The following is a 72,089-nucleotide window of genomic DNA, read 5'->3' on the forward strand; positions in this document are numbered from 1 at the left end:
TTCCACGTAATCACTGAACGACTCTGCTCTAAGGCTCATTTGGTGAGTAACCACCATCTTCTAGCAGTCTCTTGCAACTGGTTCTCAATAAGCCTAATTCTACAATCATCCGTGAAATTCAGGAATTCAAATAACATTTCTGTCTCCTCTAGCCATTTCTCACAATCTACTGACGTCTCAGTTCCTTTCAGAATTGGCGGTTGAAACGACTGAAACCTCTGTAACTGTGTTTCCATCTGAATTTCCGCCACATCTATCTGAGATTCTGTTCTATCTGTCTGATCATATGACGTACTGCCTTTTTCTGGAATTCTGCGGGGAGCTATATTTGATTACCAAAAACATCAGTAATCCCATACCACAAACCTGTTTCAAATCTTTTCCTGACCATCTTACTGCTGGTCATGAATCCGATCTGATTCGTATTCAGTGATACATAATACCAATCTAATTCACATAATCAGGTAAACATGTATCTTTAAGCAGTAACACATAGTCTCATGCTAGCACACAATGCCAGTCAACATTAAAATCAATCTCATGCTAGCACACACATGCAAGGAAAGAAAATTCATCTACCCCGCTCATTCTCTTCTATCTCAATCTAAGTCAGTCTAACAGATCTATCAGTTCTGACTATCTCAATCTAAAGATCTATCTCTAAAGGATCTTCGCTCTGATACCACATGTTGTGGGGACCCGGACGCTAATCATTTTCTTAATCATCGTTGGGATTTAATTATCAATTAAGATAAAACAGGGTCTAAAAATTTTTCTTTTTAATATACAATAGCGGAAGGTAATGGAATCTAAATACTACACATATCTGTATAAAATACATTTCAGTATTAAAAGTACAATAATCTAATCTAAAGTTCCACTACTAACGTCAAGTAATAAAACCAAGTCTATTGTAAGTCCGGAATCACCACGCTAACTCGTCTTCTCTCATCGTCATCTCGACCCTGATCCTGCCCACCTGTTGTCATGCACACATACAAAACAAGACAACAGCCGGATAACTACGGTGAGAATAAATCCCAGTATAAAACATGGTAAACATGTATATACATAAAATAATTCATGAAACATGCTGTTACGAATAAAATCGAAACATTAGATTTCATAAGCTATGAAATCTAATCACACAACAAGCATGCACTTCAAATCAACCAACCATGCATATAACCAATCTAAATCATAAAAACATGCTAGCACAATTGGAAGCAATAATGATGGGTCCTATGATCTAGGAACCACATCCATATAAGCATGCAGTCCTAATCAAATCACGTCTAGACTTGACTCGACTAGAACTCTAGGGATCCCGGTGTGAATAAGACGTCACTACCTACCCTCCAATCGGGGTAATGAACGTCTCATTCCTAGACTTCGGTCTGAGCTGTATCAACGGCGGCAATAAGAGTAATACCTACTCCTATGCTGAGATACACCGAAACGTCTAGATATTTGACAATGCCTGTCAAAGACTTTCCTATCTTAACTGCAATGAATAACAATCTGTAAACAAAGCATAATCATATTCATAACTGAATATCACAATTATCTTACCTGCTTGAATACAGATTCTATAATCAAAGCATAATCAGATAACAATATAAACAATAATCTAGTATGTGATTTTATTGGGAAACTCAAATTAATCTAATTTGAGTTATGCGTCCCGAATATCACATGAATTATACCTTTGTCGTCCCCGTCTGATGAAGACGAAGTCTCGAAGTCGAATTTGTTCATCCCTGATCTGAAACGACAATAACAAATACACTGTATCAATGTGTAGCTCAAAACACAATCTGTTCTGATCAATACCCAATTCAGTACAAAATCTGATCACATCAACAATATCACGAGATAACAGAAACCAATACTGAATCTGATCAATCTGTACCAACTGATGTTTAGACGGCATAACACTACAGTCTTGTAACCCTGTCAGTCTTAACATCACAATTACACTACCAGAATTCCTAATAAATCTCAGTACAATCTATAACTTCAGTATCTGTACACTTGAAAATGAATAACAGCATAATTCTGATAGCAATCTCAATCAAATCAACTCTAAAATTCATAACAATTCTCTAAACAATCTGTTTCTAAATCTGACTTCGATTCTACAATATCTACGGTAGTAAAAACACCATATCTGAATCATATTCAATTCTGACAATATCATAAATTCAAATCTTGTCTAAACGTAACAAAACTTACGTCCAGATGAAGCCTGCTTTGATAGGAACACAGTACTGTAGGCGGATTTCAATTTGGATAGACGGTTCACTCGCAAATCAATTTAAGAAAATAAGAACGAAGCTTTCCCTTCAATCTCGATTTCTTCTCCCCATTTCTGAAGAATTGCATACCAATATATATATATATATACATCCATTCCGTGCATGCAAAGCAAATGGCACAATCTTTGTGCAACACGTCTCTCGCTCGGGCGGACCAACTTTCTCGCTAGGGCGAAGCACTCTCGGCCCTCAAAATTCTACATGCGCGCTCGGGCGGACAAAAAGTGCCGCCCGGGCGAAGGACTCTCGGCTTTCTACCATTAAACCCTCTCGCTCGGGCGGTCATAAACTCCCGCCCAGGCGAATGACATTCGGCCCAAATCTTGTGTCCCTCATAATTTTTTCCAATTTGATCTCGAACAGGCCCGGCTATAATTACATCAAGTCATAATCAACAAATCATCTCAGATTACGTTAATTAAATTCTCGGGCATTATGGAAACAATGTTTTTACAAAATTAGGTACAAACAAAACATCTCATAAAATTAACTTAAACTATTGTTCAATAATAATAAACATCTTCAATAGCCTTGGCAGCAACTCTTGCTTCATTGCCCATCTTCTAGAAGGTCACACCTTCCTTAAGCATTCTACTTCTTCCCATCACCTATAACTCATTATAGAGATGTGAGTCACATCCGGTATCTAATACCCAAGAAGTAGAGTTAATTGAAACGTTTACTTAAATTTAGAACATACTGTTTCCAGAACACTTCTGGGCCAGATATTCCTTGCAATTTTGCCTCCAATGTCCAGGCTTCTTGCAGTGATGACATTCATCAGCAGTCTTGTCAGCCTTAACTGGTGTGGCTGCCACAACGGGATTCGGAGATTGCCTCAACAAGGGCACGTTCTTCTTGGGACGTTGGAAAGAACGTTTCTTTCCATTCCCATGTGGATCAATCTTCGTACCAGATGAAGAACCCACATAAAGAACCAACTTCTCTTTCTTGATGGTGGATTCAAACGTAACAAGCATATTCACCAACTCTTCAAGGGTCGGTTCAATCTTGTTCATGTTGAAGTTCACCACAAAAGGATCAAATGAGCTAGGCAGCGATAAGAGCAACACGTCGGTGGTCAACTCCGAAGGCAAGATCAGATCCATGCCAACGAGCTTGTCCACGAGCCCGATCACCTTTAGGCCATGCTCATGGACCGAGGCCCCATCTTGCATGCGTAAAGTGATCAGCTCCTTGACGGTAGCATGCCTAAGAGGACGTGTTTGCTCTCCAAAGAGCTCCTTGAGGTGCAAATGAATGTCAGCAGCACTCTTTGCACCCTCAAAACGCCTTTGCAGCTCATCATTCATAGAAGTCAGCATATAACACCTGGCTATCAAGTCATGGTCACACCATTCCTTGTATGCCTGCAATTCCTCAGGATTGCAGTGAGTCGGAGCCTCAACAGGGGGCGACTCAGTCAGTGTATATGCTACCCTTTCCGAATTCAAGACGATTTTTAGGTTTCTTAGCCAAGTGAGGTAATTAGGTCCAGTTAATATGTTTTTGTCGAGTATTACGGATATTGGATTGCGAAGCGATGACATTGTCAATTTGTACTGAAAAGTAAAAACAGATAAATGTTGATGACTATTTTAAAATATTTAGTAAGATATGAAGTTTGGACTTTTACTTCATAAATATTGGCTCCCACTGTTTTGACATCTTTCACTACCCTCTAGTGAAAGCGGGAAACTCCTTTCCTCAGTAGGTACGTAAGGTCCAATTAGCGAATTATGATCCCGAATAATATCAGCCAATCACAATTCCTAAAAGGTAGTTTCCAATTGCATCACAATGCAACCTTTAACATAAACTTTTGTCTCACGTTTGATTAGGACCCAATAATATGACGTCGTTCATCTTTACGTGTCAAGCCTAACCCATCGATATTGAACCTTAATGGACGGTCGCCATGAGTTCCCTCAATAATATGAGCCGAAATCATGGGAGTTCCACGTAGTTCACATCACCATGTCAATGGATGTCACAGCTTTCCGGCACACAGGGCCCCCCCAATAATATGAGCCGAGCCCCGAGTACGGGTAGCGTTCATCATGCACCCATTGTCGATGGAAGACAAGGAAATTATAAACAAATTTATAATTCTCCTTTTCGAGCTTGATATTAATTTTGAATCTTATTCAAAATGAGGGTTTTTAATTTTGAAAGGTCTCATCATTAATTTTATTTTAAAAGCTCGCCATGTTTGATCGTATGTTTGCCGGATTCATGCAACTTTGTTATTATCATAATAATAACACACATACTCATTATTTATAACATATCATGCATATATTATAAACAGTAAACAAACAAGGATGATCAATCGCCCCAATACTAATGGCCCGTGTGAGCTAAAAACGGGCCTAGGTCCAATCCTAGGGAAATGCATGGGATGCAAATGCAACATTTACATAAGCTTCCAATATTTACATGTCTTCGATCTTCATAATCATCATGGCCACCATCTTCCAATCTTGATCATCCACTATACTAATATTTACAATTAAATATCCATGGCACATAGGGATACATCTCATGGGGGGTGGGAACGGGCCATAAACCAAGCCCACTTTAAATTGATAATTATTACAATCATTCAACACAAAATATCCTAGCATACACCTAGCAAATTGGGCTTGGGCTTTTGATCATCCTTCATGCATAATATCACATATCATACACCATCAATTAATTATCACAATAATTAATTGATCCAATATTATATATCTTGATCCAATCACTAACCGCCACGATTATAAAGTAAATTAACAAAGTATACAAACACCTTTGTCTACTTTCAAATTAATTTATTTATAACCGAATTTCTTGTAAATCACCATTTACTATAAATAATTAAAGTCCAACTTAAATTATTTATTTCATGAGAAAAATTTGCAACTTTTGTAATTTTAAACTTAAGGGCCCAAAAACTCATTTTTCACCAAAAACATTTTGGCACATTTAAAATCACAAATGTGTTGGCCATCCAATGGCCCAACAACTCAAGGCCCATGACACTTTGATATTCCAAAACACCTTTTGAAAACCCTAGTCGTCATCGCCGTCGCCGGAGCTCCGTCGCCGGATTCCGGCCAACAAAAAATTTTTTTTTTTAATAAAATAGGGGGGGCGGTTCGGGCAGCCCTTAGGGCTGCCCTTGCTGCCCGTTTCGGGCAGCCCCTCGGGCAGCCCAAGCTGCCCGAAATGGGCAGCAACATGCTGCCCAAAAATCGCCCCAATCCGGCCTTGAATCGTTGCAAATTTTCATCTCAATCGGTTAGAAATCGCCCTCAATATATTATCTTGTATATGCTATCCAAAAACTAGTACCCTTAGCTCATGTGTGGGGACCCGGGCTCTAACTCTATTCTTTTGGGATTTAATTGGATCTTTGTTCGAAAATGTGGGTCAAAATTTTGCTTTTAACATTAATTTAAATGTATTAACGAAAGCATCACATGTCTCAATAGAAATTAAACAACGTAATGTACATACAAGTCTGTGCGTACAAACATACACTAGTGTTCAATAACAACTACAAACATAAGTGCTACAAGTCCAGTAGGAAACACTAGGAATCTTCCACGCCCGAGATCTCCACGCTATCAACTCTCTCTTCCTCGTCAGTGACCCTGATCCTGCCCCACCTGTTGCCATGCACACATACAGACACGACAACAGCCGGATAACTCCGGTGAGAACATATCCCAGTATAAAACATGGATGCATGCAATGTCATAATCATGTACAAAAGCATAGCATATATCAATTAACATGAATAAAATCTAAACATGTAGAAGAATACAAATCTGTATTCAACATTTAAATCTTGACTCGACTCATTTCTAATCTAGGGATCCCGGTGTGAATAAGACGGTCTGTTACCTACCCAACCACTCGGGGCAACGGTACGTCTTATTCCTAGACTTCGGTCAACTCTGTATCGAGGGTCTACACATATAGCAAATCTGCTCCTATGCGTCGATACACCGAAACGTCTAGTTTTGGCAAGTCTGCCAATCTCTCCTATCTCAGGACTCGAATATAAATCAATAAACAAGGCATTACATAATCAAATGTAATAACAATCTAGTATGTGATTTAGGGAAACTCGTATCAAATCTGAATCGAGTTGTGCAATCCCGTGACCACATGAATTATACCTTTCTTGCCGAATCGTCGGTGTCGTCGTCGAAGTCTCGAGTTCACAATAGCCAATACAAATCTGAAATGGCATAGTCCAGGTGCACTCTATCAATATACATCTCAAACAACTCAATAAACATAGCTGAAATCGGTTTCAATACAATTTGACGGCGTAACGGTGTAATTCTCGGTACCGGTCAACTCAATCTCAACAAAACAATATATACAATAGCCACAACTCATAATCTTCATAATATACTCATCAAAACACAATATAACATGCTCAATTCTTCCAATCAATATCGATATACATGCTGGAAATTCGCAAGGCTCGTATACGGTGTCCGAAAATCGTTCTGATAACAAATATACGATGCTCGGTATACCAAGAACACATATTTCTAACAAAATCATAATTTCCCCAACATATGAATTTCGAATCATGCTGAAATTATATCAAACTTACATCCTTTCGTAGCCAACGATGCAAGGATCAATAATCCGGACTCGGACTTAAAATCAGATGAACAAATCTTGCACAATCTCGAATCTAAAATGGAAAATCTTGAAGGAACAAGGCTTGCTCTCGGTTCTCTCTTCCAGTCTGAATAAAATGAAGACTCAGCAGCTTAGGTATTTATATAGCATGCCATGTGTCAACATAAAAATCGAAGGTGGCACTTCGCATGCAGCACCGCGGGTGCGGTAGCTCAGGAGCGCGGGTGCGCTGTGCTCACGGCGAGTTCATCCAAAAATGTAGCACCTAGACCGCGGGTGCGGTCCTTACATGACCGCGGGTGCGGTCTCACACTGCGGGAGCGGTCTTGCTAACACCGCGGGTGCGGTGTCTGTTCGCACAATTTCACTAATTTCCTCTCAATGCACCGCGGGTGCTGTATCTCTAACACCGCGGGTGCGGTGTGGCTTCGGCCCTGGTGCTCAAAATCTCATAATTCATGCATTCTTATCTATACAAGTCTAACATCAATGCCAATTGACAATTCTCGAGCCTTACATTTCTCCCCCTCTTAGACAAGAGTTCGTCCTCGAACTCATACACAATAAATCATGCAAGTATATACAAAATTGTAAAGTCAAAACGGGAAGAAAGACTCACATCATAAAAATAACTCGGGATGCCTCTGTCTCATATCAGACTCCGTCTCCCAAGTTGCTTCCTCGATGCCACTGACGACTCCATTGAATCTTCACTAACGGAATAATCTTTGTCCTGAGCTTCTTTTCTTTCCGATCAAGAATCTGTATCGGTCTTTCAACGTAGCTCAAGGTCTGATCTAGCTCGGCTTCGTCAGGTTGAATGACATGAGAATCATCTGGCATATATTTGCGCAACATCGATACATGAAAAACATCATGTATACCGTACAGTGAAGGAGGAAGAGCAAGTCTGTAAGCTCGATCGCCAATCTTCTCAAGAATCTCATACGGACCGACGTATCTAGGAGACAACTTTCCTCGCTTGCCAAATCTGACAACGCCTCTGAAAGGTGAAATCTTCAGAAATACTCTGTCTCCCTGTTCGAATACTAACGGTCTGCGTCTAATATTGGCGTACTTCGCTTGCCTATCCTGTGCCGTCTTCATTCGCTTCTGAATGATCTTCACTTTCTCGGTCATCTCACGAATCATATCAGGCCCCAACTCTGGTACCTCAGAAATATCATCCCAGTACAACGGAGATCTGCACTTCTTTCCGTATAAAGCTTCGAACGGTGCCATCTCAATGCTAGTCTGATAGCTGTTGTTGTATGAAAACTCACACAACGGCAATGAATCTTGCCAATTAGTACCAAAGTCTAGTACTACAGCTCTCAGCATGTCCTCTAAAGTCTGGATAGTCCGCTCTGACTGTCCGTCTGTCTGAGGATGATAAGCAGTGCTCAGGTGTAAAGTCGTACCCAAAGCCTGCTGCAAGCTGTGCCAAAAGTGAGAAGTGAATCGTGGATCCCGATCTGATACGATCGACTTCGGCACACCGTGTAATCTGACGACCTCTCTGACATACAACTCTGCCATCTGATCGTGTCGATAGGTCATTCTGTACGGAATAAAGCACGCTGATTTGGTCAGTCTGTCTATCACAACCCAAATCGCGTCTACAGCCCCGCGAAGATCGAGGTAACTTCGTCACGAAATCCATGGAAATGTGGTCCCATTTCCATTCAGGAACAGACAAACTCTGAAGTAAACCTCCGGGCTTCTTTCTCTCTGCCTTCACCTGCTGGCAATTCAGGCACTTAGACACAAATTCTGCAATGTCTGTCTTCATCTGCTTCCACCAGAATTGTGTCTTCAAGTCGTTATACATCTTCCTGCCACCAGGATGAATGCTGAACCGACTACAGTGTGCCTCCGACATGATCTGTCGTCTCAAATCTGAAATCTCTGGCACTACTAAGCGGTTATTCACATATAGAACAGAATCTCTGACCTGATATTCTGAGATATGTCCAGCTCTGACCATATCAATCGATCTCTGCACACTCGGATCAGTTCTTTGCGCTTCTTTGATCCTCAAAATCAGATCTGGCTCAATCTGAATCGCAGCAAGTCGCAACGGTCTACTCTCTGTATCAAATGTCAATCCAGACAAGCAACAATCTTCTACTAAACTCGATACACCTATAGTCGACAAGGACAAAGAACATACCTTTCGACTCAAGGCGTCTGCCGCTGCATTCGACTTTCCTGGATGGTACTTGATCTCGCAATCAAAATCTTTCAGCAGATCAAGCCATCGTCGCTGCCTCATGTTCAACTCTGACTGAGAAAAGAGATACTTCAGGCTCTTATGATCGGAATAGATCTCAAATTTCTCGCCATACAGATAATGACGCCAGATCTTAAGTGCAAAAACAATCGCCGCCAATTCAAGATCATGAATCGGATAACGAGTCTCGTGCGGCTTCAGCTGTCTAGAGGCGTATGCTATCACGTGCCCTCGCTGCATAAGAACACATCCTAACCCTCTGTGAGATGCGTCACAGTATACAACGAACTCACCTGTACCTGCAGGAATCGTCAAGACAGGCGCACTAGTCAGCCTCTTCTTCAGCTCTACAAAACTGGCTTCACAATCTTCGGACCACACAAATGGCATATTCTTCTGTGTCAACTGGGTGATAGGCTTCGCTATACTGGAGAAATCTCGAATAAAACGACGATAATACCCGGCTAGACCCATGAAACTGCGTATCTCAGGCACAGAAGTCGGTCTCGGCCAACTGATCACAGCCTCAACTTTACTCGGATCTACCGCAATACCATCTCCAGATATAATATGCCCCAAGAAGACAACCTGTCGCAGCCAGAATTCACACTTGGACAGTTTGGCATACAACCGCTCCTGTCGCAAAGTCTTCAGCACAATTCTCAGATGATCTGCATGCTCAGTCAAACTCTTCGAATACACCAAAATGTCGTCAATAAACACAATTACAAACTCATCTAAATAGCTCTGAAAAATGCGGTTCATCAAACTCATAAACACCGCTGGTGCATTCGTCAAACCGAAAGGCATAACAACAAACTCGTAATGTCCATACCTGGTTCGGAATGCAGTCTTCGGAATATCAACGTCTCTAACTCGGAGCTGATGATACCCTGATCTCAAATCAATCTTCGAATATACCGAAGATCCCTGTAACTGATCAAACAGATCGTCGATGCGAGGCAAAGGATATTTGTTCTTCACTGTTGCCTTGTTCAACTGTCTATAATCAATACACAGTCGCATCGAACCATCTTTCTTTCTAACGAAAAGCACCGGAGCACCCCAAGGTGATACACTGGGTCTGATATATCCCTTGGACAGAAGATCCTCCAACTGTGCTTTCAACTCTTTCAGCTCTATCGGTGCCATCCTATATGGAGCTCTCGAGATAGGAACACTGCCTGGCACAAGATCAATGCTGAAATCAACCTCTCGAACTGGAGGCAACCCTGGAATCTCATCAGGAAAAACATCTGCAAACTCGCAAACCACTGGCAGATCTGCCAATGCTGGGCTCGACTTCAGTAGATCTACTGAATATACAAGAAAGCCCTCTGCTCCTCTCTGAAGCAGTCTACTCATAGTCAGAGCAGATACTAAGGGAATCCGAGATCTGGAACCCTTGCCGTAGAATTTCCACTCATCTGTCATCTCAGGGTCTGAATCTGACAATTTTGTGGAAACAATCTACCGTGGCCCTGTACCTGGTTAACATGTCTATACCAACTATACAGTCAAAATCAGCTAAACCAAGTACTACACAATCAAGATCAATCTCATGCCCCTCAAACTGAAGCATACAGTGTCTAACAGTAGTCACAGATATCAAACCACTTCCCAACGGAGAAGCTATAGACACTACCGTAGACATCGACTCAACAGGCAATGAATGTCTCAATGCAAAATGTTCAGATATAAATGTATGAGATGCCCCTGTGTCAATCAACACATATGCAGGATAACCGCAAAGAAAACAGCTACCTGCAATGACGTCATCTGGCGCCTCCTGCGCCTGCTCCTCTGTCAGGGCAAAAACACGTGCCTGCTGTCTGGGAGGCTGACTCACCGTCTGACTACCTCCTGGTCTCTGCTGGGTCTGTGTAGAGGGTGGCTGGAAGGAGTGTACAGAAGATGCCTGTCTCTCCATCTGTGGCGCTGGTGCTGATGATCCGGTGCTCTGGAATCGTTGTGCACCTCTCTGGGGACAAACTCTGGCGAAATGTCCCTGTTGCCTACAGATGTTGCAGCGTCCCAGAACTCCTTGACACTGCTCCGTCGCATGTCGCCCTCCGCACGAACCACAGTATGCGCCACTATACTCTGACCCCTGACCTCTCTGTCGAGATCCACTCGAACTCGATGAACTACTCCCAGATTTCTTAAACTGTTTGCCTTAGCCTTCAGAAATTCCTTCTTGCCACTACCACTAGCTCCACTGTCAAAACGAGGAGGAGGTGGTGGAAACTGTACGGTAGTAGGCTGTGGCGGTCTCTGCCCCTGAACACCGTAGGAAGCCCCTCGCTGCCTGATCAAGCCAGCCTCTGCTCCCTTCGCTCGGTTCAGTGCCTCTGAAAAAGTACTAGGCCGGCCCGTGTTCACCAAAGTAAAGACATCGGGATTCAGCCCGTTGATGAACTGATCGGCCACTGCCTCGTCGTTTCCGGCCACATGCGGTGCAAATCGTAGCAATGCAGAAAATTTAGCAACATACTCCTCGATGTTCCACTGTCCCTGCCTCAGATTCGCAAATTCAGCTCCCTTATCTTTTCGGTAGGAGACGGGGAAGAAGCGCTGATAGAACTCATCCTTGAAGACTTTCCACGTAATGTCAATGCCTCGGTGCTCCAAGGCTCTCTTCGTCGTCAACCACCAGCTCTTTGCAACCTCTTGCATCTGATGCCCTATCAGCTTCACACGTCGCTCATCAGTATATGCCAAAGACTCAAACAACATCTCGATATCATCAAGCCAGCTCTCGCACTCCACTGCACTCTCTGTGCCCTTCAGGGTAGGCGGATGGAAAGACTGAAATCTCTTCAATAAGGTCTCCATCGGCGTAGCGGTAACATCCATCTGTGCACCGGATGTGCTACCCTGCTCTGGCTGTGGTACTACGTCTAGGCGGCATAAATCTGATTATCAAACTGATTAGTACACAATCAATATCATCTGTCTCAGCCCTCCTCTGATCATAGACTCTGATCGAGAATCGGTTCTGATTCAGGCTTGAAATGCTGTAAATCAATTCAGATAATACAACACAACATATAATAGGGAAAGCAATAAATCATGCTAGCATCTCAAAAGCAAGGAAGATGACTCGATCTACCCCGCTCATTCTATTCTATCTCAGTCTACAGAACCTACTGCTCTGATACCACCTGTTGTGGGGACCCGGGCTCTAACTCTATTCTTTTGGGATTTAATTGGATCTTTGTTCGAAAATGTGGGTCAAAATTTTGCTTTTAACATTAATTTAAATGTATTAACGAAAGCATCACATGTCTCAATAGAAATTAAACAACGTAATGTACATACAAGTCTGTGCGTACAAACATACACTAGTGTTCAATAACAACTACAAACATAAGTGCTACAAGTCCAGTAGGAAACACTAGGAATCTTCCACGCCCGAGATCTCCACGCTATCAACTCTCTCTTCCTCGTCGTGACCCTGATCCTGCCCCACCTGTTGCCATGCACACATACAGACACGACAACAGCCGGATAACTCCGGTGAGAACATATCCCAGTATAAAACATGGATGCATGCAATGTCATAATCATGTACAAAAGCATAGAATATATCAAGTAACATGAATAAAATCTAAACATGTAGAAGAATACAAATCTGTATTCAACATTTAAATCTTGACTCGACTCATTTCTAATCTAGGGATCCCGGTGTGAATAAGACGGTCTGTTACCTACCCAACCACTCGGGGCAACGGTACGTCTTATTCCTAGACTTCGGTCAACTCTGTATCGAGGGTCTACACATATAGCAAATCTGCTCCTATGCGTCGATACACCGAAACGTCTAGTTTTGGCAAGTCTGCCAATCTCTCCTATCTCAGGACTCGAATATAAATCAATAAACAAGGCATTACATAATCAAATGTAATAACAATCTAGTATGTGATTTAGGGAAACTCGTATCAAATCTGAATCGAGTTGTGCAATCCCGTGACCACATGAATTATACCTTTCTTGCCGAATCGTCGGTGTCGTCGTCGAAGTCTCGAGTTCACAATAGCCAATACAAATCTGAAATGGCATAGTCAAGGTGCACTCTATCAATATACATCTCAAACAACTCAATAAACATAGCTGAAATCGGTTTCAATACAATTTGACGGCGTAACGGTGTAATTCTCGGTACCGGTCAACTCAATCTCAACAAAACAATATATACAATAGCCACAACTCATAATCTTCATAATATACTCATCAAAACACAATATAACATGCTCAATTCTTCCAATCAATATCGATATACATGCTGGAAATTCGCAAGGCTCGTATACGGTGTCCGAAAATCGTTCTGATAACAAATATACGATGCTCGGTATACCAAGAACACATATTTCTAACAAAATCATAATTTCCCCAACATATGAATTTCGAATCATGCTGAAATTATATCAAACTTACATCCTTTCGTAGCCAACGATGCAAGGATCAATAATCCGGACTCGGACTTAAAATCAGATGAACAAATCTTGCACAATCTCGAATCTAAAATGGAAAATCTTGAAGGAACAAGGCTTGCTCTCGGTTCTCTCTTCCAGTCTGAATAAAATGAAGACTCAGCAGCTTAGGTATTTATATAGCATGCCATGTGTCAACATAAAAATCGAAGGTGGCACTTCGCATGCAGCACCGCGGGTGCGGTAGCTCAGGAGCGCGGGTGCGCTGTGCTCACGGCGAGTTCATCCAAAAATGTAGCACCTAGACCGCGGGTGCGGTCCTTACATGACCGCGGGTGCGGTCTCACACTGCGGGGGCGGTCTTGCTAACACCGCGGGTGCGGTGTCTGTTCGCACAATTTCACTAATTTCCTCTCAATGCACCGCGGGTGCTGTATCTCTAACACCGCGGGTGCGGTGTGGCTTCGGCCCTGGTGCTCAAAATCTCATAATTCATGCATTCTTATCTATACAAGTCTAACATCAATGCCAATTGACAATTCTCGAGCCTTACACCGAGTGTGTCCACAACGAGGTGCCCAGGGATCCCAGGCCGCTGAGTCATCTGGATCAGTGGCTCAGACAGGAAGATGATCTTCTGCCATTCATTCCTTTCAGCCAGCACCGTCTACTCAGTCACAGCAGAGGCCAATAGGGAGCTAGACAGCGAGCCAGCCTTCTAGACAGCAGGCCCGACTATTTGCTTTGACTGAGGAGCAAGCACATGATGCATCTGATGATGTAGTGGCAGGTAACTGTTTAATTTCTGGTTATCCTGCATATGTATTGATTGATACTGGTGCATCCCATACATTTATATCTGAGCGATTTGCTTTGATGCATTCTTTGCCTGTTGAGTCATTGTCTGCAGTAGTGTCTGTTTCTTCTCCGTTAGGGACATGTTTGATGTCAGTGAAATCTGTTAAATCTAGTATACTGCAGTATGATGGGCATGAGATTGAGTTGGACTGTATTGTGCTTGGGATATCTGATTTTGATTGTATTATCGGTATCGATACGTTGACCAAGTACAGGGCTACAGTCGATTGTTTCCACAAGATAGTGAGATTCAGACTTGAGATGGCTGAGGAGTGGAAATTTTATGATAAGGGTTCTCGTGCCAGAATTCCTTTGATATCTGCTATGAATATGACTCGATTGTTGCAGAAAGGAGCGGATGGATTTCTTGTTTATTCAGTTGATTTACTGAAATCGAGTCCATCATTGGCGGATTTGCCAGTGATGTGTGAGTTTGCTGATGTCTTTCCAGATGAGATTCCTGGATTGCCTCCGATACGAGAGATCGATTTCAGTATTGAATTAATGCCAGGTACAGTTCCGATTTCGAGGGCTCCATATCGAATGGCACCGATCGAGTTGAAAGAGTTGAAAAAACAGTTGGAGGATTTATTGGCCAAGGGGTAAATCAGACCGAGTGTATATCCTTGGGGTGCTCCAGTACTGTTCGTGAGGAAGAAAGACGGGGCGATGAGACTTTGTATGGACTACCGACAACTGAATAAGGCAACGGTAAAGAATAAATATCCATTGCCTCGTATTGATGATTTATTTGATTAGTTGCAGGGTTCTTCGGTGTATTCCAAGATCGATCCGAGATCTGGATACCATCAACTGAGAGTCAAGGATTCTGATATCTCAAAGACAGCATTCAGAACCGGGTATGGACACTATGAATTTATTGTCATGCCATTTGGTTTGAAGAGTGCATCAGCGGTAATTATGGGATTAATGAACCGTGTCTTTCAGAAATATCTCGATGATTTTGTGATTATTTTCATCGATGATATTTTGATTTATTCAAAGAATGTGATGGAGCATGCAGAGCACTGAAGAACTGTGTTGAGAGTTTTGAGGGCGGAGAAATTATATGATAAACTGTCGAAATGCGAGTTTTGGTTGAAACAGGTGGTGTTTCTGGGGCATATTATATCCGGAGACGGTATATCAGTTGATCCCAGTAAGGTTGAGGCAGTGATTTCTTGGCCGAGACCGACATCTGTACCAGAGATACACAGCTTTATGGGTTTGGCAGGTTATTATCGCCTATTTATTAAAGATTTTTCGAGTATTGCCAAACCGATTACATAGTTGACACAGAAGAATGCTCCATTTGTTTGGTCTGAGGAATGTGAGACCAGTTTTCTCGAATTAAAGAAGAGATTGACCAGTGCTCCGGTGTTGACTATCCCGTCAGGTACTGGTGATTTTGTTGTTTATTGTGATGCATCTCACCGTGGATTGGGTTGTGTTTTGATGCAGCGGGGGCATGTGATTGCTTATGCCTCAAGACAGCTTAAACCACATGAGACCCGTTATCCAATTCATGACCTTGAATTGACAGCCTTTGTCTTTGCATTGAAGATGTGGTGACATTATCTGTACGGCGAGAAATTTGATATATATTCTAATCATAAAAGCTTGAAGTATTTGTTTTCACTATCTGAATTGATTATGAGACAGCGAAGATGGCTGGATTTACTGAAATACTTTGATTGTGAAATCAAATATTATCCAGGGAAGTCCAATGCAGCAGCTGATGCACTAAGTCGAAAGGTATGTTCTTTATCCTTATCGACAATAGGTGTCTCGAATTTAATAGAAGACTGCTGTATGTCTGGATTAGCTTTTGAAACAGATTGTCAGCCTCTGAGATTATATGCAATTCGAGCTGAACCAGAATTGATATTGAGAATCAAAGAGGCACAAAAAATTGATCAGAACGTACAGAATTCGATTGCAAAGGTCAGAGCTGATCATCAATATGAATATCAGGTTCGGGATAGTGTTTTGTATGTGAATAATCGTATTGTTGTGACAAATGTTTCAGAATTGAGACAACGAATACTGACAGAAGCGCACAACAATCGTTTTAGCATTCATCCTGGTGGCAGGAAAATGTATAATGATTTAAAGAGTTTGTCCATTCCTGAATGGAAATGAGATCACATTTCTATGGATTTTGTAACGCAGTTACCGAGATCCTACAGAGGTTGTAATGCGATTTGGGTCGTGATTGATCGATTGACAAAATCTGCATGCTTTATTCCATAAAAAATGACATACCGATATGATCAGATGGCCGATATCTATGTCAAGGAAGTTGTTAGACTGCATGGAGTGCCGAAGTCAATTGTTTCAGACCGTGATCCTCAGTTTACTTCGCACTTCTGGCAGAGTCTATAGCAAGCTCTCGGTACAAAGTTATATCTGAGTACCGCATATCATCCACAGACTGACGGACAGTCAGAACGGACGATTCAGACATTGGAAAATATGCAGAGAGATGTAGTGCTTGATTTTAGCACTAATTGGCAAGATGCATTGCCTCTCTGTGAATTTTCGTACAAGAATAGCTATAAGACTAGTATTGAGATGGCACCTTTTGAAGAGTTGTACGGAAAGAAGTGTCGATCCCCATTATATTGGGATGATATCTCTGAAGTTCCTGAGACTGGACCTGATATGATCAGAGATATGACGGAAAAAGGTGAAATTGATTCAGAAGAAAATGAAGGCAGCCCAGGACAAACAAGCCAAATATGCCAACCTTCGACGACGACCGTTAATATTTGAGACAGGAGACCGAGTGTTCTTGAAGATTTCTCCTTTCAGGGGTGTTGTCCGATTTGGAAAGAAAGGGAAGTTGTCTTCACGATACGTCGGTCCTTATGAGATTCTTGAAAAGATAAGAGATCGTGCCTATCGACTAGCATTGCCGCCTTCATTATCTGGAATACATGATGTCTTTCATGTATTTAATGCTGCGGAAATATCTCCCCGATGATTCACATGTTATTCAACCAGACGAGGCCGAATTAGATGAATCTCTGAGTTATATCAAAAAACCGATCCGGATTATCGATCGTAAGGAAAAACAACTCAGAACGAAGATGATTCCGTTGGTGAAAGTACAATGGACTCGTCATGGCGTTGAAGAAGCTACTTGGGAGACTGAATCAGATATGAGACAAGAATTCTCAGCATTATTTCACTTATGTAAATTTTTGTTCAATTTTATTACATACCTTCTTATGGATATGATGGATTGCCGGTGATTTCGGGAAAGAAATCATATCTTAGGGGGGGAGAAATGTAATGCCCGAGAAATAATCACTATAATTGACGATGATTGATTTATAATTTTATGTGATTATAAAAAAAATTAATCGGGACACGATTTGAGTCGGCGTGAAACGAATTATGTGCGAGGACAGTACCTCTCGCGCACATGCGCGAAGTGGGCAGAGACTCTCGCGCATATGCGCAGGGATGTTCGCGCAGATGCGCGAGCTGTGCATGCCATGTCTAGAGAGCCTCGCGCATATGCGCAAGACAACCCGAGAGTTGGCATTTTTGAACATTGGTCTCGCGCATATGAGCCGAGTAAGGGAGTGCATATGCGCGAGTTGCCGTAAAAACACGCGCTAGGGCTTATCGCCTCGCACATATGCGCGGAGGAGAGTCGCGCATATGCGCGAGACATGTTGCATGAGGGGTGCGCCATTTGCCTTGATGCATGCACGAGTATATATTTATATATATATATATATATATATATATATATATATATATATATATATATAAATATACATATACGTTTTAAGATTTAGAAAAGGGAAAATCGAAGGAACGCTGTCAAAATTGCCCTTAAGTCTTAGGATCGCGATTGTGGAAAATCCGTCCGTCTGATTTTGAATCTGACTGCAGTACTGTGTTCATAACAACGCAGGCTACAACTGGACGTAAGTTTTACTACGTTTTGACATGTTTTGAAATTATTATGTTGTTGAAATTGAATACACGTCATATATGTTGTTCTTGACATGTTAGACAGCGTAGAATCGAAGTCAGATTAAGAAACAAACTGATTATGGAATTGTTATGATTTTCTGAAGTTAATTTACTGATATATGATATCAGATGGTATTGGTATCGATTATTAGTTGAGGGAATTATTATCTGGTAATGTTGTATTGACCGGGATATCGAGACTATGCGGTTATACCGTTGATTTTGAATTATTGATCAGATTGGTATCAATTTGAACGGTATATTAATATGATATTATTGATATTGCCATTTCCAGATTGAAGGATGGACAGAGTTTGAATTCCATACTGAAACTACGAACGAAAGGTATAAGTCAATGTGGTATTGGGAGATCGACTTAAGTCGGTTTAGACTTGAGTTTCCATAAATCACATACTTTACTTTATTGCATTGATATTGAATTGATTTGATTGATATACTTGTTCTCTTGAATTATAGATAGCAGGTATTAGAAGAGTAATCTTATGACAGAAGTGCCTGATAGTGGTGGGATCGCCACGGGCACATAGCATGATGTCATAAGATAGTGTATTGGCGATATTCCAAAGTCTGTCACCGGATGATTGGCTATCGATGTCGATAGAATTGTAGCTTCTTCTATTACTGATGATCGGTACCGTATCGATGTGGATAGAATTATAACTTCTTCTATTACTGATGATCGATGTCATATCGATGTGGATAGAATCGGAGTTTCTTCTATTACTGGTGATCGATACTGTACCGATGTGGATAGAATCAGAGCTTCTTCTAGTAATGGTGATCGATACTATATCGACATGGATAGAACTGGAGTCTTTTCTATTACTCTTGGTTGATTATAGTAATGCCCACATCTGTAAACCGAGATCCCTAGACTAGGATTGAGTCTAGTTTGAATCGTGGAGTCACGAGCATTGTCGACAGTTTGATATTGATTATATTTCAGCTTTTGATATATATTGCTGTTATATGTCCATGCTTTTATGTTTATCATATGATTGCATGTTTCGTTGATTTATACTGAGATTTATTCTCACCGGAGTTATCTGACTTTTGTCTTGTCTATATGTGTACATGAAAACAGGTGGGACAGGTTCAGGGTTTAGGAGATGAAGAGAGATCGTGATTAGAGTGGAGATTCCGGACTTGGATTAGAGATAGGGTTGGACACTTGATATTAGCTGTTAAACCTTAGTTGAATAAATGTATGTGAGACAGGATTTGTACTTTTATATACTGAGATGTATATATATGTTTTTATGTCACTACGTTCCGCATTATTTTAAAAAAAAATTAGACCATGTTGATTATAATTGATTAATTAGTCTCAATGATGATTAAGAACATGATTAGCGTCCGGGTTCCCACACAGTTGAAGAGAGTGAGTCTGAGGGTAGAAAGGAGAAGAAAACAGAGGAGTCCAAGGCTGAAGTTGAACGACCTCCTATATTTAAGCCGACCCTTACATACCCTCAGAGGTTCAAAAAGAAGAATTTAGATGATCAGTTTGCAAAATTCTTAGAGATATCTAGAAGATACACATCAACATACCATTTCATGATGCTTTGGAGAAAATGCCGAATTATGCAAAATTCATTATGAAACGTTCACTACTCATTTTTCTTAAAAAGTACTAGAAATTTTTTTTTTATCATCGGCCGAATACCACTATACACACATATATATACATTAAAAATAACTTTACACCATTTTTGTAATGTCCGGTTACTCGTACAAATGATTAATAATGTCTTTATGTCATTTATTATGTTGTTAGTTGGTTCATTATGTTTCACAGTGTTAATTGAGGTATTGATAGTGAGATTGAATATGATTTATATATTGTGCAATGGTGTATTTATAATGAATATATGTCTAAATAGTGATAGTAAGATTTGTATATAAAATAGCGTAATGAAAGTTGGTATGAAACTGCAGGAAATGAGATGAAAATATGTCAGTTCTTACATGTTTTAGCATAATGATTTTGATATTGATCCACATTGTGTGAGGCTAAAACCATTAGAAAGCTAAGATATAAGATTACAACTTTCATGTTTTGGGTTTTGTCCAAATCATTGTGGAAGACAAACTAAAAGCGCCCCGCAATGTGTCGTGTGTATCGTCATTCCTATAATGACACACTTTGGTCGATTGAGCATAACTTTGACCGCAAACCTCCAACAGACATGAAACCAAATGGAGAACGAAGCCTAGACATAGTGCGACAACTTTCATGTTTACCAATTTTTCATATTATTAAGGGAAGAGACGTTTCTGGAGCGATCTTTGATGAAACTGTGCGCAGAGGAAGAATTTTTGGCGCCTGAGCGTCGGTGCACAAAATTTTCAGCGTTTGGGCAGAATTTTCCACGTCCGAGCGTCGGTGACTGTATTAAAGGATAAATTTCGAATTTTCTAGACAGCTACATCATTTCCTCTTCTTCTTTAGCAGCAAGAACTCGAAAGAAAACCAAGAACTCTTCCTCCAAAAGCTATTTTCTTCTTCTTCTTTCTCATTTTCAAGCTAGACTTGCATTCTCCATCACAAAAACATCCTAGGGGTGTAAGATTTCATCTCTTTTGATTGTTATACATGTAGAGGATAATAAAGGAGTGACTTTTATCTAGTATGGACATAGTGATTGATTTATTGATGTATTTGACAGCATAGGAGCGAGAAACATCATCTCAACCCAGTATTTGTATGCTTGGACTGTAAGTTGGCATGTTCTTGAAGTAATACATGAGTAATATTATGTATTTCAAATGCTTTACATTGATTATTGCTATATGTACATTGTTAGTATGTTTATTGCTGAAAAAATAGCACCATATTCCATTGTTATGTATTAAATATGAAAGACATTCATGAATATTGAAGATGGGTGCTATGTCATGAACATGAACATGAAAGAAAAGGAAAATGACTTATTTTTATATTATATATGACCTGTTGACATCATGGGTGATTTTAAGTCCACTTAACATATTGGCCAATATATGTTAATGAGGCGTGGGGTTGTCAAAGGTGATCCTGACGTCAAACACAGTAGTAGCTATATAATAAAGCAAGCACAGTAGTACATGTCAATTAATGAGGCTCAAATAAAAAAATGAACATGAATAATATGCTATGGTATAACATGATTTAAAGAATCATTGTTGCTCACGACTAGATATGTACGTTCTTTCGATGCATATGGATATGTATAAGTGCCAACTTATTGAGTTTTACAAACTCATGTAGCTAATGTATTACATGATCAGGTAATGAAGATACATAGGATGCCGGTTCGCCAATGGATGCTTGTGATGTGCCTTACCTCGACAAGAACCTGGACATCTTATTGTGTAGATTCCACATATGTATTATGATAAATTTTATGTCATGGTTTGAAACGACATTTATTATTATATGTACAATGATACAGTGCATGTTTGTATATGAAAATATGCTCTTATATATATATATTCATTGATGTTGTTGCTTGAGTTTTGGTTTTTACAAAACGTGGGGACATCATGCCAAAATTTTTATAAACCGTCAAATTGATACTCTTATTTGAATTACTTCATAATAAGGGATCTATTTTGATTATGAGTATAAGTATTATAGAAGAAGGGTGGTACAATTTTAAAAATAAAATAACCAACTATATTTGAAAATTCAAAATAAATAATTCAAAACATAAAATCGTAAATCGTTTAACAAACCTAAACTTAGCATTATTTCAAAATCAACCTAATCCTAACAACATTTCAAAAACCACTCAAAGCATCATAAAAGTCGTAAAAATCATTCGTCATAAACATAAACATAAATGAGGAAAAGATAAGCGTTGGTCCTTGAGTTATGTGCATCTTCTGTCCAGTCAGATAACCCATTAAGACCTCCATTATCATTATTATCATAATCACATGCATCCAATCACACCTAGTTAGTCCAAAGACTCAACAAACTATAATCTTGATAACAAATAATACGTATACAGATCACATGCAACAGTGAAAATACTTTTACGTAAAATAACATTTTCATAATGATGCATAAACTTTAGACACAAAAATTTTAATTAATATTTTCATATCATCATAAACATATTCATATTCATATTCATATTAAACGTGCTCATATTCATTTTTCATTGAATTCATATCGTTAATTGTGACTTCGTATTCGTATTCATATTGGGCTATGGATCCATCTAAATGTAACCACAGTACTGGGCCGCGGGGACATCAGCTACACTCTCACCCATCAACTGAGGCTTGGCCTTACGTATTAACATATCATCATATTAGTCACAATTAGTTCACTTCTTTCAACGTTTCATATTCTCATCACTTTATAAAATTCATACGTATAAATAAAATTTTCTTTTAAACCAAGCATACAACATATCTTTTAACGTTAACGTGTCATCATAAAATTCCATAAACATGTAACATAATCATATTAACATATAAAACAACATTCAGAGTACTGCCATGAAGTCTACTAATTTGTAGGTGAAAAATTACCGTTTTAATCCTAGACGTAAAATTTTTTGTATTTATCTTAGACCTCGAAACGACATCCAAAATCGTTTCAAACATAACATATAACCTTGAAACACTCCCATAAATATTCCTTAGGCTTAACACTTAGCTTTTCGATAGGTTCCTCGATTCGTTTTCAAACTTAGACGTATAACCCGGTTTTGACTAGTCTGGACTCGAAACTTAACCAAACTTGAACCAAAGCTCAATAACACCTAAATAACCCATATTCAGCCCAAATCAAGCCAATTATAACCTTTGAACAAGCCTAAAACCTTGCGGGAAAATTCTGCTCAATTTTGGAAAACCCTAATCTATCTTACCATGGTTTCCTTCAAGCCTAGGCCATAACCATCACGTCTAGACCCTAACCAAAAATCCTAGGACCTAGACCACACCCTATGGACCCTACTGGAACTATCCTACAATCACTACAAGAAAATTGATTTATGATGACAAATATTTAATGAGGGTATGAAAAATGGGTCATTAAAAACATAATTTTTGAAGTTTTTACGAGGGTAAAAAAAACATTTTTAAAGAGTTAAATTATTAGTGACGAATTCTTAATTTCGTAGCTATAGGTAACTAATCCCGTCATTATATGAATAAAAAAAATTCCCCCTCATAATTTCCTACAGATTTTAGGCGCCATATTTTCCCACCAAATACCCCAACAAATGCATTTTTATTTTTCATTATTAAAAAAATAAAAATATATTTTACCCCCACATACAATTACATTTCTCACCTTCAAGCCGTGTAAACCCTCCGACTTCGATTTTTATCTCGTCTCTGTTGTACCAGGCGGATTATCCATAGCTTATCTCTCATTCTCGTCTCTGTTTTCCAATCAAACCTCGATTTGAACTCCACCATCGGGTTTCTCCAAGAGAAGTTTGCGCTCATTCTAAATCTTAAATTTACCTTATTTCTTCGTTTATCTTGTTTTAATGGTCAAATAAAATCACTATTAGATCACGTTTAGATATGCCAAATTAGATTAACACATTTGAGTTGAAAACACCGTGAATCCAGAATTTTTGCTTTGGGAGAAAGAAGATTAGCTGTTAGGTTTCTTTATTTCCTCTTTATTCGAAGCCCCACCGATTAGACTTGCTTAAACAATTTAGAGTAATAATTTTTAAGATACTCAATATCGATCTCTATTTATTCAGAAAGAATGGATTCAATGACACATTTCAAAATATTAAAGTATTCTTGATTTTGAGAGAGAGTCACAATGGGATTCTTTAATAACGTAGAAAAGAGTCAAAATTGGATTCTTAACCAAAGTCGCTAATTTTTATTTTTATTTTTAATGTCTGGACATTGAACAATCAGGAGTTTAATTAATTTAGTATCTGATTTGTATTTTTAACATTTTCAATTAATATTGGATTCTCTACTTGAAAAAAAAAGTTGCATTTGTTTAGTATTAAGGCTCTGCCCCCATAAACACGTTGTCTTTTTTTTTATTATCCCCCATAAACATAGTTTACTTCGAGTGGAAGTGATTCAACTAATATTTATTCTAATGGGGCTTACTGGTCCATCCTTCCAATGGCCGTCGGTGCATTTAATTAGATTAGATAATATTTATTTTAGTTCAAATGATATGTGATAGCATAATTGGAAGATGTATTATGATAATAGTGAGCTGAAACTCTCATTTTTTAGCATCACAAAACATATCCTTTTGTTGTGTTGCCTATAAATCTGTTGCAGATTCTTTTGAGCAAGAATTCATACTCGTAAAAGGAAAATGACACCTAGTAAGGAATGGATGAGTTTTTTCAAAGATCGATTCAATGAAATATACAAAGTTGGAGTTGAAAAATTTTTGAATTACGCTTTTAAGAAGACAAGTGAAGAGAATAGTTGTAGAACCAGTAAATTAGACTACGTATAAGCCATGCATAATTCTAGTATTTTAAATTAAAATGATTTTATTGCATGAGTATTTAAATTCTTCCTTTAAATTTAATTATTTTATGCAGTAGTTTAACTGTTATCTTATCAGATTAATTAAGTGAGGCCGGACTGGAGTTGGAGTTTCGGAGATAAAATTTAATATTAAGAAAACATTCCCAGAATTTATTTTAGCTAACTAAAAACTTAATTTAAGGTAAAAGAATGTTTAAGAGATTATTTAAGTAACTTGAGGTAAGTAGGAAATAAGTTCATTTAGGTTCCATAATTAATGTGTTAATTCACTAAATTATTTAAAGGATAGGTAAGGCTCTAAAGATTTAAAATACACTAACTAAGAAATATTTCCCCTCCACTTAATAGCTTAATTTCGGCCACCCCTTAAGTGATATAACATTTCTTTGACAACTTACCACCTTTGACTCTTTCTTTATTATTTCTTGGCATGATAATCCTTTCACTTTTAATCACCATTAATTAATAATAAATCATTATCCTTGCCTTGTTGTGTCATGGTAGAATCGGTCATTTGCACCCCATTATCCCTCCAAAAATCTCTTGAATATCAAACCATTTCAAATTCAAATGGAGCAAGACTTGGTCATGCCATTTGAATCCCTTTTATATTGCAACTCCCCTTCGTTCTCCTAACCATTTCCCCCTCTTCCTCACCACCGAAATTCAGAGCACTCTCATAGTAAAAATCGTGAGCCTCATAGCAAGAAATAAGAGAGAAATCGAATAGAAGCAAGAAAAGAAGATCACTCCGTCTCCTCCGCGCCGCGTCGTCATATTCGTTCGTTTTCTTTTCAAAACGAAACCAATGCATGTCTATATTTCTTTCACTCCTCAATCAAGCCATATTAATATTTTAAAACATCATACTCATTACTTTTTTGAAGCAAAAAACGAAATACATAAGAGGCATTTGCGAAAATTCATGTACAGAATTTTTTCGGTTTCTCCTATGCCTTCACGGTTTGGTATGTTTTTGATGGTTCAGAGTATGGCTCGATTTCCAGGGGCTCAAGGCTGCTTTTAAACATGAACTAGGGTGTGTTAGGGAGGTGCTGGTCCATCGGTTGGAGTCCCTTCGCCTCAAGCAAGACGAAATGGACAGCAACTCCCATAGTGCAGATTTTGCATGATTCGATTTTTGTTTTCTTGCCTAAGGTGTGGTTTCTGATCTTGGCTGCCCTAGAGGCTGTATCCATGGTTAGAATCCCTCCTTGAAATGTCTAGGACATGACCCAGAAGCCCTTTCATGGCTTGGTTCATGGTTCCTATCAGATTTAAAACAAACAAGAATAGCCCCCATCGGTTTTAAAAAACTTCTGGATGTTTTGTGTGAGTTGGGTTTCGAATTCTAGGGTGTTGTGTGGATCTTGGTTGGCTTATGGCCCTTAGCCCTGGTTCACACCCTACCTCTTGATGTCTAGTTCGTGCCATGGTCAACAAAATGGCCACTGGAATGGTCCATGACAGCAAGAACCATTGCAACATCCCACGCGCAGAATTGGTGCTCGGTTGGGACGTGTGGTTGGTTTCTGGTGTGGTTTGGATTGTGGCTGGCCTAGGGCCCTTATCCATGGTTCAAACCATTCCTTAGGATTTTGGGAAGAGGCTTTTTTCGGTGGTGCAAGCCCCAATGGCCAATAGTCTCGCAAACGAAGCAATGTAAGCACAAGTGCGGTTGCTGGAATTTCTCGACAGCAACTTGCTGCTTCGGTTCAGAGGCTCGTTCGAGTTCTTGGTTGGCTTTTAACCTATGGCCTTGGACTGGACAGTGCCTCATCGAGTTAGAAAGGTCATGTTTTTGGCCGTTTGTGATTCGGTTAAGTTTAGAGGTCGTACAAGAAATTATGGTGCGATGTGCCAAATTGACGCTCGAAAGAGAGTTTCATGTTTTGGCCTCCATTCACCAAAAATTTCGGCTCTTACCATTTTAGGAGCATTATTTCATCATTTTAAGTGTATTTTAATCATGACTAAATGATGTTTCGGTGTTGGTTCGGGTTGGCACGGAGTCATGATTAGATACGAAGTCGGTGGGCGTAATTGTCTCCTTTTTGGATTCAATTACAAAGTTTGGTCAAGAAAATCATTTGCATATTTTTCATGTTAAATTTAGGTAGCAACGAGCCTGGGAACGATCCAACCCATGTGGTAAAATAATACAGGATATTTAATTATGCCATTTAATTATATTACGTGCATAAAAGTATAAAATATTTATTTTTGAGATTTATGCGGTATTGCTTGTGGTCATTTCACTATTGTATCACCCGGTGGTCACTTACCGGTTCAGTTCAGTTCCACCCAGTATACTGTGGCATTAGTCTGAGCAGACAAACATTACTTCACCCTGTGGTCACTTACCGGTCAGTTCAGTTCAGTGTAGAGGCCACTTGCGTAGACCATAAACTCACAAGAAAATTATTACATGTTATTTCATTACAGGACTCTAAGGAGCAAACATTTTCACTATTATTCTCAGTTCAGTTATGCACGTATTATAATTGCTCATGATAAGTTATTTTCACGTTATGCCTCATTATATGATATTTTTACTCCCATGCAATTTTATTATATTATTTACTCGTTATTTACGATATATGCATGCTGAGTCTTTAGACTCACTAGACTTGATTGTTGTAGGTACTGATGAGGTCGGGACCGAGGGCGGGGACCTGTGAGCTAGCTTGGGTCGGCAGTAGTGGAACCCGAGGACCTCATTTACAGCATTACCATTTTTATGTTCAAATATTTTTATCAGTTGTTGGATTACTTTAACTTGTTATTTTGCGAACAATAATTTCAAGCAAAGAAATTTTACAGATTGTTAAAGACTCTGAGCAACCAACTTATCCAGGTTGTGACACCTCAAAATTATCTGTGCTTGTCAAGCTACTACACATTAAGAGTATTGGTCGATGGAGTAATGAATCATTTGATATGTTGCTACAACTGTTGAAACAAATTGTAAAGGCCCGTATTTCGTATTCATATTTTAGCAAAATTATTAAAAATTTTCTAAATAAATAATTATCTTGCTTCATTTATAAAATAAACATGTAAATAATTTGAACTTTAAAATAACAGCGGAAGCAAATATTGTTTTCAAATAACAACTTAAAAATATATCGAACGTATTAAAACTGAGTTAGAACGTAAGAAAATGCATAAACAAAAACATGAGGTCCTCGGGTTCCTACTACCGCTGACCCAATCCAACTCACTGGTCTCCGCCCTCGCCTCGACCTCATCAGTACCTACAACAATCAAGTCTAGTGAGTCTAAAGACTCAACATGTATATATCGTGAATAACAAGAAAATATATCATAAAATCGTATGCAACGTAAAAATATGGTATCGTAAAACGTACAGTGAAAGTCGTATCATGAATAATTATAACTACGTGCATATATGAAAATCATACGTAAAAGCTTCGCTCAATAGAGCTTTGTCATATCATATCATAATTTTCTGGTAGAGAAAATGTTTCTAAGCAAGTGGCCCATAACATAACGTGAGCGCCTGATCAGACTAAACCACAGTATACTGGGTGGTAGAGATCACCACAGCCCTTGGACTGGATATCCGTACTCATACATAATCATAAACCGATCGTAAGTCACCGGGCGGAGAGGTCCTTGGTTGCGCATACCGGCTTCCAAACCCATAAACATAATGTGGCCACAAGACATATCGCATATATCTAAAAAATAAACATTTTATATTTTTATGCACGTAATATAATTATAACCTTGTTTTTTTTACCGGATGAGTTGGATCGCTCCCAGGCTTGCTGCAACCTAATTTTAATATGTGACACATGCAAATAATCTTAACTTGACAAAACGTAACAATCGAACCAAAAAAACGAGACGTTTAGGACCAACAACTTGGTTTTCAATCATGGCTTCGTACCAACCTGAACCAACATTAAACCAATGTTTAACCATGATTAAAATACCCCTAACATATTGAAAAATATTCATGAGGACTGGAAAACACGAAAATAGGTGAATGGAGGCCAAAATCATGAAACACTCTTTCGAGAGTCGATTTGGCACATTACACCGTAAATTCTCGTACGACCTCTAAACTCGACCAAATCACGAACGGTCAAAAACATGACTTTCCTAACTCATTAAGGTACTGTCCAGTCCAAGTCCATAGGTTAAAATCCAACCAAGAACTCGAACAAACCTTCTGAACCGAACTCACAGTTGCTGTAAAAAAATAAAAATCACAGCAGCAGTTGTGGTGCGAATTTTGTGTGCAACTCTGAAACAAATGGCTATTTGCTTAATCCATCAATTAGAGACTCTTACTAACATCCTAAGGCATGGCTTGGACCATGGCTAAGGGCTAAAAGCCAACCACAAACCCAGCCAACACCTAGGACAATCACTGCTCCAAACCGAGAACATCACTTTCTGTGTAGTGTGCTGTATTGGAATATTTTGCTGTCTTAGTCGTTCCAGTGGCCATATGATTGACCATGGCTCGATCTAGACACGATGAAGTGTTGTACGAACCATGGCTATGGGATAGAAGCCAACCATAATCCAAACAACACCAAAAAACCGAAAGTGTGCACTAACAGAAAATGAAGAAAACCGAAATGCACTTGTGTTGCTTTGGTGAAATTTTGATGGATCCGTGAACCAATCCTTGAAGTGATGATTTGGTCATGTCCTTGACATGTTAAGGTAGGGTTCTAACCATGGCTACAGCCCCTAGGACAGCCAAGATTCGAATACACCCATTAAACAACTCAATGACAGGAACCTTGACACAAAATCTGTAACTCATAGAAATGATGCTGTCAATTCTTTCTCCTGAGTGTACGAACTTAAACCAACGAACCAACAACACCCTAACACACTCTAAAACATTCCTAGAAGCAGCCATGAATGCCTGGAATCGAGCAACTCCCTGTAAACAACACAAACATCCAACCTGTGAAGCACAAATCATAAAGCCGAGAAGCATGTTTTGAGGTTTGAATAAGTTGCTATCAAATTTCGTGTTGTCACTTGATTCATGAACATTACTGATTTAAAATATCTAATATGACTTGATTGAAGAGCAAAGAAATAATATATACATGCCTGAAATTTGTTTTGACAAAAACAAATCAATACGACGAATACGAGCGGCGGAGTGGAGTTGGTTTTCTCTTCTTATTTCTGCTGCTGTTCTCACGATTCTAAGCTGCTGTTTCTTTGCTAATTTCGAAGGTAATGGTGTGTAGTAAATGTAGATAATGAGGGGGAGGGTTCAAGGGTGATAAATGGGTATTGAAGTGCATTTAGGTGGAGGTTACAAGTCAAGAAGTGGAATGGAATTGAATTGTTTTCTCCTCCTAGTTGGCCGTTGGTTTTTATCCTTATTTTTGCTGCATTACACGTTAATTTTCTTGGAAATTAGTTGAGGAAGGATTAAGGTTAATTATGGTGTTTGAATCACTCATAATTGGTGACTTAAAAGTGGAAAAGAATGAAAAAAAATCATTTACGAGTGACTTAAATTGATTTACTCCACATTTGAATTTGTTTAAAAGGGTTGACCGATTTCCTATTAATTTTGCATGGTATGTTATGGTTTAAACCTTGCGTTTAATTGTTTAAGGTTTTGAATACCCATTATACATTTTAGTGAATTTACACCTTAATTTAGAGTAAACTCTTGCATGACATTGCTTGATCTAATAATTAAGTATTAAAATGCTACGTTTAATTTCTTGAATATATTATACCTAGATTAATTCATCCTCATTTGTTTACACATTTTAATTTAAGCTTTAATTAAATATTGAACCTAAAAGAACTTATTTAAAAATTTAGCTCCAATTAATTTAATAAATCCTAAAACATTCTATTTCTTTAAATTAACTTATTCCTTGACTTAAATTAACTTTGGAATACTTTTCTTATTATTAATCTTAACTCTAATCTCCAAACTCCGGTCTGGCATCGCGTATTTATCTTGAAAAGATAAAACTAAACATCTACCTTTAAAATAAATAATCATGACTTAACAATTATAAAAATGAATTAAACACTTCATATATTTATAAAAATTCATTTTTAATTTAAATAATAGCAATTATGCATGGCTTGTACGTAATCTGATTTTTGGGTTCTACACAAATACTCCCAATCGGTTCAAATTTTCCAGAATCTTATTATGATTCCAAAAAAATTATTAAAGATCTTGGTCTCTCTTATAAAAAAATAGATGCGTGTATAAATGATTGTATGCTGTATTGGAAGGAAGAAGAAAAGTCTAACATGTGCAAAATATGTGGTGCTTCTAGATGGAAAGAAAATAGTCATACCGAGGAAACCAAAGTTCGAAAAAGTGGTAAGAAATTAGCAGTGAAGACCTTGCGGTAATTTCCTTTAAAGCCAAGGCTTCAAAGGTTATTCATGTCTAAAAAGACCGCTTCTTTTATGAGATGACTTCATGAAAAAAGAGTAGATGATGGACTGATGAGACATCCAGCTGATTCTATGGCATGGAAGTCGTTCGATGATCTGCATAAAGATTTTTCCATTGAACCTCGAAATGTACGACTTGGTCTTGCTAGTGATGGTTTCCAACCGCTTACTCATTCAAAAAAATCATACAGCATTTGGCCAGTAATACTCATTCCATACAATTGACCTTCATGGATGTGAATGAAAGAATCTAATTTTATTCTTTCAAGTCTCATACCAGGTCCTGAAGGTCCAGGAGATGCTATTGATGTCTATCTTAAACCTTTGATAGAAGAGTTGAAGGAGTCGTGGGAACTAGGCATTGAAACATTTGATGCTTCAACTCGTCAAAATTTTAAATTGCATGCATCTTTATTGTGGACAATCAATGATTTTCCAGCATATGGGAACCTGTCAGGTTGGAGTACCAAAGGTAAGATGGCATGTCCTTGTTGTAACAAAGACACTTGTTCTATGAGGTTAGCTAATGGTAAAAAGCAATGTTATATGGGTCATCGACGTTATCTTCATAGCAACCACAAATGGAGAAAAAATAAAAGTTTGTTTGATGGAACTAAAAGGTAAGACCACCGCCACTTTCACTTTCAGTGCTGATGTGCTTGCTCAAGTGAATGACCTTGAAGGAATCATCTTAAATAAAGATGTTAAAAGAAAGGTGAAAATATCACATGAAAACAGAGGTGATAATTGGAATAAGAAAAGTATTTTCTTTGAAATTCCATATTTGAGTTCTCTTTTGTTAAGACACAATCTGGATGTGATGCACATTGAAAAGAACATATGTGAGAATATGGTCAAGACAATTATGAATACAAAGGGGAACACTAAGGACAATGTCCAAGCTCGTCTTGATTTGGAAGCTCTGAAAATTAGACCAGATTTGCATCCAATTCGTAAGGGGGATAAACTTGAGTTGCCCATTGCATCCTACACTTTATCTACAGAGGAGAAGCACTTGTTTTGCTTATTTTTTTAAGCAATTAAGAGTTTCAGATGGGTTTTCATCTAATATTTCTCAAAGTGTTAACATGAAAGACATAAAATCTCAGGTTTGAAAAGTCATGATTTTCATGTCTTTTTACAACATCTACTTCCTCTTGGGATACGTGGCCTCCTCCCTAAAGCAGTGTGTGAACCACTTATTGAGTTGTCTTTGTTCTTTACTAGATTGGGTGCTAAAATATTGAAGGTATGTGATTTACAAAAAATTGAATCCCAAATTCCGATTACTCTTTGCAAGTTGGAACAAGTTTTTCTCCCTTCGTTTTTTGATGTGATGGTGCATTTGCCTGTTCATTTGTCTAAGGAGGCTATAATTGGTGGACCTGTACCATATCGATGGATGTACCCTATTGAGCGTATGTTGTTTGAGTTAAAACAACTTATTCGAAACATGGCTCGTCCGGAAGGCTCAATAGCAGAGGGCTATATAGCAAAGGAGAGTATGACTCTTTGCTCAAGATACTTGAAAGACATTGAGACAAAATTCAGTATACTTGAGCGAAACTATGACAGTAGCTTTCATAAATTTAAAGGTGAAATATCCATATTTTTGCAATGTGGACGAGCATTAGGAGCTGGTATAAGTCATATTCTCGGTGATGATGCATGGGAGAAAGCTCATATCTATATTTTAAAGAATTGCGATGAAGTACAACCTTTCCTCGAGTAAGCTCAAATACCTCTAAACAACCATTTTTCTTTTCTTTTTATATATATGCATTTCTCATTAATGTTGTAATGTAGAGAGTACTCCAAAAATGAGAAAAATAATACACCACAACTATCAGATGACGAGTGGAATAGCAATTTTATTGGCTGGTTTAAACAACAAGTAAGTGATACTATTGCTATAAATTATTTTGTGTTGAACAAGATTATTTGTACGAGTTATTACATTGTAATTTATTTGTAGGTTGACAAAATGAAAATGCAAGACCAACACACTAAATATGATGACCTGTTATCGTTGTGCCGTGGTCCTTCAATGTATGTTACATGCTTCAATGGTTATGTTGTCAATGGATTTAGGTTTCGAATTGAAGCTCGTGACAAAGGATGTAGAACACAAAATTCTGGGGTGTGTGTAATCGGTAATATAGGTAGTGAGAAGAATTATGTTGACTATTATGGAGTGTTTACAGAGATTCTTGAACTGCAGTATCTTGACGGAAAACGAGTGGTTTTATTTCGATGTAGATGGTTCGATGTGCATGATAATGAGAAAGGAGCCAAAGTAGATGAATATGGATTCACTAACATTAATTGCCAGCGTATTTTGAAAACAAACGAACGCTTTATTCTGGTCAATCAAGCTTCACAAGTATTTTATGTCATAGATAACATCAATAAAGGTTGGCATGTTGTTGTTAAGACACATCCTCGGGATCTATATGAGATGCCACAACCAATAGAGGATGATATCAGTAATGCAGATGATTTCGGTGAAGCATATCAACATACTGAATCTTTCAATTTTCAACGTGGTGGCCAAACATCCTTTGATGTAGATGGTCAAAACATTTGGAGAAGAACAGATTTGGAGCCGCTAGTAGCTGACTTACCAACAAACAAAAGAAAGAGAAAGCGAATTCCAATTTGAAGAAGTATTTCAAACTTATCATGTTTCTTAGTTGTTCTTTTATGTTATTCTCTTTTGGTAAAATGTCTGTTCTTTTATGTGTTAGTTGTTTATTCATCCTGGTTCATTTTCATGTTTTTACAGTTTGTACTGATTTGTTACATTGCTTATATTAACATATGAAACCAATGCTTGCAAAAAGTAGTATAGGCAACGTCCGAAAGCCTGTAAAAATTTTTAGCACCTGGTAAGTTGGCCAAGGAGCGTGGATATGGACATAAAACGAGGCCCGTTGGAGATTCTGCTGGTAATTATTTTCTAAACTGATAGCGTAGATTTTTTTTATATAGAATTTCAATGCTTGATATAGTTATTTCATACCTCAATTATCTGATTTGTTGTTTTCTAGGAAGTGCATCTGCCCACAAGAGCATAGGGTGAATTCAAAGGCTACAGGTTGAAGAGCAAGAAGCTCAATACATCGGCAATCAACGAAGAATTGGTAAACCTATAAACTTTATGTAGACATTGTAATTTATAAATCTTACAATTTTTTAGGTCTCTCCCTCTATTTTTAAGTGAAAATATATTGATATAATTGTAAAAAGTTTTTTTTCCTTCCAAAAGGTGGAATTTCAGCTCATACTCTTATTGTGCATTTTGGGGAAGAAGAATGGAAAGAAAGAGATTTTACAGATGATAGTTCATTGACATATATTCTGTTGGTTTCAACGTCACGGATGGGGATGGTAAGACTTTGAGAAATGATAAAGATTTATTGGCTATGTTGAACGAACATGAATACGTGGAGAACATAGACATTTATGTTGATGTGGATGAAACTGCCCAACCATTGCTTTACAAACTGCCTGAAGACAATCAAACATCTGGTAGCATTAATAAAGAGTTATTTATTTTTAGTTTTTTTCTTATTTCTCTTTATCATTGATTTATTTTCTTTAAATTTGTACAGATTATATCCCAATCCCAAGAGTTCCGAAGTGAGAGATACTACAATATTGGGTGATTATAAGACAAATGAGAAAGTCATAGTATGTGGGGATGTGGTAATTGGAAGTGAACAAGCTAGTACAGTTCAATGGTTCATAACACTTTCGAAGAACTGTGATATCGAGACTGGCTTGCAATCTATCAGTGAATGTACGATCAACAAAGCAAGTTCTTTGGCTAAAATAATACTAAATATTCCATGAACCGTAATTTATTATTGTAATTATATGATTTATTTAGGATTTTCGAATACCATTAGAGGTTGTTGGTCATTATCTTGTTGCTAAATTTACTCCTATGACTGAAGATGGTGAAAGTGGTGAATCGAGCTTTGCTGTTACAGAAAAATATGTTGATGGTAAGTATAGTATATTTGAAATGTAGCGTATTATGTATTTTCTATTGATTTCAAATTAAATCTTGATACAATTATTTATTACTTCAATACATTGAATAGATTCACCAACTCAAAAAGCGAGAAAAGTAAGAGGAAAAAAAAGAGTAAGAAAATTGCAGCTTTAAAAAGTGGGGAAAAGATGGAGATCGAATTCTACAACAATCGTGCAGTGGGAAAAAATCACAGATATTGGTCGAGACACTTGGGGAAAATTGTGCGCGACAAGCATATCTGCCCCATACGAGTGAAAACATGGAAGATTTTACTGAATTAGACAAGCAACACATGTGGGATTTGGTGAAGGTAAGTGAATTACATTATTAATTTCAGGTGAATTTACTGTTAGCATAGAGATAATAACATATTCTAATATTTTTTAACTTTTGGTAAATCAACCCATCAAAATAGAGATAATATGTCATTTTCTACGGATGTATTATGATTTTGTTGCAGGAATGCTTTTTTAGTCCTAGTATAGAATTATATCGTGAGCATACTTTGGAGCATATGGGTGCTTTGTGGACAACATGGAGGTCTTCCTTGAACGTTGATTATGTGAGACCTTGCAAAACTAAAGCTGAAGTTTTAAAAAAATGTGCCGCAAGGGTTTAATGCTAAAGAATGGGACTGGCTTGTAACTAATAAGTTCTTAACTTATGAGTTTCAGGTAAAATAATACTAGTTCAAATTGCAATAAGAAATATCTTCATTTTGCAGTTAAATTGCACTCATGGAACTGATGATTGTAATTTAGGTTTGTGATTTATGTAGAAAACCAGTATCCAGAATTCTAATAATCGGGTAAATGGAGTAATGCCTCATCGAACTGGAAGCATGCCGCACAGACAACTGATATATATATATATATATATATATATATATATATATATATATATCATTTTCATTTTATATATCTTTCAGGGAGGCAAGGATAATAACCCACCTGATATTGCAAAAATTTTCTATGAGACTCGACATAAAAATTGAAATCTTGTTGAGCCAGAAGCGCAAGAAAAATATGTAAATATCACTACTTAATCTTTTAACTTAGATTTGTTGTTTATCATTTATTTAAATGACATGAGTGATGGATTTTTGGAGGATGAGATTGTGAAGACTATTCAATCTAATGCATCACTCTCACATATTGAGATTGTTGAAAAGTGTTTTGGACCACAGTGCCATAGTCATGTCTTTGGTTTTGGAGGTGGAATGAAAAGAAAATATTTTAATTGTTCACAAGCTGCTTATATAAAAGATCTTGAGGCTAAGCTTCATGAGAAAGAAGAAGAAAATAATAACCTTAAGAGGCGCATGGATGGAATTGAAAGTATATTAGCCAAAATCGAGAATGAAAACCAAATAACTACAGATGCACCTACAATGTCTGGTGAAGGTGTGTTGTGCTAACTTGAATTTTTACTCCAAATATTGTACGTTCAGGTTTATACATTTTTCTGCATTTATTCCTTTTTGGAAGTTTGCTAGTTGTGTGTATTAGGCGTCTCCCCGTGATATAATGCCCCTTTAACTTGGCATATATTTCTAGTAAATTACCCAAAATCAAGGCGAGCTAATAATGAAGTAGATTGTTAGGGCCAAGTGGACTTGTAAGATCAAGGGTTATGGATTTTTAAGTTTCTCCCCATGATATAATGCCTCTTTGTGTATCTCCCTGTTTTCTTGTAGCCATTTTGATCCATTTTAGTGAATCCAACTTCTTATGAGACAACATCGATTTGTCTTTTATGTGGGTTTTTAGTCGAAGATTGCTGTGGTGAAGAGTTGGAATCAAAGGATCATTTAAGCCACTGGATCTTATATCACCTCGTTTTTTTTATGAGATTAATACCTTTGATATGAGGTTTTTTTTGTGGAATTTGTGATTTTGTGTTGATACGTATATATATACTTTATTTTTTTTTTATTTAAAATTTCACTTCACATGTGTTTGACATAATATATCATTGTTTTCAGGATGTTTTGTTTACAAACTTCGACATTAACAAAGTTTTCACTCTTACTTTATGAATGAATCACATCTTTATTTTAATTCATTTTTTCTATTTATGTTTTACAGATGACATGCTGCCTTAATCTGATGTCGTGTTTCAAATATTTTTGTACTCCAAGGAGAAGATATTAGGAAATACTTCAAGTATCCATAAAAATGGAACTCATGTTTTGGAACAAATTGCAATTCTGAAAATTTTGGATATTGAATAGATATGGATGTAGTTGTTTATATAAAATATTTTGTTCAAAAAAATTACTTGTTCCATATTTCATATTTTATTACTAATGCTATCTTTAATATAATGACAAATTGATATCAAATAATTATTATAAGTTTCATCACAATTAAAAATATTTTTTATTGAGTGTAATTAATTATTTAATGAGAGGAAATTTCTTAGGTAAATCGATTTTTAGTGAGGGACTAATATCTAATAATTATAGTAAATTTCATCAATAAAATAACTTATAATGAGGGATAAATAATGATATAATGAGGAGATGTGTTGTCATTAAAATATTATTTAATGAGAGAAAAATGGTAGTATAATGATGAAATTTTTGTCATTTATATTCATTCATTTTAGTGACGGTATAATCTCATCACTAAATATGTTATAACAATAATGACAGGATATCTTTACCGTCATTAATTACTTTTACCTAGGAGGACAGTAATTAAGGAATATGATGGGAAATTTCCCGTCACTACAATTAATTTATGACGGGATTTTGACATTTAATGACGACATTTCCTGTTACTATAGATCAATTTTCTTGTAGTGAATGCCTAGAACCTCCAGCCCTAAGCCGCTCGCCTTCATGCACTATACACCCCCAAAAACGACATGCAGCCTATGTGCCCTATGTGCAGCCCTTGCACCGCCCATCTAGGACCATGACTAGTGTCCCTTAGTACCTTTGAACACCTCCCTAACAGCAGCTAGTAGCTTCCCTTGCCTAGGATGAAAAACGCAAACCCTAGTCCATAAAAACCCAATTTTCGTTTATCCTCTTACCCTAACTTTTCCAGCCTTTAGAATTACACCTAGGGCCCTTTAACATGTGGAAAAACATCCCTTCAAGTACCCTACCATGGCAGCCCCTTTGTACATCATTATGAAGAGTTTTAAAAAAAGAAAACTCTACTTTTTTGCACAATAAGCTATAAAAACGAAAATACAAAGTAATATTTCCTTTTTTTCATGCAAACATGCATCAAACATATAATATGGTGTGATAGATGAGAAAAAAGAAGGTTAAGGCGTGTCTTTGCATTTTAAACGCTCGAAATACGAATACCATAGCGGTGAGTCGGCGACGAACGGAGGACGATTTCTTTTTTTTTCCTATCCTTTTCTCTTGTCAAAACCTCACCAAAAACCCACCTTGGTATGCACGGGAGTCGGTGATCATTGTTGGAAGGAAGAACGATGACTAAAGTCGAAGAACGAATGAGTAAAAAAATCAAAACTTTCCTTGCCCGAGGATTATTTGCTTCGGTTGCTGCACTCTCTTCAATTCACTTTTCACGTATCTTAGTGTGTGTTTCGGTGTGTTTGTGTGTGTAGGTGTGTGTGTGTGGGTTTAGTTTTAATAATAAAAAAAAAAGGTATTTTAACTTTTTAATTAATGGGCTTAATCAACACTATTTTTTTTAATTAATAAATTAGGCCCATTAAAATTAATAAAATCAAAAGGCTTAAATTAAAATATTTAAAACATATATTTCCAAAAATCCCCTTATAAAATACATTAAATTCCTTGGTCCCACAAATTAATTTAAATTTGACCTTAAAAATTCTATAATTCTTAAATTATTTAAAATAATTTTTTAACTAAAAAAAAATTTCTCTTTTAAATCTTTAACACCTTAATCTTCTCCGGTCCTTCGTCCCCAGCCAATCACTGATATTTGCCTGAAAATCTTTAAATTATGGAATCAGGCAAAATTACATAACTACTCATTTAGTCACTCTAAATATATCGTTCATGCATCCAAAATCATTTAATTAAAATATTATAACAATTTAATAATCTTTCATGCATGTAGTTCATGTAGACCCCGACCCGGATGTCTACACGGGATCCGTGATAGCCCATGAATCTTTGGGAGACCTTTCCTGATGACTGGAAGGGCACTGATAGATATGCATAAAGGTGAACTCACCTTGAGAGTTGGTGGAGAAGGAGTCATTTTCAATATCTATCATGCCATGAAGGGATCAAATTAGGTAAGTACTTATAAAAGCATTGATGTTATAGACTCATGTATATCTCTTGATTGTGCAGGAACTAGGGATCCTTTGGAGAATTTTTTGATAGGTGCTGTAGGAACTGCTAATAAAGATGATTGGGAAGTGAAAGAGCAACTCGTGGCTCTTGATGGATTGCAGAAAGAAAGAAAAAAGGATGTTCCACTTGAGGAGTTGACCGTAGATGAAAAACTAAGGTAATACCATATTCACTTGACTTGAAGGAACTGCCAAGCCACCTATGCTATGTATTTTTAGGTGAGAAGTCGATATATCCGGTAATCATCTCTTCCTCCCTTACTTGTGATGAAAAGGATAAATTATTGAGAGTACTGAGGAAATACAAAACTGCTTTAGGATGGTCGATTTCTGATATTAGGGGAATTAGCCCCTTATATGGATCATCAGAGGAGGTTGAACCCAGCGATGAAAGAAGTTGTAAAAAATGAGGTACTGAAATTGTTAAATGCTGGTGTGATTTATGATATTTCTTATAGTAGTTGGGTATCTAATGTGCAAGTCGTACCTAAAAAAGGTGGAATAACTGTGGTTAGAAATGAAAATGATGAACTGATCTCTATTCGTACTGTAACTAGCTGGTGAGTATGTATTGATGATAGAAATTTCAACAACGTCACATGTAAAGATCTTTTTCCACCTTTTATTGATCAATGTTTGATGGACTTGCTGGTTATTGTCATTATTGTTTTTTTGATGGTTGTTCAGGTTATAACCAAAATGCTATAGCGCCAGAGGATCATGAGAAGACTAATTTCACGTGTCCCTACGACACGTTCTCTTTTAGGAGGATGCCTTTTGGGATGTGTCATTAATGAGCTTGCTACTTTCCAAAGGAACAAGATAGCCATATTTTTAGAAATGGTGGAGGAAATCATGGAAGTCTATATGGATGATTTCTCGGTTTTTGGTTCTTCATTTGATAATTGTTTACATAACTTATCCCTTGTTTTGCAGAGATGCCAATAAAAAACCTAGTTCTTAATTGGGAGAATTGTCACTTTATGGTCCAAGAGGGCAGTATTCTTGGACATAAAGTATCTTATAGAGGATTAGAGGTAGACAGAGCCAAGGTGGTTGCAATCGAAAAACTTCATCCACCAAAGAACATCAATGGAATAAGGAGATTTCTAGGACATGCGGGGTTTTACCGTAGATTTATTAAATATTTTTCTAAGATCATTAAACCCCTATGTAATTTTCTTGAAAAAGAGTCTTCTTTTATCTTTGATGATGATTGTTTGTAGGCATTTGAGAAGATCAAAAAAGCATTGATAACTACACCGATTATGATAGTGCTGGACTGGAAGGAGCCCTTTGAGCTAAGGTTTGATGCAAGTGATTATGCAGTAGGCGTTGTCTTGGGCCAAAGAAGGGAAAATATGTTTATGTGCAAGCCGCACAGCAAAATTACACGACGACTGAGAAGGAGATGCTTGCAGCAGTATTTGCCTTCGACAAATTCATGCCCTATTAGATCGGCACAAATGTAGCTGTTTTTAATGACCATGCAGCTATTCGCTACCTATTTTCCAAAAAGGATGCAAAACCACGACTGATAAGACGGATTTTGATACTACAAGTGTAAGGTCCAAAATTACGACGACGTAATTGAACTGCATGCAAATCTAGGGAATATGAAAAATGGCTAATTAATTGATATTAATTGTTTATGTGACATGTTTATTTGATCTTTTAGTAGTTTACTACTTACATGCATAAAAATGTGATTTTTAAAAGTTATTCGATTTACGATCGAGGAACGGAAACCGAGGGCTGAAAAACGTAAAATGCTTTTATTATATAATTGTTTTTAATTATTTAAAATATGAACGATGTTTTTTTCATATTTTTGAAAATAAGGAGTTTTGAGGTGATTTTATATGCTGGGAAGTAATTTTTATATGTGTTGGTTTTTCAACAAAAATACGAACTTGTGAGCAACCGGCTAATAAATTCACAAACTTTCCTAAGTAAAATATTTTTATTAATTACTAATGGACTTATTGGACCTAATTAACTCCACTAATAGGCCTAAGCTTGGTTTAGTAATTAATTAAACTGTATAATATATTAAACCCTCCCCATTAACCCTTGAACCCCACGCCACACACCTAACAAAATACCTCAAAGTACACGGCTCTCACACACACAATTTGAAAGGAAAATTCGAAGATTGCAAGGAATTTCTAGCCAAGGTCCCATCGTCACCATATTAATCATCTAAACTTATTTCGAAAGGAAAAACATGACACAAACGTTTTATTTTCGTAATTATGTGCATACATGTTCCAATTTGTGTTTGTTTGATTCCAAAATCATGTTTATTATGATCTAAAGGGGCTGCCATCTAGGCCACAACCAGACATTGTTTTAAACGGGTATAGGGTCCTAGAACATAACTAATACATTGCACGAGCACGAAACACGAAAGCTGGAATCGAAACAAGACAAGGAGGGATCATAGGGCTCAGGTTTCATTGGTAGCTTGGTCTTGGTTTGGGACAGGGCTCGGCTAGGGTTTTTCATGATTCCAGGGAAGAGTCCTAGTCACGCTAGGACTCTAGTCATAGGCTTGGGATGGATTCCTCCACCCGAGAATCGCATACATCGTGAGTGTGGTGTGCAGGCTTCCAGGGGTTAGGTGGCTCGGCCAGGGTGCTATGGGCTGGGCTAGGTCTACTCCTTAGGCTTCTAGGTGGGTGCACAACAGGCTGGTTTAGGGGCTGGGTCGATGGCTAGGATCCTAGATACAAAAACATAGAGTCCATGCATTGTGGGTGTTCTCCGCTGCAGCACTTGGGGTGGCTAGCTTCGGTTCTGTGGCTGGCGTCTGGTTCGTGGCTTCCCAGGGTTACAGGAGGGTGTCAGAGGGGTGTGTCAGGGTTTGGTCCAGTATGGTTCGAGGGTGGTTCGAGGAAATCGGACCATGGCTCGGGGTGAACTTTTATGGGTCAAATTATGGTTTTTAAAATTAAAATAAATTGAAACCCAGCTCACGAGGGTCGAGTAATGGTTCACGAGGGCTGAAATAATATAAAAAGTCTAAGTTTTAAATTTGAGAATTTTATATTAAATTTTGGAATTTTTCGGGATCAAAACGCCTTCAAAACAATTAATTACGAATTAATTAAAAAGTCTAGTATTTAGGCTAAATAAAATCATGGAAATTTTAATTTAGGCTTAAATAATTATTTGGGACATGTTAGAGTCAATGAATTTAAGAAAAATTCAAAACAGAGAAATTTTATGTCTCGGGGAAAACGATCATTTTACACCTGAAAATTAGTAAACGTCAGGACTGTGTTCTGAATGTTGTTTTATATGCTGATATGATTATTTCAAATGTTTATGAATTTTTCTATATGTTAAATTATGGTTTTTAAATGTTCATGGATTTTTATGGTTTAATTATTGGACATTTAAAAGATATGTTGCATGTTTGGTTTCAAAAATAAAAACGATGCGTATATGCATGATTTTTTTAAGTGATGTTAATATGTTGAAGGAAGTTAAAGAATTGTGACTAATACGATGATATGCTAGAGATATCGTGAGGGTTATGGTCCTAGTGGGAGCCCGACGATCGTATTTCCTTGGATACAAATATGAATACAAATACAATGATATGTTAATACGTAAGGACAATGCCCAGTTGACAGGTAAGAGTGTCTTTGGTGTCCCCGCCTCCCAGTACTGTGGCTACATGTAGATGGATCCATCGCCCAACACGTATACGAACACGAAAGTCACAATCAACGATCTGAATTCGACAAACACGAACATGGATATGAATATGTATATGTTGATGATGATATGTATATGTTTATGATGATATGAAAATGTTTATGATTTTACATGTTTATGAAAATGTGTATGTTTAAAGTTGATTTATTAATATGAAAATGATATTTTAAGTACAAGTATTTTTTCACTATTGTATGTGATCTGTATACGTATTACTTGTTATCAAGGATATGATGTGTTGAGTCGTTGGACTCACTAGGTGTGTTGGGTGCAGGTGAGTATGATAATAATGTTGAGGGAGGCTTGGATGCCTCATCAGACTGGACTGGAGGTGCACATTACCCGAGGACCAGCGCTTCTATTTTCCGCATTTCTGATTTACGTTTATGTCTATGTTGGAAGATTTTTTTACGACTTTTTATTTATGCTTTTTGAGAGATTTTTGAGAGGTTTAGTATGGGCTACTTTTCAAATTTATTGCTTTTTAGGGTTGGTAAAATGTTAGACGATTTGAAGTTTTGAATTGTTTTTGGATTTTTCAAATGTTAGATGGTTGGTTTTACTTTAAAAAAAATGGTTCGAAAATATTATATATATATTAATATGTGTGTGTGTGTGTGTGTATGATTCGGCTGAAACTAGTAGGGAAAAAAATAAAATAAATCTAATACATTTTAAGTAAAACGAATAGTAGACATTTCAGTTGGTATAAGAGCAAATGTCCTGTAAAGGGTTGTGTTACAATCAGCGACGGGAAGATCAGTCGTCAAGCCTCAAATTTGTAAGTTTTACATGCTTTCTATGATGTTACATACTTGATGACATGAATAATATGTTTACATTACATGTTTACTAGATTTTTGAGTATATATACCTTGTATGCTTAAAATTGCTTAATGGATGAAGACATGTCACATTATTAGAAAATTAAGATTTAAATGCATGTTGGTTACGTTAGAATTTAGAAAAAGTTCAGATAAAATGCCTCCTAGATATGCCCCTGTTAATGAGAACCAAGGAGAGAACAGTGTGAACCATCAAGGGAATGAACCCCCACCACCTCCTCCAGGGGATTCTGCTAAGCGTGCACTTGAGGGTATGACTCGTTTCTTCGAGCAACAGTTACAGTAGCAGCAGTTACAACCTCAGTTACAGCAGGCACCTAGGCCACATCATGATATATATGATCAGTTCCGGAGGCTAGGGACGAAGGAATTTCTGGCACTACCAATCTTTTTGCTGATGAGGGTTGGATTCATTCACTTGAGGTACACTTTCGCTATCTGGATATGGGAGATGCTGACCGTGTGAGGTGTACTACTTATCTGTTTAGGGATGAAACTTCTTTATGGTGGGAAAGAGCCGAGCATGGACTTAATCTTGCTACACTTACTTGGGCTCAATTCAAAACGATATTCTACGAGAAATATTTTACTGCTGATGTTAGAGGACGATTAAAAAGGGAATTTATGACGCTCAGTCACGGAGACGCTACTGTTGCTGAATTTGTGAAGAGATTCGATAGGGGTTGTCACTTTGTACCCCTTATTGCGAGGGATCCTGAAAAGAAGCTTAGACATTTCATGGATGGACTGCGACCTACTATACGGAATAATGTTATGATAATGCGTCCTTTGGATTATGCTACTGCTACCACTTATGCATTCCAGTCTGAGCAATCTTTGAAGGACATCGAGTTTGAGTTACAGCCCAAGAGACAGCAACATCAGAATAATAATCAGCCAAACAAGAATCCATATACGTGTCTTCCTAGACATCAAGGGCCTCAGAAGCCCCAAGGTCAAGTCAAGAAGCAAACACCACACAAAAGCCACAAAATCTTGGAACAACAAAGCCTGCTGATAAGCAACCTTGAAAGGACTGCAATCGCTTTCATTTTGCAAGTGCATGTGGGGATCTTATAGCTGCTTTATCTGCAAGGAAGAAGGGCATAAGGCTGCTGATTGCCTGAAAAAGAAAGCACATACTGTTGGAAGAGCATATGTGATGAATGCCAAGGAAGTTGAGGAGTGAGGAGGAGGAAGACACTACGCTTATCACGGGTAACCTCATCGTTTAACATTTTTACATTGCTTTTATTTGCGTTAAATTTTAAATTGACTATTAGATTTGAATTGGGGATAAGTTTTAACCTAGTGAAAATTAGGTTGCATGTTCTACCATAGTTGGACTTAAGATATGAATTGAGAAACCCTAGAAATGATATTTATTTTGAGCCTTATTTTATGCAAAGGATGAAATGATTCCAAATAAAAAGTTTTAGGGCCAAAAATCTAAAGAAAAATCATAATCAAGGGTTGATAGGGGTTTTGAATTTTATTGAGGGGTCAACATGCAATTTTCAAAATTACAAGGGTTTAAAATGTAATTTTCGATCATTAAGGGACCAAAATATAATTAACTGTAAGATAAAGGACCTAACGTGCAATTTCCGAATTATTAAGGACCACAAATCCAATTTTCGAAATTTAGGGATTAAAATAAGGATTTTCTAAAAATATAAGGGTTAAATTGAAATTTTAGGACTAAAATGCAGGTTTCGATAAAAAATGGAAGGGTTAAAATGCAATTTTTCAAGAAATGCTTAAGTTAAACGCCCAATCTTCACATAACTTTGGGAAATTATGGTAGAAATTCCTTAAGATTCAACACGAAAAGATTTAAAAGACGTTTTCGCCGCGGGGAGGATTATCATTCAAGGTGTAGCAATCTATGCACTACTAGATTCAGGAGCTACACATTCTTTCATATCTGAAACCTTCATCAAAAGACTGAATATTATTCTTGAAGATATGGGTTTGGGTTTCAAAGTTTCTATTCCTTTCGGTGATCTATGATCATGTCTAAAATTGTGAAAATCTGGAGCTTCGCTTATTCAGAGATATGGTTCGGGCAGATCTTATTGTGCTTCATATGCTGAATTTGACATCATACTCGGTATGGATTGGTTCTCAACGAATGGAGATTCGATTTATTTTCGTCAGCAATAAGTGTCTATTAGGCCGCCTAGTGGTAAATATTTTGTCTTTGAGGCGGCGAGAAACAAGCAAATGCCGCACATCATCTCTTTTCTTTGTGCGAGGAAACTTATTAAGCGTGTATGCTAAGCTTTTCTATCATGTGTCACTACCACACATGTTTCTATCAGTCAGAAGTTAGAAGATGTTGATATTATCAGAGATTTTCCTAGCGTCTTTCCCGACGACGTTTCTGGCATTCCGCCCGATCGTGAAGTGGAATTCTCTATTGAACTAATGCCTGGCACAATACCTATATCTAAAGCACCTTATCGCCTAGCACCAACTGAAATGAAATAATTAAAATATTAAATTTAAGAATTGCTAGACAAGGGTTTTATTCACCCTAGTTATTCTCCATGGAGCGCACCTGTATTATTTGTGAAAACTAAAGATGGTAGTATGTGTCTTTGAATTGATTATTGAGAGCTTAATAGGGTCACTATCAAGAATAAATATCCATTGTCAAGAATTGATGATTTATTTGACTAGTTGCAAGGGGCATCGATATTTTCTAAAATTGATCTTCGTTCTGGGTACCATCAGTTGAAAGAAAAGGAGGCAGATTTACACAAGACAACGTTCAGAACTAGATATGAGCACTACGAGTTTATGGTCATGCCATTTGGGTTGACGAATGCACCAACGATCTTCATGGATTTCATGAATCGTGAATTTCAACCATATCTAGATCAGTTTATTATAGTCTTCATTGATGATATTTTGATATATTCAAAGAATAAGGAAGAGCATAGTCGTCATTTGAGGACAACACTGCAAGTTCTGCAAGATAGTAAACTTTATGCAAAATTCAGTAAGTGCAAGTTTTGGCTTGATAGAGTGGCATTCTTAGTCCACATCATTTCTAGTAATGGCGTGGAAGTTGATCCAAGTAAAGTTGAGGCAGTGAAAGAGTGGCCAGTACCGAAGAGTGTTACCGAGATTCGTAGTTTCTTGGGACTAGCTGGCTATTATCGCAAATTTGTCCTGGGATTCTTATCTATTGCAGTACCTTTGACGTCATTGAATAAGAAGAATGCAAAGTTTATTTGGGGATCCGAGTGTCAAGACAGTTTTGACAAGTTGAAGCAAGCCTTGATATCAGCGCCAGTTTTATCAATGCCATCGGAGCAAAGAAAGTATGTTTTCTATACCGACGCTTCTAAACTTGGGTTGGGCGCAGTTCTGATGCAAAATGACCGAGTTATAGCCTATGCGCCGAGACAATTGAAAATTCACAAGAAAAACTACCCTACTCACGATCTTGAGCTTGCAACAATAATTTTTGCATTGAAAATTTGGAGACACTACCTATATGGGGAGAAGAGAAAAATATTCACCGATCGTAAAAGTTTGAAATACTTCTTCACCCAAAAGAAATTGAATATGAGACAGTGAAGATGGCTTGAATTAGGAAATGACTACAATTGTGAGATTAGCTATCATCCGGGGAAAGCTAATATTGTGGCAGACACATTGAGTAGAAAATCAGCAGTTATCACTCATCTATCACTTCAAAGACCGTTGCAGTCCGAGATAAAACGGTTTGAGCTTACAATCTATGCTAGGGGCGAGGCCCATAATCTTTCCATATTATCAGTACATTCGACTTTGAGAGATAGAATTCGTGATGGACAGTCTACCGATGAGCAATTGCAAAAGTGGAGAGGCTAGAGATGAAGCCAAGGGCCGGAAGTTATATTCTGAGATGGATGGTATAGTTCGTTATCGAGATCGTTTATGAGTTCTTAGTGACGATTCCTTAAGAGATCTTATTATGAAGGATGCTCATGACACACCTTATTCCATTCATCCGAGAAGCACGAAGATGTATAAAGATTTGCAGTTTTTATATTGTTGGCCAGGCATGAAGAGAGACATTTTGAGATTTGTATCCGAGAGTTTGACATGTCAGCAAGTTAAAGCAGAGCATCAAAGACCAGATGGGAAACTTAAGCCACTTCCTATTCTCGAGTGGAAATAGGAAAATATTACCACGGACTTCGTTGTGGGATTGCCGAAGACTATTAAGGGATTCAATGCCATATGGGTGATAGTGGATTGTCTTACGAAATCAGCGCATTTTCTACCTATTAAAAAGACCTTCACCATGATTCAGTATGCAGAGTTGTATATTCGAGAGATAGTTCGTCTGCATGGGATTCTCGTATCTATTGTTTTTGACAGAGATCTGATATTTACGTCATCATTCTGGAAAGTCTGCATGCAGCGATGGGGACCAAGTTATTGTTAAGTACATCATTCCATCCTCAAACTGATGGTCATTTCGAAAGAGTTATTCAAATTCTAGAAGATCTACTTCGAGCTTGTGTTATTGATTTCCAAGGCAGCTGAGAACCGAAATTACCTCTAGTGGAGTTCACCTACAATAATAGCTATCAATCGTCAATTGGGATGGCTCCTTTTGAGGCACTTTATGGAAGGATGTGTAGATCTCCTATTCATTGGAACGAGGTTGGGGAAAGAAGAGAAATTGGTCCGGATGTGATTGAAGAGACTACCGAGCTTATAGTCAAAATTCGTAAGAGAATGAGAACTGCACAATTTCTACAGAAAAGTTACGCTGACAAGAGACAAAGGGACATGGAGTTTGCAGTGGGCGACAATGTATTTGTGAAGATAGCACCTATGAAAGGTGTTATGCGCTTTGGCAAGAGAGCAAGCTTAGTCCAAGATTTATTGGTCCGTTTGAGATATTGGAGAGGATTGGGACACTAGCTTATAGAGTGGTGTTGCCACCGATGCTTTTTGGAGTTCACAATGTTTTCCATATTTCGATGCTGCAAAAGTACATGTCGAATCCATCATATGTACTAAATTATGAACCTCTACAATTAATTCCAAATATGACATATGAAGAAAGACCTGTCCAAATCTTTGCAAGGCAAGAAAGAAGATTGCGAAACAAAGTCATTCCAATGGGCAAGGTCAAGTGGCTGAATCACTCGGAAAGAGAAGCTACTTTGGAAACCGAGACAGACTTGAGGAGTCGCTATGCAGAGCTATTTGGTAAATTCTAATTTCGAGGACTAAATTTTATTTAAGGGGGGAAGGGTGAGGAATTGTAAGGTCCAAAATTAAGACGACGTAATTGAACTGCATGCAAATATAGGAAATATGAAAAATTGATAGTAATTGCTTAATAGTTTATGTGACATGTTTATTTGATGTTTTAGCAGTTTTCTACTTACATGCATAAAAAAGTGTTTTAAAGGATATTCGCGTTACGATCGATGAACAGACATCAATGGCTAAAAAACGTAAAATGTTTTTATTAAATAATTTTTTTTAATTATTTAAAATAGGAACGATGTTTTTTTTTCATATTTTTGAAAATAAGGAGTTTTGATGTGATTTTATATGCCGGGAATAAATTTCTATCAGTGTTGGTTTTCAACAAAAATACGAACTTGTGGGCAACTTGGCTAATAAATTCACAAACTTTCCTAAGTAAAATATTTTTATTAATTACTAATGGACTTATTGGGCCTAATTAACTCCACTAATAGGCTTAAGCTTGGTTTATTAATTAATTAAACTATATAATATGTTAAACCCTCCCCATTAACCCTTGAACCCCATGCCACACACCTCACAAACTCCCTCAAAGTACACGGCTCACACACACACAATTTGAAAGGAAAATACGAAGCTTGCAAGGAATTTCTAGCCAAGGTCCCATCATCACCGTTCTTCGCAATCGTCAACAACTAATCGTGCATTTAAAATGCCAAGGCACGCATATTTCTTTCCTTCAACATCTATCACACCATATTTATGAGGACCCGAACCTAATTCGTCTTCTTAATCATCATTAAGAATCAATATAACAATTCATAAATGTGGGACATAAATTTTTTTTATGCAAGTACGAAAACGTAATGTACTCAATCTGATATACATGTCAATATAAATGTACAAGTCTTGTACAACATTTATTCATCTCAAACTAGAGTTCAGTCACTATATCAAGTACTGAAAATCAATCTACTCTAAGTCCGGATCTCCACGCTAATTCTGAATCTCTCATCCTCTTCCTGATCCTGATCCTGTCCCACCTGTTGTCATGCACACATACAAACAAGACAACATCTGGATAACTCCGGTGAGATATATATCCCAGTATAAACAATGTAAACATGTAATCATATAAAAACATATATAAAAGCATATAACAATCATCAATCACATGTAGCAAGTCCGAAAACATGAATTGATATAAAACTGTAAATAAACTCGTGACTCGTCATCTCAGACTCGACTCATCTCTAATATAGGGATCCTGGTTTCTGGACATTGTCTCATATATCGAATCTCAGTGATAGGAGTCGATCTGCTCCTAAGCAAACATCGATATAAACCAAACATCTAGCGTCATGGCATATCAGCCAAAGACTTGGCATATCCTGCCACTGACTAGGACATCTCCGCCCATGACTCAATACACGCTTTGCTATAAATCAATAGACTAAGCATATCAATTTCATTCAATTGCAAACACCAATGCAACAAAGTAAAGTATGTGGTTTTACAAGAAACTTGAGTCCAGTCTGACTCGGGTTGATCTCCCGGGTAACATCGATTTATACCTTTCGTTCATTGAATTCTGGCTCTCTCGAAGTCTCGAATCCAAAGCCTGTCAATATCAATTTGGCAATGACAATATCGGATATACTGTATCAATATACCACTCAAATCAAAACATCTCAGTCTTATCAAATTCTGACGGCATAACAGTATAATCTTGAAATACCGGTAATACAAAACCAATATATACCAATTCCAACACCTCATAATAGATACAATACAAATTTGATATTAAATCTCAATCAAATCAACTCATAAAATCATATCAATTTCATATGGTATCCGTTCTTCAATCCGATTTCGATTATACGATGTCTACTATGTCAAGAACACCATATATGAATCATATTTGATTCTGGCAATACCATAATTTCAAATCATATCAAAACTTAAGAAAAATTATGTCCGTAAGAAGCCTGCATCGATAGGAACACAATACTGAAATCGGATTGAAATTCTGACGGGCGGATCTTCCGCAAACTTCAAATTTCTAAAATAAAAGGCGTAAAGATTTTTCACGGATTTTCTCAGGAACTATCCTCGATTTTCTTACCGAATTCTCAGTAATCAATATTGTGATATATATATATATATATATATATATATATATATATATATATATATATATATATCATGCATGTAAGGGGCAAGTGGCTTCATGTATGCACTGCACGTCTCGCGCATATGCACGACATCAACCAGCGCATATGCGCGAGACCTACTGTTCTCGGACCTCAGCTTCTCGGCAGCTCGTGCATATGCGCGCCCCATCCCCGCGCATATACACGAGGTCCTCTGGACTTGCACTTGGATTACCGCATAGCTCGCACATATGCGTGCCCACCCTTCGCGCATATGCGCGAGGTCCTCTGCCCATCTCGTGCATGTGCGCACCTACTAGTCGTACATATGCGCGAGGTTTACTGTCCTCGCACATTCGATATCACACGTTACCTCAAATCGTGTCTCAGTTGGCCATTCATAATCATATCAAATCATAAATCAGTAATCGTAAATTAACAGCAAATAAATCTCTGGCGTTACAATATTAATCATCTAAACTTATTTTGAAAGGAAAATCATGACACAAACGTTTTATTTTCGTAATTATGTGCATACATGTTCCGACTTGTATTTGTTTGATTCCAAAAGCATGTTTATTATGATCTAAAGGGGATTCCATGTCTAGGAAACATCCAATCATTGTTTTACACGGTTATAGGGGTCCTAGAACATCACCAATAAATTGCATGATCATGAAACACGAAAACTGGAATCGAAACTAGACAAGGAGGGATCATAGGGCTCGGGTTCATTAAGTTGTGGCTAGCTTGGTCTTGGATTGGGACATGGCTCGGATAGGGTTTGTCATGAGTCCAGGGAAGAGTCGTAGTCACGCTAGTACTTGAGTCATGGGCTGGGGAGCTAGGACTCCCGCCCGCAAATCGCATGCATCGTGCGTGTGGTGTGCAGGCTTGCAGGGGTTGGGTGGCTTGGCCAGGGGACTGTATGCTGGGATAGGTCGACTCCTTAGGGTCCTATGTGGGTGCACAACAGGCTGGTTTAGGGTCTTGGTCAATGGCTATGGTCCTATATACAAAAACATAGAGTCCATGCATTGTAGGAGTTCTCGGCTGCAGCACTTGGGGTGGCTAGCTTCGGTTCTATGGCTAAGCCTGGTAGGTTTCCAGAGGAGTTGGTCAGGGTTTGGTCCAACTTGGTTTGAGGGTGGCTCGAGGAAATCGGACCATGGCTCGGGGTGAACTTTTATGGGTCAGGTTAGGGTTTTTTAAGTTAAAATAAATCAAAACACGGCTCACGGGGGTTGAGTCATGGTTCACAAGGGCTAAATTAATATAAAAAGTACAAGTTTTAAATTTGGGAATTTTATATTAAATTTTGGAATTTTTCGGGATTAAAACGCCTTCAAAATAATTAATTACGAATTAAATAAAAAGTCTAGTATTTAAGCAAAATAAAATTATGGAAATTTAATTTAGGCTTAAATAATTATTTGGGACATCTTAGAGTCAATGAAATTAAGAAAAAATCAAAACCGAGAAATTTTATGTCTAGGGGAAAACGATCATTTACACCTGAAAATTAGTCAACGTCAGGACTGTGCTATGAATGTTGTTTTATATGCTGATATGATTATTTCAACTGTTTATGAATTTTTCTATATGTTAAATTATGATTTTTAAATGTTCATGGATTTTAATGGTTTAATTATTGGACATTAAAAAGATATTTTGCATGCTTGGTTTCAAAAATAAAAACGAACGTATATGCATGATTTTTTTAAGTGATGTTAATATGTTGAAGGACGTGTAAGGATTGTGACTAATACGATGATATGTTGGAGATATTGTGAGGAATATGGTCCCAGTGGGAGCCCGACGATCGTATTTCCTTGGATACGGATACGAATACGATGATATGTTAATACGTAAGGCCAAGGCCCACTTGATCGATGAGAGTATCGTTGGTGTCCCCGCCGCCCAGTACTGTGGTTATATGTAGATGGATCCATCGCCCAACACGTATATGAACACGAAAATCACAATCAAAGATCTGAATTTGACAAAACACGAACATGGATATGAATACATATATGTTGATGATGATATGTATGTGTATGATGATATGAAATTGTTTATAATTTTACATGTTTATGAAAATGAGTATTTTTAAAGTGTATGCATTAATATGAAAAGGATATTTAAGTACAAGTATTTTTCACTATTGTATGTGATCTGTATACTTATTTGTTATCGAGGATATGATGTGTTGAGTCTTTAGACTCACTAGGAGTGTTGGGTGCAGGTGAGTATGATAATAATGTTGAGGGAGGCTTGGATGCCTGATCAGACTGGACTGAAGGTGCATATAACCGAGGACCAGCGCTTCTATGTTCCGCATTTCTAATTTACGTTTATGTCTATGTTGAAAGATTTTGCTACGACTTTTTATTTAAGATTTTTGAGAGGTTTAATATGGGCTATAATTTTCAAGTTTATTGCCTTTAGAGTTGGTAAAATGTTAGACGATCTGACGTGTTGAACTGTTTTTGGATTTTTCAAATGTTAGTTGGTTGGTTTTACTTTTAAAAAAAAGTTGGTGCAAAAATATTTTATATATTTATGTATAAGATTCAGCCGAAACTAGTAGGGGAAAAAAAATCTAGTACTTTTTAAGTAAAACGAATAGCAGACATTTCAACAAGAATTTGACTTCGTGGCCAAAGATAAAAAAGGAAGTGAGAATCAAGTGATAGACCACTTGTCGATACTTGAGCTGGATAAGAAGAAAGAAGAGGGAGCTATACAGGAAACATTTTCGGATGAACAACTCTTCGAGGTAAACTCTGTACTTCCTTGGTTTGCAGATATTGCGAATTTTTTTTCTTGTGGTACACTTCCCCCAGATTTGAGCTATCATCAGAAAAAGAAGTTCTTCCATGATATCAAGTTTTTCTTGTGGGATGATCCATTTGAGTGTAAGAGATGTGCTGACTAAGTTATTAGGAGATGTGTGGATGGTATCGAAGCACATAAAATTCTGGAGCAATATCATTCTTCACCATATGGTGGACATTTTGGAGCATCACAAACATCAACTAAGGTATTGCAATCTGGTTTTTATTGGCCTAATTTGTTTGAAGATAGCTATACCCTAGTGCAATCATGTGATAGATGCCAGAGGTTAGGAAAAATCTCTAGGCATCATAAATTACCACTAACAAATATTTTGGAAGTGAAACTTTTTGACGTCAGGGGCATAGATTTCATGGGACTTTCTCCCTTCTTTTGGTCATTTGTATATTTTATTAGGTGTGGACTATGTTTCGAAATGGGTGGAAGCAGTCGACGCTAGTACTAATGACGCTCGTGTTGTAGCTAAATTTGTGTATAAGAACATCTTCACCAGATTTGGAACTCCGAGAGCCATCATAAGTGACGAAGGTACGCTTTTTTGTAATAAAATTATCAACTCACTTTTGGCTAAATACTGTGTAAATCACAAAGTGACTCTAGAATATTACCTCCCCCCCCCCCCCAGTCGAATGGACAAGCTGAAATATCCAACCGAGAAATTAAACAAATATTGAGAAAACTGTTAACATTAACCGGAAGGATTGGGCACTCAAGTTGGATGATGCGCTATCGGCAAACCGAACTACATTCCAGACGCCTATTGGGATGTCTCCCTATAGGCTGGTGTTTGGTAAAGCATGTCATTTGCCGCTAGGATTGGAGCATCGAGCATTCTGGACAGTTAAGAAGTTGAAATTTGACTTGAAAGCTTCTGGTGATGTCAAAAAATTGCAGCTGAATGAATCGCAATGGCGCATATGAGAATGCCAAGATCTACAAAGAGAAGACCAAGAAGTGGCATGACAGACTCATTGTGCAAAGAGAATTTGAACCGGGACGGTTTTGATTTTTAATTCTCCTTTTCAGAGTGTTCCCAGGAAAGTTGAAATCAATATGGTCAGGACCATTTGTTATGGAGACAGTGTATCCTCATGGGGACATCGAGCTAAAGTGCAGTGATGGATGAACCTTCAAGGTGAAAGGACAAGAGCCGTAGTCCCTTCCTCCACCACCGAGAAATCGCCTCTTACCATAAATTCTTCCCTTGAACCAACACCATATACATACACAAATCACTCCCAAGCTATTCTGTAACGTCCCGGTTTCTTGAACCAACACCATTTGAAGGTCCACGTAAACCACACACATGCAAGTTACCAATTTATTATGGATTTTAATTAAAATATTTTAATGCATTAAATGCATGTTTATTTCATGAATTTATGTTTAATTCATGGTTTATTTAAAGTTTCATGCATTATGATTTTAAATTGCATTTCACCCTCGAACGAATAATGGAGACCAGGGATATTCAGGAAAAATATTTTTATTGAATAATTATTTTTAATTATTTAATATGAGGTGTTTTCAAGTATGATTTTTAAAAATGGGCATTGGTTGGGTATTTTTACCCGTCGGGTTATATTTTTAACAGTAAGCATTTTTAACAATTCAGAGGACTATTTAAGGGCTCAGGAAATATTTTCAAAAACGTACCTAAAAGAAATATTTTTCGGGTTTTATTTTTTGGGCTTTATGGGTTTATTTACTAATTTTAATCCTTTTAAACCTTTATTTAGGGCCAATTGGTAACTTAATTACCACCTAAAATAAATCCTAAACATAATTTATATACATTGGCAGCCCAACTCATCCTCCAGCAACCTCTTTCATGTGAATTACAACAGCCTCCCTCATTTTCATCAGCAAGTCTCGAATTCTCCATAGGTTTTCAATAAAGTTCCTTCCTGCTTCTCCGGTGCAAGTCCTACGTGCATATCTTCTAGTTTTCGAGCATATAAACGCAAAGGCTTGCTTGTATTCTCGTTTTTCTCATCATTCACATCATAATATGCTGGTTTGTGTGTTTATGTATGAGAAAGCCTTTGATCTATTAAATGTTATCGTTTTTGCATAGTTTTGACATGAAATACACCTACACTTTGATGAAATTCACATTTTCTTGACTTCTTGTGTAAAGGGCCGCCGGTTATGAGGTGTTAGGGGGCTGTATACGTTGGGAGTTAAGGTGTCAGGGGCTGGAGTCATGAGTTATTCACGTTTTGGTTAGGGCCGATCGGTCTTCTCGAGGTAGATATGATTTTTATCGTAGAACTGCACAAGCTGTGAAATTTCTATGTCTCAAAACTCGTCACCCTCTGTTAGTTTCAAATTATGCGATTTATAGGTAGGTTTCTGGAAATATGTTCAACATACGATTTATAGCACTCTGTTTACCTTCAATTCGATAGAAATTTAATTTTCTGATACGGAACGAGGGAGATATGATTTTTACCGTTAAAACACACAAGCTGTGAAATTTCTGTGTCACAAAAATAATCACCCTATGTTATTTCTAATTCTTCGACTTATAGGTTGGTTTTCTGGAAATGTTTTCAACATTCGATTTATATCGCTCTGTGTTATCTTCGATTCGATAGCAAATTCGTAATTTTCTGTTACAAAACGAGGGAGATATGATTTTTGTCGTAAAACCGCACAAAATGTGAAATTTCTATGTCACAAAACCCGTCACCGTCTGTTTATTTCAAATTCTGCGACTTATAGGTTGGTTTTCTGGAATTGTGTTCAACATACGATTTATAGCACTATGTGTTATCTTTGATTTGATAGCAAATTCATAATTTTATGATAAGAAACGAGGGAGATGCGATTTTTATTGTAAAACCGCACAATCTGTGAAGTTTCTGTGCCACAAAACCCGTCACCCTCTATTATTTCGAATTTTGCAACTTATAGGTTGGTTTTCTGGAAATGTGTTCAACATATGATTTGTCACACTCTATGTTATTTTCGATTCGATAGCCAATTTGTAATTTTCTGATAATAAAGGAGGGAGATATGATTTTTATCATAAACTCGCTCAAGCTGTGAAACTTTGTGCATGTTTTTCATGTTTTCTCAAGTTTCCAGTTTAGGCTCGACCAAGGAGGGCTGAACAAGGACATGGTGTGGTCCAGGAAGGTCCAGAGGTGGGCTAGGAATAGATTGTTTCAGGTTTGATCCCCGTTGGTTTTGTCTAAGGTCGAGAATTCAAGGGTTTAGTGCACTAGGGTTCGGCTCGCTTTGGTGCAAAAAATTCGAGCGACTTTTAGGTGTTGTACGAAGGTCTTAAATGTGATGGTCTAGGTGCTTTAAGGGCTGGTAGGGTATGGTTAATGCATGGTTTAAATTTGGAGAGATTCGGTTAAGTTTCGGGTTGATTCGGGTTAAAATCGGGACCCTGGTCCAAGTTTTAAAACTAATCGTTTAAGTTTTGAATCAGGCTCAAATTAACATCTAAGAAATACTTTTAAATATGTTTTGAACTGTTTAAGGAGTTTGGCAACCTTCTGGTCGAAATTTTCAGGTTCAGGGGTAAATTGGTCATTTTGGATTTCTAGGGAGAAAATAGTCATTTTGGGCCCGAGTAGGGTACTTAGTCCGAGCAGCGCCCTGAGCAAAAAATTTCATGTTTTTTAATGTTTATGTATCACGTATATAATTTTTATGAATTTATGAAAATACGTTGCATGCTTGATTTTAAAGAAAATTTACGTATATACATGATTTTGATAAGTGATGAAAATGATGATGTTTTTAAAGGATGAGAGTTGGTTGTGACTGACGATATATGTATACGATGAAATGATTGGAGATTTTGTGAGGGAAAAGGCTCCAGACGGAACCAATTAATGGGAGAAGGTCCTAGAGGAAGCCCGACGATCGTATTTCCATTGACATGACATGATGATGTTATAGGCCAAGGCTCAGTTGACGGGTGAGTGTCGCTGATGTCCCCGCTGTCCGGAACCATGGTTATATGTAGATGAATCCATTGAATATAGCTGATACGATAGAGCTGATACGAAAGTCACAACTAAAGAACTGAATTCGATTAAAGAAAATGTATTCGTATATGATGATATAATGAGACATGTTTTGACACGTTATGCTATTCTATGACATATTTACATTATTCTTTTAAGATCATGAAATATATGTTGATTACAGTATTTTTCACTGTTGCAATTTATGTATATGTATTTGTTTTAACGTTATAGGTGTGTTGAGTCTTTAAACTCGGGTGTGAGGTGTGAATGATGCAGGTGAGCATATCGATGAAGAGACTGGAGGCTTCGAAGATTGAGTAGGCTGAGCTAGGGGTGCACTGGATAACATGAGGACCTTGCATTCTTCTGCATATTATGTTTACAAGAAATAGTTTTAAGAAATATGGTTAAATGTTTTGAATCTTGGTTTACGTTGTTTATTTCATTATAAGATTTAATTAACTATAGTTATTTTTATTCAGTGGTTGGATGATCTTTTAAAATTTTGTTCAACTTGTTAAAATATTTTTAGCGTGTGTATTTTCTGCCTTAGCTTTAAAAAAAATGTTCAGTAGATTTTTAAAATGAGCAGACGTTTCAATTGGTATCAGAGCAAGGTTCCTGTATAGGGTTGTGCCACCGCCAGCTTATGCAGCTCACTCTTCAAGCCTCAATTATTTAAGTTTACAAGCTTTAAATGTTTTTAATGCTATCACTTGCATGTTTACATGATATACATTTTACAGTATATGTTTATATGTCGTTATGTTTTTAGACTAAATGTAACGCCCCAGATTTGACGACTGTCCTCACTGTACCAAGACGAGTCTTTTCAGCGTGCTTATGTCCTCAGTCACACGCACCCTAAGAATCTTCCCAGGATGTCACCAATCCCAGAATTGCCCCAAGTCAAGCACGCTTAACTTTAAAGTTCTTATGTGATGAGCTACTAAAAAGAAGATGCATCTTCGTGATATGAGTAGTACCAATCAAATCTTTTAAGCCCTCTTCAATTATACAGTACATTACATTGAACAGTCTCGGAATCCCTCTCATTCCCGTGTGAGTCGGTTCATTCATGTTCCCTCCACCTAGAAGCCTGCCAGGAGCCGCTCATTGTCCGTGCAACTTATAGCACCGGCGATCACCCCCCACCCTCTTCGGCCTCGGGCCTCACATTCCCACCAGCTTCCGCTTGGTTCTTCCCCGAACCACACCGTACTAAGAGAGGTCGGCTCTGATACCACATGTAACGCCCTAGATTTGACGACTGTCCTCACTGTACCAAGACGAGTCTTTTCAGCGTGCTTATGTCCTCACTCACACGCACCCTAGGAAACTTCCCAAGAGGTCACCCATCCCAGAATTGCTCCAAGTCAAGTATGCTTAACTTTGGAGTTCTTATGTAATGAACTACCGAAAAGAAATGCACCTTCGTGATATGAGTAGTACCAATCAAATCTTTTAAGCCCTCTTAAACTGTACAGCCATTACATTGAACATTCTCGGAATCCCTCTCATTCCCGTGTGGGTCGGTTCATTCATGTTCGCTCCACCTAGAAGCCTGCCAGGAGCCGCTCATTTTCCGTCCAACTGATAGCACCGACGATCACCCCCCGCCCTCTTCGGCCCCGGGCCTCACATTAAAAGCTCTAAAATTTTTATACATGTTACTACATGAAATGAGAAATTATATGATTGTCATGCATGCTGATTTTGTGGTGAAATTGGACATGATTAAGATTATGGCTAATTTGGTGTTAGGAAAGGTTGGAAATGAATTGACTATATTGATTTTTGGTTAGTAAATACTTATGTTCTACTCTTTGGGTCATAAGTTAATCTTGAAAAATTATGAATTCTCATGGGGCATGTAGATAGATGTTCTAAAAAATATTGATGATTCTTGGTTACTATTTGAGTTAATTTTTGAGGATTTCATATAAGGAATAATGATTCGAAGTCTACAACGATCTTTAGAAGTATGAAAACATATAATTTGAGATTTTAGGTATTGATGGAAAAGTAAGATTGGTTATGAGAATTGAGCTTAAAATTATTGAACTTTATGTGACGGAAAACCTATAAAATGGAATTGAGAACGCCAAGAACTTATGGGTAATTGTGAAATTTTCTAAATTTAGGACCAAATGGATAATATTCGAGGAGATTGGGAAATAATTTTGCAATTGTTAAAGAATTTGGCGACTAGTTCAACAAGAGGTGAGAATTGAATGGTTTAAGTGATAGGAATTTTCGATGACTTAGGCTTGAAGGGATATCTAGAACCTTGGAATATCTGGGTTATAAAGTTATAAGGAATGGTAATCAAGGACATTGTAGGATGAATCAATCTTGGGCTTGAAAATTTAAGCATTAGTGAAATAATGTTGAAGCAAATTAAGAATTTAAAGTGATGACAATTTAAAGTAAAGTTGATCAGTTAGTTAAGTTATAAGAGTAGACATTGAGTCAACTTAAGTTTGATGTGCCATAAGTTTTAGTAATGATCTTAACAGTTAGGATTGTACCTCTGTTGGAATTTAATATTTCTAGAGAGTTGGGTATGATTGATGGTTAAGTTACTTGATATACGCGTGTAATAATTGAGGTAGACCCCTTCTTATTAGAAACTTTTGAAAGTCATTAAGAACCTTGTGAATAACTGAATATGTCTGTTGAAATTAGGTTATCTAAGACTATTTGGGTTGTGTAAGTTATATTTTCAAGTGTATGAAATAGGTGGTCATACAGAAATTTTGGGTGGAATATTAACAAAATGGAAGTTGTGGTATTCGACATAGGTTACCAATGAACAAACATTAAGATTTTTTTTATCGAGTAAGAAATTTAAACTCTTGATCTGGGGATTCTAGAATTCTACAGATTATAAGTGAAGTTGATTTATTAGAGTTAGTTCAACATTAACATGGGATGAATTATTAAGTTTTATATGCTAGTACTAATTATGCATTAAGGATATATAAAAATGCGACATTTTTTTCAAGGAGGAAGGTCCAAGGGTCTTAGGCCTCAGCTTTTTTGTAATTTGGAAGAGAATTGTTTAAGAATGTAATTGATGCTAGAAGGGTATTATTATTTAGGTAGAAGTTCGATATCATATATTTTGGATTTTATGGACTAAAACTACTCGAATTTAAGATTTGTAACAAATGTATATTTTGGATATACTTGTAAATAGTTAAGTTACGCAAGTTTGATTTCGTAAGATAAACATTCGATTCAAGGATCTTAGGCTAAAATTATTATGGGTTTGAGATAGGTTTTAACCTTAAAGTGCATTAACAAGGATAGAAGTCGATCAATAAATTTTGGTTCTAAGGTTTCTTAAGTTGAACTGCATAAATAATGATGCAATAGGTTGATGAACATTATGGGTATAATATAAGAAAAGTAAATTGCGATAAGTTTGGACATCCATCTCTAGTATGAAGAATTGTGAGATAAGTCAAAATTCAAGGTCATAGTAGAATAGAACTAAGTCACCTATGTAACGTTCCGAAAATTTTAAGGTCCATGTGAACCAAATGCATGCAAGTTATTAAATCTTTTTAGGTATTTTATTAAATTCCTTTAAAGCATTAAATTCATGTTTATTTAATTAATTTGTGTTTTAATTCATGATTCATTTAAAGTTTCATGCATTAGGATTTTTAGTTGCATTTCACGCTCGAACGAGGAATGGAGACCAGTGATATTCAGAAAATATTTTTTTATTGAATAAAAATTTAATTATTTAATATGAGGTGTTTTTAAGTACGATTTCTGAAAATGGGCCTTGGTTGGGTATTTTTACCCGCCGTGATATATTTTTATCCGATACGCAAAATTTAGTGATTCAGTGGACTTTTTGAGAGCTCGGACAATATTTTCAAAAACGTATCTAAACGAAATATTTTTTGGAAGAGTTTTTGGGCTTGATAGAATTATTTTATTGCTTAGTGGGCCAAAAATCCTTTTAAACCTTTTAATTTTAATTAAGGGCCCATTAACATTTAATAATTATGACGTTAACTCCTTAACTAAGCCTTAAATCTAATATACTCAAGGTGGCCGCCCCTCCCCATTCAGCAGCACCTTTCTGAAATTCCATCAGCCCTCAATCTCAAAAATCCTTTCCAAACTTTCAAGGAAATCATCCCCAGCTTCTCCGGTTATACGTCCTACGTGCATATTTTCGAGTTTTCGAGCATATAAATGCAAAGGCAAGCTATGTATCTCCTTTCTCATCATTTACACCATGTATATGCGTGATTATATATATATGCATGATAATTTGTTGGTCCCCCTTACAGCATCACTTTTGTAAGGATTTTGACACGTATATGCGTATAACTTGCGCACAACTCATCGTTTCTTGCTTTGGTGCGAAGGACTGCCAATTTTATGTTGCTAAGGGCTTTAGACGTCGAGTAAGAGGGGACATAAGTCTGGAGTCTAAGTTTTGTGGGTTTTAGAGAGGTTCGATCGGTATCTTGAGTCTTCGGGTGAAATTTCTGTGTCAAAAAACTCGTCACCTTCTGTTATTTCAAAATCTGCGACTTATCCGTTGATTTTCATGAATTTGTTCAACATATGATTTGTAGCATCTGTGTTATCTTAGATTCGATAGAAAATTCGTAATTTTCAGATAAGAAACACGAAAGATATGCTTTTTATCGTAAAACCACACAAGTTGTGGAATTTATGTGTCACAAAACCCGTCACCCTCTATTATTTCGAATACTGTGACTTATAAGTTGGTTTTCTGGAAATGTGTTCAACATATGATTTGTATCACTCTGTGTTATCTTTGATTCGATAGCAAATTCGTAATTTTCTGATAATAAATGTGGGAGATATTATTTTTATTCTAAAGCCGCACATCTGTGAAATTTCTGTATCACAAAATCCGTCACCCTTTATTATTTCAAATTCTGTGACTGATGAGTTGGTTTTCTGGAAATGTGTTCAACATATGATTTGTAGCAGTCTATGTTATCTTCGATTAAATATCAAATTCATAATTATTTGATAAGAAACGAGGGAGATATAATTTTTATCTTAAAGCCGCATAAGCTGTGGAATTTCTGAGTCACAAAACTCGTCACTCTCTGTTATTTCAAATTGTGCGACATAAAGGTTAGTTTTCTGGAAATATGTTCAACATATGATTTGTAGAACTCTGTGTTATATTCGATTCTATAGCAAATTCGTAATTTTCTAATACAAAACGAGGGAGATATGATCTTTATCGTAAAATCGCTCAATGCAGTGAAATTTGTGTGCATACACTGGATATTTCCAGGAATCTTTGGGCTTGTTTCATGGGTCATAAGTGGTCTGGAACGGGTCATAAGATTTGGTTAAGTTTCGGGTTGATTCGGCTAAAACCGGGACTCTGACCCAATTTTTAAATCTAATCGATTAAGTTTTGAAACGGGCTCTAGTTCACGTCTAAGAAACACTTTGAATTATGTCTTGGGATGTTTTAAGGAGTTTGGTAAGCTTCGGGTGGAAATCTAGAGGTCAAGGGGTAAAATGATCATTTTTTGTTTCTAGGGGTAAAATGATCATTTTGGGTCCAAGTCGAAATATACGTTGCATTCTTGAGGGGTAAAATGATCATTATGAATTTATGAAATATACGTTACATTCTTGATTTTAAAAAAATTTACGCAGTGCATGATTTTGATAAGTGATGAAAATGATGATGTTTTGAAGGATGAGAATTAGTTGTGGTTATCGAAGTATATGTAAGTGCTTAAGACATATATGTTAATAATAATGATGATGACTAGGCACAGTGGATGGGTAATACTATCACTGATGCCCGACAGCCACCGGGCAGTTTTATGTATGATGGATCCATCGTAAATGATGAATGATGCACGAAATTCTCAACTATTGAACTGAATTCACCAAAGGAAATGATGTAAAAGATGAATGATGATAATGATGAACGATGAATGATGATAATGATGAACTGTTTTGACATGTAATGATTTCATATGGCACGTCTGCATTTACGCTTTTAAAATGCATGAAAGTATGTTGATTACAATATATTTTCACTGCTGTGTGCTATGTATATGTACTTATTATTTCCAGTACAGGTGTATTGAGTCTTTAGACTCAATAGATGTGAATGATGTAGGTGAGCACATTGATGAGGAGACTGGAGGTGCTGAGGACTGAGTAGGCGGAGTTGGATGTGCGCACGCTAACCCGAGGACCTTATATTTTTCTGCATATATATGATTTTATGGGAGCACGTTTAAGTAACTTTTTTAAATGGTTGACAATGTTATTGTGTTGAGTGTTTTAACATATTTTATTATGTTGGATGTTTTATTTTCTGAACGGCGATTGTTTAGGTTGGCGGTTATTTTCATAATCTTAACTGCATTTATTTTATTCGACAGTGGGATGATTTTATAAAATGCATGTTTCGAATTTTTGTATTTTTGCCAGCATGGTTTCGGCCATTCCAATTTTTTTTTTTTTGCATTTTAAAAACAAATATTCAGTAGAATTTTAAAATGAACAGACGTTTCACCCTAAGTCGCTTTAAGTTGCGATTCACAATCGAGGATTTGGATAGGCAATTTAATTAGGATTGAGGAGACGTAAGAACATGATAACACTTATTTTATCAGAGTAGCGCAGCAGAAGCGTGGATTATTGAGATACTAGAATTAAGAGTCTAAAAATTTTTGTTTATTGAGAATAAGCGAATTTTGGGGACGAAATTCAATTTAAGGGGGATAAATCGTAACATCCCAAAAATATGAAGGTCCACGTAAACTACACTCATGCAAGCTACAAATTTCTTATGGATTTTAATTAAATTATTTTAATGCACTTAATGCATATTTATTTCATGAATTTGTGTTTTAATTCATGGTTTAATTAAAGTTTCATTCTATATGATTTTAAATTGCATTTCACGCTCGAACGAGGAACGGAGATCGAGGATATTCAGGAAAATTTTTTTATTGAATAATTATTTAACCTGAGGTGTTTTTAAGTATGATTTTTAAAAATGGGCCTTGGTTTGATATTTTTACTCGCTGGGATATATTTTTAACCGATACTGCAACTTTTAACGATTCAGAGAACTTTTTGAGGGCTCGGGCAATATATTCAAAAAAGTCCTAAAAGAAATTTTTTTCGAGTTTCTTTTGGCTTGATTGGTTTATTTTAATTATTAATGGGCTTAAAACCTTTTATTTCCATTTAAACCTTTATTTAGGGTCCATTAGTAACTTAATTACCACCTAAACTAAATCCTAAACCTATTTTATAATCATTGGATGCCAACCTCATCTACCAGCAACCTCTTTCACGTGAATTACATCAGCATTCCCTCATTTTCAGCAGCAAGTATCGAATTCTCCATAGGTTTTCAAGAAAGTTCTGTCCCCGCTTATTCGGTGCAAGTCCTATGCGCATATCTTCGAGTTTTCGAGCGTATAAACGCAAATACATGCTTGTATTTCTCATCATTCACATCGTAATATGCTGGCTTGTGTGTTTATGTATGAGAAATCCTTTGATCTATTATATTGTATCTTATTTGCGTAGTTTTGGCATGAAATAGACCTACACTTTGATGCAATTCATGATTTCTTGACTTCTTGTGTAAGGGGATGCCGGTTTGAGGTGTTAGGAGGCTGTATACGTTGGGAGTTATGGTGTCCAGGGGCAGGAGTCTCGGGTTAGTCATGTTTTGGTGAGGGCCGATCAGTTTTCTTGAGGGAGATATGATTTTTATCGTAAAACCGACACAAGCTGTGAAATTTCTTTGTCAAAAAGGTCGTCACCCTCTGTTATTTCAAATTCTGCGACTTTTAGTTTGATTTTCTGGAAATGTGATCAACATACTATTTATAGCACTCTATGTTATCTTCGATTCGATAACAAATTCGTAATTTTCTGATAGGAAACAAGGGAGATATGATTTTTATTGTAAAACCGCACAAGATGTGAAATTTCCGTGTCACAAAACCCATTACCCTCCGTTATTTCGAATTTTGCGACTTAAAGGTTGGTTTTCTGGAAATGTGTTCAACTTTCGATTTATATCACTCTGTGTTATTTTCGATGCGATAGAAAATTTGTAATTTTCTAATACGAAAAGAGGGGATATGATTTTTATCGTAAAACCGCACAAGCTGTAAAATTTATGTGTCACAAACTCGTCACCCTCCGTTATTTCCAATTCTACGACTCATAGGTTGGTTGTTTGGAAATGTGTTCAAATACGTTTTATATCACTATTTGTTATCTTCGATTTGATACAAAATTCGTAATTTTTTGATAAGAAACGAGAGAGATATGATTTTTGTCGTAAAACCGCCTAAGCTGTGAAATTTATGTGTCACAAAATCAGTCACCCTCTATTATTTCGAATTCTGCAACTTATAGGTTGGTTTCTAGAAATGTGTTGTTGGAAACTGAATTTCGGTAGTTTGAAAAACTGAGCAGTTAATAGATTGGACTAACTGATCAAGAAGACTGATAGTAACTGATCTAACATACGCAAAATATCTGTTGCTCATAACGAAATATTAATGCAAGATAATCGAAGGCAATCTGAACCAGCTGACTGAACTACGCAGACGACTGACCAATTCTAACTTATCAGTCAATTCCTCAGTTGTGAGCTTATCATCTATAGCCTATCATTTGATCTTTTAGATGTACACTTCATCAGTGAAAAGGACGTAGGTCAACCACCGATAGATTGTACAAAGAACACCAGGAATGCCGCATTTCAGAAATGTTACAGTGTACGACTGACAGAAGAATGCTGACATGGGAAACAACGGATAGAAAGATTCAAATGACATCCAATATTACCATTGGAGACAAAGCCTATAAATAGCATAGAAGAGCAGCTGAAAGAAAACACCGAACACTATTTTATTAACCAAGCTGTTACTCTGCCAAAATCTTTTCAAGCCTTCTGTTCATTAAAAATCTCACACTTATTGTATATATTCATAGCATTTAAAAGGCTATAATTCAAGATTACAAGCACAAACTGATATTGTTGTAGTCAGTCGTGCTAAGTTATTTCAGTTCAGTTGAGTACTGTAAATCTTTTTGTAACTAAGAGTTTCAGTTTTGCATTGTTAAGTCTAACAGTGAAGTGTGTCTATACAACTGTTTGTATTGATCAAAGTCTTTTAGTAAATATCCTATCTTCGACGTAGGAGTGTTTGAAATCTCCGAACATCCATAAAATCTTGTGTCTTCTTATTTCAGTTTTTATTCTATCTATCATTCAGTTTATTTCCGCACATTCTTTGCTAACTGATTGATATCAACTGACAAGATTCTCGAGTTTCAGTTTATCACTAAACTGATTCATCAATATTCGAAAAGGTTGTAAAAAATCGTGAGTGTTTATTCAACCCCCTTTCTAAAAACTCTTTCACCCCATAACCGATCATATCAAGTGGTATCAGAGTGGTTGAATCTTGTTCCTGAATATTTCTATGCACAAACTAATCAAAATTTCTTCATTCAACAAAATTTCAATGTTCTTCAGAAAAGATTTTGATGATTGGAAAATTAGAATGCAGTCTCATCTAGCTACACAAGACGATGACATGTGGTACGTTATTACAGACAGACCCATGAAAATATTGAAGGCAAACATTGATTGTTGCCATAACTGATGGGGCACCACATTGTATTGAAAACCCCCGAGATGAATTGAAAGCTGAAGATAAAATAAGCCAACTTTCAAAACGTGGCCAAAGACATTTTATAGAAAACGCTATATAAAGTCACTTTCAGCAAGATAAAATGTGCAAAACTGCCAAGGAAATTTGGGAGAAACTGGTTCAGCTCTGCTGCTATTCAAAAGTTTGACAATATCAAGATAAAGAGTGGAGAATCCATGCATGAATATGATTAAAGAATCAGCATCATAGTAAACGAACTGAATGCACTCGAAATGGTGTATTCAAATAATGATATAGCACTGAAAGTAGTCATAGGTCTTCCAAGGAATGGGATGTTAAGATCATGGCAATGCGAGAATCAAAAGACCAGAACAAGGTAGAACTTCATGATTTATTTGCTGATTTAGAAGCCTACGAGTTTGAGATGCAAACTAGAGAAGGGGAACCTTCTACACCAGCTGCCACAACTGCCTTAACTGCTGTTAAACTGGAACCAACTGGTTCAGTGGAAAGATCTGGTGATCAGTTAAGTAATGACGCCATGTCAATATTTGTCAAAACGTTTGGAAGATTTATGAGAAGAATTCAAGGAAATTTTCAAAGACAATATCAGAAAAATCACTCCAAAGATGAACCTAATTATTGCTACAACTGTGGCAAAACTGGTCATTTCATTGCTGACTGTCCCAAGCCTAAGAAGGATAGTCGATGCTCAACTAAAATAGGAAAGAAATCCCATGAGCACAAGAGAAGATAGAAAGATGACAAGAAATCTTACAGAAAGAAGCATGAGGTGCTTCTAGCTGAGGAAAGCAAGTCAAACTGGGCAGAATCAGACAGTGATGATTCAGATGCTGAGAGCTTGAGCTGCTCCAGTGATGATGATGAAAAGGTCAATTATCTGACGGAGGATGACACAGAACTGGAGTCAACCAGTCAACAAGTATTCGACTTTAGTCCAACTGATTTCACACGAGATGAACTCGTTTCTACACTTCATGACATGGTTAATGAGTATCACAATCTTGCCTTATTTTTTGAAGAGGCCAGAACAAACAAACTGATCCCAAAGATGATAAAACTAAAACTGGTGAATCAATTAATTTGTTGAGTCTTAAACGGGAGATTGCTGAGCTCAATGCTGAAAGAAGCAAGAATCAATCAATGATTCAGAAGTTGATTCTGTAAAATTCAAAACAAACCGAGTTTATTAAAGCATGGAAAAAATTATCTGTTGCATTAGCTGAAATGCAAGACATGCAAAAAATCAATCTCAGATAAGACTGGTTTAAGATTCAGCAACCAAGATGAAACTTCCACCAGTGATGCTCAAACAAAACTGAACATGAGCAAAAGGAAATACATTCAATTTGTAAAATCAATTGTGGTACAAGAACAACATGAGCCAAATAAACCAGTTATATAGCCTATTGAAAGGCTAGAAGTTATGGTATTGGTTAAAGCCCAAAAATTTGAACTGACCCAGAAAGTTAGTCATCAAAAAGGTTCAGCAATAAATACCTAAACTATTCAAATTTCTACTCTAATTACATAACAGCAAGCCAGTTCAGAAAATAAATCGGCTGAACAACTAGTTTAAGAAAGCTAAAACTCATATTCTTTCATCTGCACACTACACATCAAGCACACACAAGCCGAGAAAAACTATATGGAACACAGCAACTGGAAAGTCAGTTAGACTAGTCCAAGTCTGGGTTCCTAAAGGACTAATCAGTTTACGACCCAAATAGTTGTAGGTACCAAGATTATATATTGTGTGTGATTGCAGGAGATAGGGTGCAAACAAATAATCAACCTGGTATCTGGACAGTGTATGCTCTTGTCATATGACAGGGGATGCAAGTTTGTTATCCCAACTGATCAAATACACTGGTCCAAACATCAGTTTTGGAGACAACTCCAAAGGTAAATTTGTGGGTAAGGCTAAGCTTATCCATTATAACTTTACTATTAAAAATGTTTAAATAGTTGAGAATTTGAAGTCTAACTTGATTAGCATCAATCGGTTATGAGACAATGAATTCTCAGTTCAGTTCGACATAAACACTTGTTCAGTTAGAGATTCAACTGATGAGGTCATCCTAACTGACAATCGTAGTGGGAATACTAACAAAGTCAGTTGGACTTATCAACATTATGCACCAGTTTGTTTCATGGCTTCCAAATCTTCTAAAAACTGGTTGTGGCATAAGAGATTGAACCACCTAAATTTTAAATCTATTGCCTATCTGAGTAACCATGATCTTGTAATTGGTTTGCCCAAAATAGATTTTTCAAAAGACAAAATTTGTTCAGCATGTCAGTTTGGTAAGCAAGTAAGATCTTCATTTAAAAACAAGGGTCGTAAATCATCTTCCTGATGCTTAGAACTGCTACATACGGATCTTTTTGTTCCTATACCAGTCATGAGCTTAGGGGGAATGAAATACACTTTAGTAGTCGTGGATGATTTTTCAAGAATTACTTGGGTTATCTTTCTTAATCCAAATACCAAATTGCGGCACAACTGAATAAGATTTTCAAAAGATTACTAAATGAAAAATCAGTTGGGATTGATCGAAGAAGGTCTGATCTATGGACTGAATTCATCAATCAAAATCATTCACAATTTTTAGAAAATACTGAAATCAAGCATAAGCTTTCAGCAGCAAGACTCCTCAGCTAAATAGTGCAGCTGAGAGAAGAAATCAGACCCTTAAAAAAGCTGCTAGAACAATACTTTCTGATTATGGTATTTCTCAAAGGCTTTGGGCAGAACCAGTAAACACTGAATGTTACACTCAGAACAGATAAATGATTAATAAGATTAATGTGAAAATACCGTATGAGATCTGGCATGGATGAAAAAGTGTGGTTTCTTATTTCAAAATATTTGGCTGCAGATGTTTTATTCTTGATAATGACAAAAATCATTTAAAAGCTTTTGATTCTAAATTTCCAGAGGTAATATGTCTAGGATATTCATCAGTTAGTAAAAGATTACAGAGTTATTAACAAATGCACTTTGAATGTAGAAGAGTCTATTCATGTTGTATTTGATGAATCTGTGCTAACTGATAAGCCAACTGATCCAGTTGAGCTAGTTGATTGCTTTACAGATATCAGTTTGGAGGATGATAATGAAGAAGAAAATCATATTAGTCAAAATATTCTTCAAACACCAGAACCAGAAGTGCTGGATCAATCAGTTGAACAAATTTTTTTTACTGATAATCAGTTGGTGAAGCGAAATGATTACAATCAGTTACCAACTGATACAACAACTGGAACTGAAGAAAATATTCAGTGCCCACTGAAGCAATTGCTGAGATGGATGCAACAAATACTGAATACAGATGGAAGAAATCAATCCACCAGAATTGGTGATAGGTAATTGATCTGATCCGGTAAGAACTCGAAATTAAATGCTTAATTTATTAGTTCATTCTGCTTTCGTTTCCCAGCTGGAACCTAAAAAAACTGATGAAGCACTTACTGATCCTAACTTGATAAATGCAATGTAAGAAGAGCTAAATCAGTTTACCCATAACAATGTCTGGAACTTAGTTCCAAGATCAGTTTCTAAAACCATTATAGGTACAAAGTGGGTATATAGAAACAAATTGAACGAAGATGGTTCAGTTGTGCGACTTGTAGTACAATGATATAGGCGAGAAGAAGGAATATATTACGATGAAACTTATGCACCAGTTACAAGACTGGAAGCAATCAGAATGTTCCTTGCTTATGCCTCATTAAAAAACTTTAAATTCTACCAGATGGACGTGAAGAGTG

At 37.0% G+C, this 72,089-nt stretch overlaps 1 protein-coding gene and 2 long non-coding RNA genes across 3 annotated transcripts; all 3 read left to right on the forward strand.

The window, feature by feature from the left end:
- The first annotated feature begins 31,676 nt into the window (after positions 1–31,676).
- LOC140830177 (uncharacterized) lies at positions 31,677–33,893 on the forward strand. The gene is made up of 6 exons (XM_073193462.1): positions 31,677–31,908; positions 32,009–32,453; positions 32,664–33,164; positions 33,243–33,330; positions 33,412–33,769; positions 33,871–33,893. Exons 1-6 carry the CDS (start codon positions 31,677–31,679, stop codon positions 33,891–33,893), a joined length of 1,647 nt encoding a protein of 548 aa, XP_073049563.1.
- Positions 33,894–33,907: 14 nt separating this feature from the next.
- LOC140829813 (uncharacterized) lies at positions 33,908–34,771 on the forward strand. The gene is made up of 3 exons (XR_012117545.1): positions 33,908–34,141; positions 34,491–34,579; positions 34,705–34,771. It is a non-coding gene; the product is annotated as an uncharacterized lncRNA (long non-coding RNA).
- Positions 34,772–36,389: 1,618 nt separating this feature from the next.
- LOC140829814 (uncharacterized) lies at positions 36,390–37,593 on the forward strand. Its single transcript, XR_012117546.1, has 3 exons — positions 36,390–36,505; positions 36,587–36,881; positions 37,566–37,593. It is a non-coding gene; the product is annotated as an uncharacterized lncRNA (long non-coding RNA).
- Positions 37,594–72,089: the final 34,496 nt, after the last annotated feature.

The sequence above is a fragment of the Primulina eburnea genome, chromosome 4 (assembly GCF_022965805.1).
Source record: "Primulina eburnea isolate SZY01 chromosome 4, ASM2296580v1, whole genome shotgun sequence".
NCBI lineage: Eukaryota > Viridiplantae > Streptophyta > Magnoliopsida > Lamiales > Gesneriaceae > Primulina > Primulina eburnea.

Excerpts from the sequence above, each read along its gene's own strand:
- LOC140830177 (XM_073193462.1), top strand. The coding sequence starts at position 31,677 with ATGAAAGAATCTAATTTTATTCTTTCAAGTCTCATACCAGGTCCTGAA. Across the intron at positions 31,909-32,008 it reads GTCAGGTTGGAGTACCAAAG|CAACCACAAATGGAGAAAAA; the intron begins GTAAGATGGCAT and ends TTATCTTCATAG. Across the intron at positions 33,770-33,870 it reads CACTAACATTAATTGCCAGC|ACACATCCTCGGGATCTATA; the intron begins GTATTTTGAAAA and ends GTTGTTGTTAAG.